This window comes from Cibotium barometz, chromosome 24 (genome assembly GCF_041138505.1).
Source record: "Cibotium barometz isolate CiBa-2024 chromosome 24, ASM4113850v1, whole genome shotgun sequence".
Classification (NCBI taxonomy): Eukaryota; Viridiplantae; Streptophyta; class Polypodiopsida; order Cyatheales; family Cibotiaceae; genus Cibotium; species Cibotium barometz.
The window spans coordinates 53,765,507-53,837,595 of NC_141069.1; the positions used below are offsets into that span (position 1 = coordinate 53,765,507).

General features: G+C 43.3%; 1 protein-coding gene across 3 annotated transcripts; it reads right to left on the bottom strand.

Moving 5' to 3' along the window:
- Nucleotides 1–9,030: 9,030 nt before the first annotated feature.
- LOC147625449 (tubby-like F-box protein 6) lies at nucleotides 9,031–53,635 on the bottom strand. 3 transcript variants are annotated; one of them, XM_086818779.1, is made up of 4 exons: nucleotides 53,581–53,635; nucleotides 10,197–10,284; nucleotides 9,910–10,039; nucleotides 9,031–9,823 (listed from the first exon to the last, which is right to left on the bottom strand). In XM_086818779.1, exons 1-4 carry the CDS (start codon nucleotides 53,602–53,604, stop codon nucleotides 9,133–9,135), a joined length of 933 nt encoding a protein of 310 aa, XP_086674905.1. In that variant the 5' UTR covers nucleotides 53,605–53,635; the 3' UTR covers nucleotides 9,031–9,132. The 3 variants fall into 3 exon arrangements, with proteins under 3 accessions (XP_086674905.1, XP_086674906.1, XP_086674904.1); XM_086818780.1 differs by having other exon boundaries at nucleotides 53,531–53,595; XM_086818778.1 differs by lacking the exon at nucleotides 53,581–53,635 and adding an exon at nucleotides 52,755–53,522.
- Nucleotides 53,636–72,089: the final 18,454 nt, after the last annotated feature.

Consider the following 72,089-nt stretch of genomic DNA (forward strand, 5'->3'; position numbering starts at 1 on the left):
TTGATCATCTCTATAAGGATTGTACAATGCGAAGAGCACCTATAGACGGTTCAAACCCAAGAATGATGAGCCTCAATTTGTTAGGAATTGAACGCGGACGCATTGCTCAGGTATCCTTAAATGTGATTACTCGCATGCAAGCTAAGGCGATCGTGTGAGAATTGCGCAAGAGGAAAAGACAAGGTCAATTTGGAACATCGCAAACTCCAAAACCCCAAAATAACCCACCCAAAAAGCTGAAGAGTTGACTAAGTACAAGGTTTATTACTTAAAAACTATGAGATATTACTTAAAAAAATGAGATATTTTGGTATAATGATATATTTTTTACACCTTGGTAAGGAAAAGGGGGGACTTCAAGGAGGCGCCTATTTCACACATGTGGTGGAGTTTTTTACTCAAAAAATTTATGATATTTTTATCTCTCCTCTCTGCTGGATCAAACCAAATCAAAAGGGAGCCAAACTAGGTCCAAATCTTGTCCAAATTCAACCAAATTGAACCTAGAAAATTCTAGAACTAGTTGGACTTGGTTGGAGCCTCCCTCACCTATAAATAGATCCTTAGCCTTTCGTAAAAAAAATCTATAAACTATACCATGCCAATATTACATTAAAATAATGATATTTTTTATTATCCCTTAAAAATCCTCTACTTTTGGAGAGAGTGGCCATCCTTGGAGCTTTCTTTTCAACAAACTAACCAATTGATTGGTTGGGAGCTTCTTCTATGATAGAGAAGCAAGCAAAAACAAGAGGTAAAGTGTAATTTCATGGTTTTTGTCTACTATTCTCAATGTTTCTCACTTCTCAACCCCTCTCAAGCTTGAGAAGTTTTTAATTAAGTGGTTATAATGCAAATCAAGCTTTTCTTAAGAGATATAATGAATAATTAAGAAAATTTTACATTTATACTTAAATTAGGATGCTTTTATGTTTATCTCTCTCTCCTCCAAAGAGAATGGTCATTCCTATGACCAATTCTCTATTCAAATGATGCTTCTCATGGAAAAATTCTTAATTCATAAATCAAACCATTGAAATTCAATCATTTAAATGGAAAAAGTAAAATTCTTGGTATATTGAAATTAATGGATATTTTATCTAAATTTAAAAGAGAAATTTTAGATAAATTTATTTTATGTATGAGAAATATTTAAATGATAAAAGAGGAATTTCCATGACATTGGAATTCAATCATTTAAATAGAAAAAGTGAAATTCTTAGTATATTGAAATTAATAGATATTTTATCTAAATTTAAAAGAGAAAATTTAGATAAATTTATTTTATGATAAAAGAGGAATTTTCATGACATTTGGAATGCAATTAATTAAATACAAAAAGAGGAATTCCCATGATATTTGAGATCCAAGAAATTAAATGAGAAAAAGAGAAATTTTTAGTATGATTCAATTTATGAATATTTATCAAAAGTGAAAATATGGGTAGAATTGATTTTTATAAATCCCATGAATTCTTTTATTCAAAAGAGGAATATCGAATAAATTTCACTTTAGAAATTTGAGAAAGAATATGGAAATAGCCGTCTTGAGAAAAAGAACCTTTATCTAGGCCAAGCAATTGGCAGAAATTTAAAAAAAGTCTCATTATCGGTATCGAAGTAGGAAAAGCTACTAAATGAAAATAAGATGTGAATGGGATGTGATAGGATGTGAATGGATGTGATAAGATGTAAATGGGATACGATAAGACGTGAATGGGATACGATAAGATGTGAATGGGATGTGATAGGATGTGAATGGGATGTGATAAGATTTAAATGGGATAGGATGTGAATGGGATGTGAATGGGATGTGATAAGATTTAAATGGGATATGATAAGATGTAAGTGGGATACGATAAGATGGGATGTGATAGGATGTGAATAGATGTGATAGGATGTGAATGGGATACGATAAGATGTGAATGGGATGTGATAGGATGTGAATAGATGTGATAAGATGTAAATGGGATATGATAAGATGTAAATGGGATACGATAAGATGTGAATGGGAGGTGAATAGATGTGATAAGATGTAAATGGGATGCGATAGGATGTGAATGGATGTGATAAGATGTGAATGGGATGTGATAGGATGTGGTGTGATGAAAATGAATGTGGATGAAAATGAATGTGGATGAGATGTGAAGTAAATGGATGTGGATGTGAATGATGAGATAAGAGGATATGTGAAAGGGTGAGATGGGAAGTAAATAAATGGATATGGATTTGTAGGTGAAAGAATATGATGTAAATGGATGTGGATATGTATGTGAAAGAATGTGATCTAAATGGATGTGGATGTGTATGTGAAAGAATGGATCTAAATGTGATCTAAATGGATGTGGATGTGTATGTGAAAGAATGTGATGTCAATGGATGTGGATGTGTATGTGAAAGAATGTAATGTAAAGGGATGTGGATGTGAAAGTGATGTGGATGTAGATGAGATGTGATGTGCTGAAAAGAGATGTGGATGTGAATATGATGTGGATGTGGATGTGGATGACATGTGATGTGATGTAAGGGGATGTGGATGTGAATGTGATGTGGATGTGGATGAGATGTGATGTAATATAAAGAGATGTGGATGCGAATGTGATGTGGATGTGGATGAGATGTGAATGATGTAAAAGAGATGTGAATGAAATGTGATGTGATGTGAATATATGTGGATGTGAAGTGATAATATCTTATGCCAATCATGTGTCTTGAGGCCATATAATTATACCTCTCCTTTATTTTTAGTCTTTGTGAAGGCACCTTTCAATGGGTGCATTACTCCTATTCGTGTATGAAAAGAGGCAATCACACTTTTCACCTTATTGTGCTCCTTCTTTGTTAATACCCATGGTGCCTTGGTAGGACCATGTTACCACTCTCACTTACAATTGGCCATGTACTTTGAAGACATCCAATGTTTTGTAAGTCATTCCTTGCACCCTTTGTATCTCTTTTACCTCTATGCAAGGTTTTCTCCTCTTGCGACATTAGAGCTTACTCTCTATTATCTATGACCTCCCATTCAAAGAAGTCAATTCACCATGTCTTCCATGATGAGATCCTCTTCCTCCTCATGTGGCAATGGTGGAGGCACCTCATTCATTGGTTAGCGAAGATGATTCTCAACCATGCCTTCTCTATAAAGCTTTGCCACCTTTTGCAATCTACCCGATGTCATTGAATGGTGTGGCATATTATGTAACACTATCCTATGGTTCTCCTCCATGTCATCATCTACACATGGTCATGCCAATACCTCGTGAAGCCCATATGTTTAGACATGCTCAAATGTTATAAGGCATTGTCGTATGTATTCACCCTTGCATCGATCACACATATAATAAATTTTTTCTCTCAACCATGCTTTGGAACCAACTTCTAGCCCTTGATCTCACTAAAAGACATATTAAACTAGGCCAAAACTGATAATGTATTAGTATAAAAACACTTGAGCTAGCTAGAATTGGCAGACATAAAGTTACCCAGGGTTTCACTGCTAGGTAGCATTTACAATAGTGAAATATCACTGCTCAACCAGTAAAAGTTTGCTACTGAGTAGCAACCTGAAAACTAAGAATCCCACCTAAATCGCCAGCCGACACGATTCCTTTCTCTCTCTCTATCTACCTCTCTTTGTTGAACATGCAAAGATGACGGATTCAAGAGCACTTCCTCCCACCCAAATCCAATAATGTTTTTCTCTCAACCATTGATCACACATACAACAAATTTCTTCTCTCAACCATGCTTTGGAACCAACGTCTAGCCCTTGATCACTATAAGACATCTGAAACTAGGCCAAAATTAATTATGTATTAGTATAAAAACACTCGAGCTAGCCAGAATTGGCAGACAGAAAGTTACCCAGGGTTTCACTACTAGGCAGCATTTACAGTGAAATATCACTACTTAGCCACAGTGAAATTTTGCTATTGAGAGCAGCGACCTGGAAACTGAGACTCCCACCTAAATCGTCGGCCGACACGATTCCTTTCTCTCTACCTACCTCTCTTTATTGCACATGCAAAGATGCCGGATTCAAGAGCACTTCCTCCCACCCAAATCCTTCCATCTCTCCCTCCATCATGCATAGAGCTTATTGGCATAAGCTTTCATAATGCTTATGCATAAGCTATAAGCCTTATGCACTATGCTAGACCCTAAATAGGGCACCCAAGGGTGCAATAAACATAAGCTTTCATTAACGATTACATAAATAAGAGCTTGCATAAGCTATGCATAGAGCTTGCATAAAGCTTATAGCTTATGCATAGAGCTTATGCATAAAGCTTGCATAAGGCTTACGTATAAGCCTCATGCATAGAGCTTGTGCATAAGCTTTATGCAAGCTTATGCTTAAGGCTTGCAAGTCTTATTATGCATAAGCTTGCATAAGGCTTATGTATAAGCCTTATGCAAGCTTTATGTATAAGGCTCATGCATAGATATGGGGCATTATTGTAGGCCATTTACAATGTTGGTTAAGTCAGGTTAAGAGTGGTTATCGGCAAGTAGGTGACTATAGTTCACTATGCTTCTCTTGTAAAAGAGAATTTACCTTTGGCTTTAATAGCGGGGAGCATGTGGAAAGTCCTCAAACACTACGATCTGAAAGCGGCACTATCCACCATGCTTGTCTAAGTGCTTGTCTAAGCAGTATTCTATAAGGACTTAATAAAGTTATAATTTCACATGAGAAGTATAAGAGTTCTAATACGTTCTTGTGTTATTTAAGCTTAGAGTGTTCTTATATTATTTAAGCTTTAAGCATTCTTGTGTTGGAGTGATGAAAAATGTATCCGTCTTATCTACATAAAGCGACTCGAGTATCCCGAGCATCATTCCATCTCTTGAGATAAACTCTCTTTTTCTAAATGCTTATGCAAGTTTTTCCTTTACCTCTATGCATAGGCTCTTGTAAGCTCTATGCATAGAGCTTGCGTAAGCTTGCAAGCTCTATGCATAGCCTTCTTGCGGGCTGTTTTTGCTTTGGCAAAAGTAGCACTAGATCTCCTGAGTCATCTCCCCAACGGGGGGGCTCTTCATCTTCTCATTGTGAGCCTTCGCCGACACACATCCCACCATCTGATCCATGCACCCTACCATACAATATGAATGTCGATGGTGCCCTCATGGTGGATGCACAAGAGAAGCAAGTCATGAACCGCATGCATGTACTTGCTCACCTAGAGTTCACGAACTCTTTTAAAAAATGGAAAGCCCAAGATGAGCTCTCAAAGGAATATTTCATTGATGTGCTCAAGATTAAGTTCACCATTCCATATGCGGGCCTTTGCTTCTAGGAGGGCTGGATGAAGAGAAGGACAAAGCTTTCTCTCTAATAGGAGAGCAAACATCAAGTTAGCGGCAAAGAGAACAATTTGGAAAAGCCTAGCGTTTGCTCACAAGATGAGTGGAGACATGCACAAAGCTTTATGAGAAAGCACCCACGTGCTTTTCAAAACAACAAGTCGGTGATGAGTGCTTGCTGACTACGGAAGCAAGGGGCTTCACACTTTGGCTTGGGATGAAATTCCTCCTTCATTGCTCGCTTCATAAGTATCTATTTTACTATTTTCCTTCTCCTCTTTCATTTTGTTTTGTACTATATTGTTTCATTTAACTAATTGTATATTTTCTTCTTCTTTTTGTATAGAGGGATGTTGTTGGGCATGACCCAACAAAAGAGGAGTACGATTATGGGGTGGATATGGAAAAATCCCATTCCCATTTAAAAAATAGGATCATGGTGAACTTGTCAAAACCCCCTCATGTGACATATCATTAGAAAGATCTTGAAGAGTAGAATCTAGACCTACAATCTCCGACAAATTTGGAGTTCGCATGTTTAAAATATATCCAAAATTAAATGGAGTGATTAATTTCTAAAATATGAGATTAATTCCAAATTATCTAATATTGACTTGGATCCTTATAAGTGGGTCCTCAAAGGTTGGAAACCTTAACGATAAAGGTCATTAATATATGGAGGGATAGTTGGTGTAAATAAGGCCATACTATTTCGATTTTGGAACCCAAACATATGCTTTCTAAAGCATGGACAGAATGTGAAGCTTGTCATGCGCTAGTCGAGGGCTTTAGCATAGAATTTCCTTTTTGGCTCTATTAAACATGACAATATTTCTTGAAAGAACTCAATATATGTTGAGAATGCAAGCTCATCTGGAACTGGTGTCGATAGCATTAGTGTGTGGACACTAGCCTAGCAATGTGTATGTGGACAATAATGGTCGTGCCCAACTAGTCAAGTATGTGGACATTAGCATCAAAATTATTTCATTGTGAACTTATCATTATGTAGTGTGCTGTGTTTTGTGGTGAACAATGAAGAAAAGCTATGGAGCTTCTCTACTTGGTGTGTGTTGATGAAATGAGAGCTATCAATTATTAGGTGTGCCTCCTATGTTTCCCTCTACTCTCTTTTCATGGTATCAAAGCCTAGATTGTTCTCATCTCTAGGGTTTGGTGAGTGAGTGAAAAGGTGGAAGACATTTCAGTTTTGAAGCTTTCCATTGAAGCTGTGGAATCTCATGAAGCTGTGGAGCACACCCAACTGTCAAATCTGAAAGCTTGGGATTAGAGGTGAGTGATATTAATCTTACTCTTGTATTTGTTAGGTGATTTGACCTTGAGGCAAGCAAGAGAAAGGGTTGCCAAAGTGAAGTGCAAAATCAGAAAAAAGGAGATCACCATTGAAACTTGCACTTTGTGGATAAGATTACACTACCAAGCAAGATTGTATGCAATGATAGTCCACATCTGTAAACTACTACTTTCTTGGCAATTCATGCATATCTTGGCTAAGTAAAAAGCAACCAAACATCATCTTGTGAAGCTAAATACAGAGCAACATTCACTGTGACAGTTGAATGTGTATGGTTGAGAAGATTGATGGAGCATCTTTGTGTTCCTACACCCTTACTCCTATTCTCACTAATAGTCAAAGTGCAATGGTAGTTGTAAAAACTCATCTCATGCTACAACCAAGCACATTAAAGTGCATTACCACTATGTCGAAAGAGAGACTTCATGCAACAGAGATTAATCTGATCTATTATAGTGGTAGATCTTTTCACTAAAGCCTTATCACATGAAAAGTTTCGACTTTAAGAGACTGATTTGCGATCTTTGTAAACTTTACATTTATATTACAAGGGGATTTATTAGATATTTGGTAGTACTACACTAACGCCATGTACTTATGCCATGGACACCTTTATCCCACTGGGTTTTTTCCCATGGCTCTATCCAAGTGTGAATGGACACCTTACGGTTAGCTAGTATATAAACAACCTCATTCACAATTTAGAGTTAATGCTCATTTACAGTCTCTTTGTACTTGTAAAAAGCTTCATCTCTCTCCTTTGAGCTTGCAAATCTCTCACTCTACACCTCTGTGTTCTTGTCTTTAATCATTGTGTGTGTGTGTGAGTCTAGCTCAATTCTATAAGCTAACATTATTTACACCTTTCCTACACCCTATAGCTCTCAACCTCTAGACTTAGTTATTATACATGTCCTCTACACCTCACAATTCTCAACCTCCAAGCTTGCTCTAGAATAGTTTGTTTAGTAGAAAATCTAGACAAGGAGGAGGAGTTTCTTATACTTGTGAAAACCTTTAATCTAATGGACTACAAGACTTTAGGAGTTTCTTGTACTTGAGAAAACCTCTAATCTGATGAACCACAAAACTTGAGTTTCTTGTACTCGTAAAATTCTCTATTATAGCGAACTACAAAATTTAAGGAGTTCTTTGTACTTCGTGAAATCCTCTAATCTAACAAGCCGTAAAAGTTTAGTGGAGCTCATCAAAGGTAGCATTCATCAATGGATAGGACTCTTATTTCCAAGATACATATCAAACACTATCAAAGGCAACATTCATCAATGGATAGAAGGACTCTTATTTCCAAGAAACATATCAAACATTTTTGGGTAAAGTAAGCCAATCAAAACCCAAAGGGGCATCCTCATTTTGCATATAAGGGTGTGTACAAATTTTCAAGGCTAAATCTCTTAGCTCCAATATGAGTTTTTGAATACGCATGTTGCTTATCCAAATGATGAGTATGATGATAAGGAGATGGATTATGTCTTGCATCTCTTCAATCATATGAATTTAAAGTATGACAATAGTAAAGAAGACAAAGGTGGGAAAGTAAGGGCAATAAAGATCAAGAAGTGGGCGAGGACATAGGTGGAGCTTTTGGGATAGCTTTGTCAAGAAGAATCATCCCATCCCCAAGACCCAAGGAAGACAAGAGTAAAGGAAATGCAACTACTATTTTTCCTATTTTTTCATCTTCTATATGATGATGTGTCAAATGTTAATTAGTCCTCTATTTTCTTTAGCATTCTCTATGCTGAAGTGTCCTTCATTCATTTGCTTTTATATTCTAAGTGATGATGCATCCTTAATTCATTTGCTCTTATATGAGTAAAATTCTTAGTGTTGATCTGTCAACGTCTTGGGTTAATATATTAAGTGGATTCCTTAAAATTGTTTGTCAATATTCAAGGTGATGTGAAATACGAGGCACAAACCTACAGATTTTTTCAAGGTGGTAAAGACTTATATTCCCTTCTGCACATGTGGTTCAGATGTTATAATAAAGCTCGGACTTTGTTAAGAGTAGCAGTTATTGAAGCGTACCGTGTGGATACAACCTTACGTGCTGATGATGACATCCACGTCATGTGCAGTCCTTGATGTGATTGGAGAAGGCATGCTCTCAATACATCTCTCACTAGATGTTTTTTTAACCTTGATGGGCCTATCACCAACAACAAGCGCCTCCTCCTCCATCCCATAAATTCATTTAAAATAAATTGCTTGGAGAAACTCCACTTCTGTGACTTGATGAAGTTCTGAACACTTCACCTAAACGATCACACGATCAGTCCTGTGAGGTTATATTACTGTAGGAGGTTGACTCTTTTCCTTGCCATCCACTTTGTGGCATGACATGCAATGCCTGACATCACATGGGCAACGGAATAACATGCGAAGTCAATTGAAATGATGAAATGATGGCATGCTACATTGTTCGCATACAAGTTCTCAACACGAGCCATAATCCATTAAGAATTTGAGCTAACTATATCATTCACAGGCCAGCTTCGTATCAAAGCTGCTGAGGCAGATGGCAAAGGCCTGAAAAGCGGACAATGGGTAGCGGTAATCCATGGTGAACATGTCTTTGCCGACCTTCCCAAACTGTAATATCACCTTTTCATGGTCACTGTGAGATGCAGACTGTGCAGACGACTCCGTAGCTGACTCCATAGCCGATGCTACTAACTGGAAATTCTTCACAGAAGCAACAGTGACACGTCCTCGAAAGTTGAGACACCAGCACTGTAGCTGTTCATGCCACCGTGGGGCCTTATTCTTGAGGATGAGAGGATTCTCCTTGGAAAACCCACTTCTTAAAGCCTCCACATCAGCTGTGCTGAAGTCAGAAACTGAAGACTTGGAACCAAAGGAGGGACGTGAGGACAAAGAATAATCCAAAATCACACTTGGGAAGCCAACTTGAGTAGGAGCCACTCCCCCTGGCTCCACCGCTTGAGCTGGAATCGAATGCATCGTGCAAAGCATCCGCCTGGGGCCCCTTGTGCCAAGTACATTCAATTCATAGGCAATGTGAGCAATATTATAGCTTCCAGCAGGCACCCGGGGAGAGACTTGCTTGGAGCCCACTCTCCGACCTGCTTTATTTGTGGAAGCGACGGCCCCACTATGCGGAGGCTGGCTGTCATAAATAGTAAATTTGGTGCCCAAAAAATTGGACCTACAAGAAAAGCATGCCACCAAAATGTGGTTATCTAGAACAAGGAAACAGTCATACAAGCCCCCCAGCTCAAGCGTGTGACTCACCTGAGTTTCCCCACATAAGTGTTACTACCCCTGGACATGTCATCCGCATTCAGAGAGATGATATAATCTGCACTCGTGGCTCGCCGAACCTTTCGAGCAGCCAATAAAAATTTCCCGCTTTCAACCAAAGCTGTACATTTGAGTAGTCAAGAGTTGCATCGAAAATTACGTGAGCCTTGGTACCGAAAATTTAAGCAGCAGCAAGTATCCAACCAACATGTAAGAACTATATTTTACCCTCAAACAAAGGCATGTAAATGAGAAGAGTATAAAGCAGAAAATCTTACTTGCAGTGAGTCCAAGGTACAAATGGTATGTGGAATTTGTCCTGTCCCGTTTGATAAAGCACTGGACAGTCGCATCCCTAGGACCAGGCTGCACATACCTATATATATTAGAGATTGCAAGCATGATCATTTAGAGGAAATACTAAACCTAGATACTTGGCAAAAAGAAAACGCTCTCTCTCTCTCTCTCTCTCTCTCTCTCTCTCTCTCAGGTTTCTTTAGGAACCCCCAGGCGACACTGACATACTCACCCGCCCACTCAACATCATAGACGAGACATTCAAGCACGCCAATGACACCCGTTGGCTCCTTGTACATGGGGAGTCACCAAAAAAAAAAAAGGCGTGGTCCCTTCAGGGACCCAGGTGCCCCCGCCCCTCAAGATCCAGTCCATACTCTTGCCAGCTCTAGATTCTGGAGACACTTCAACACCACAAAATTACACCTCCTCAAGCAGTGGACATTAGTATCATGGAGTACAACACATGATGCTTGGTGGTACATTAGATTTTCATGCCCATTCCATTGTGCATGCACAATCAGCGTCGTAGACTGGCCATGTTTTTTCTTTCGGCCGTTCATTTATTTTCTCGTGTTGTTGATATACAGTTAACTCATGGATATGGAGGACATGTACTCAATCCATGAAAAGAACAACACATTATGAGTTCGGACTTTGGTTGCCTACTATGTACGGTACACAGCCTACACAGCACAGTGGCCCTGTGTTTTCTTTCAATAGCTAATTTTTTGTTTTCCATGTTGCCTTGACATCCAATTCACTCATGGATCACATGTAACATCTTTTCGGTCTCATAGATCCTTCTCTCTGTCAAATCCCCACGGATCCCCTCGTGATCGATCTTGGTTCGAAACTCGAATCCTGCAAACAAACGAACAACAAACAAGCAAGGGGGTGCAGGCCTGACTCACCTCCCAACCATGACAGCCGTGGGCGAGCCCACAGTCTTGGCTGTCCCCACCGAGCCACGAGCTGAGCTAACTAGGTTGACGTACCGACCAATCTCCTCCTCGTGACGTCCCATACCGCCACGAAGCTGCCCTCGCGGGCCTCGAGACTGCTGCCGGCCTCGGCTGCATAAAGCAGGTGCACGTCTGCACTAGATCCAGGCTCCAAGACCATAGAGCTCTCACAAACTCGCGAGACTCTAAATATCCAATAACTAACCTTGGGCACCCTTTTATAGGCTCTTGGCCGGTCATCGGGTGTCCACATTTGGCCGCCCGCCCGTCCATACTTGGGTGCCCGCCCGTTAGTATATCCCTAACTCAGCTCGTCAATCAGCCTGCCTAGTTCCAAGCTTCCCCAAGCCTCGAAACTAGTCTTGCATGCGTATAGCACACGGTAGATACCCACTGTGCACATGAAATACTCCCCTTCCTCTAAGAGCTCACTCCTGAGCTCACTAAAAAGCCAGGATAATCTCTCTGAAGAGAAGTCAATGTCTCCCATGTAGCGTCCTTCTCAACACGATCCTTCCACTTGATCTTGTATTCCGTGATAAGCGTATGACGCAATCTTCGTTCACGAAAGCCAAGAATCTTTTCAGGTTCGTGTGGAACAAATGTCATGTCCTGGACATCTATAATTTCTTGAGGAGTAACTAACTGATCTGCTCCACCCAGTACTTCCTTAAGTCTACTGACATGAAATACAGGATGAACTTTCACATGAGAAGGCAAATCCAATTCATATGCAACTGAACCAATCCGTCGTGAAACACGAAATGGTCCACAGTATCTAGGGGATAATTTCGGAGATCGACCTGTCCGTAAAGTCTCGGAATCTTTCGGAACTCGCAAATACACCATCGTTCCTTCAGAGAACTCTCTGGGTGAACGATGTGTTGGAGGAGAATGACTCAAACACAAGAGCTTGCAGCCAAGGAAGTGCAGAGGAGATAGAGAAGAGTGAGAGAGAGAGAGAACTCACACAATGCTCAAGAATATCTTGATGTCTTATTGAGGCTCAAGGGAGACCTCGTATTTATAGAGATACAAGGGTAAAGTTAGGGTTAGGTCTAATATGGGCGGGCGCCCAACTTATGGGGCGCCCGGCGGACCAAATACAAAGAATGCCGTTACAAGGCCCAAATGGGGGCCAAATGTACAAGTAAATATATGGCCGCGAAGCTCTCGAAAAGAGCTACGCGATGATCAAGGTCCGGAGGCGAAACTGGGACTTTATACCCAACAACGCGAAACTGGGAACCCAACAACCTCCCACTTAAAGGGCCAGTGAAGCTCCTCTAAGTGAAGCTATGTAACTCCCACCCGCTGTAGACACATATCAAGCTGTGCTTTTGGCAAACTTTTGGTGAGAGCATCTGCAGGGTTCTCATGAGTGCCAATCTTGACCAAACTGACCAGACCATCATCTAGCACCTGTCTGATGAAGTGGTACCGTACATCAATGTGTTTGGTACGAGCATGAAACATGGCATTCTTAGCCAGGTATATGGCACTCTGGCTATCACAACCAAGGACCGGAGCCCTCTCTGGCAATCCAAACTCTGTGACAAGGCGTGCTAACCAAATGGCCTCCTTAGAAGCCTCTGTGACGGAGATGTACTCGGCCTCAGTAGTAGAAAGTGCTACTATCCTCTGGAGTCTAGAGCACCAAGAAACAGCACCACCTGCAAGAGTATAGATGTACCCACTAGTAGACTTGCGGGTATCAGAATCACCTGCCATGTCTGAATCACAATAACCCTGCACCTCAAGTGGACCTTTACCATACATAAGGCATTTCTTCTGTGTCCCCTTCAAGTACCTCAAAATAGACTTTATAGCATCCCAATGTGCTTTGCCCGGGTTGGACATAAAATGACTGACTACTCCCACTGAATGAGCAATGTCTGGCCGTGTAGCAACCATAGCATACATAAGAGATCCACAAGCAGAAGCATAAGGGATCCCACGCATAGTACTGGCTGCATCATCATCTTTTGGGCAATCATCCTTGGATAGTTTAACATAGGGCTGCAATGGAGCACCCAAAGGCTTAGAATCAGCCATGTTAAATCTATCAAGGACTTTCTGGATATACTTCTCCTGCGAGAGGAAAAGCAACTTCTGTGCTCTGTCCCGTCTAATCCGAAGACCCAAAATATGTTCAGCTGAACCCAAGTCCTTCATAGCAAAGGCTGACTTCAGCTGGTCCTTAAGAGCTTCCAAAACGCTCTTATTCTTCCCGGCAAGGAGCATGTCATCAACATACAGCACAAGTATCACTGGGCTGCCATCTGCATCAGTTTTAGTATACAAGCAATGATCTCCATGGCTACGATTAAACTTCTGGTTAAGCATGAAAGCATCAAACTTTTTGTACCACTGCCTCAGGGCTTGTTTCAGCCCATAGAGACTACGCTTCAGCTTACAAACCAGATGTTCTTTGCCAGGAATGACAAAGCCTTCAGGCTGCTTCATATACAGCTCTTCATCTAAATCACCATGTAAGAAAGCTGTCTTTACATCCATCTGATACAGTTCTAAATCCAAAACAGCAGTGAGAGCAAACAAAACACGAAGGGTGGTCATTTTGACCACAGGAGAGAAGACCTCCTGAAAATCAATCCCTTCCTTCTGAGCATAGCCCTTAGCAACAAGGCGGGCTTTATACTTAGGCTGGCCGTCAACTGTCTTGACTTTGTACACCCACTTGTTAGGAATAGGCTTCCTTCCTTTGGGCAACTCAACCAAGTCCCAAGTGTCATTTGCATGTAGAGACTTAATCTCCTCCTGCATAGCATGCTCCCACTTGTTTCGGAGTTAGCCTCTTTGAAAGTAAGAGGCTCACCCTCATCTGTAAGCAAAACATGTTGCAAAGAGGGATCAAAACGCTGAGGTTCCCTCCGAAAACGAGTAGACCTCCGTACCCAATGATCATTGGCTGGTTGGGGGTCAATATCGGGAGGAATCATAATTTCAGCATCAAAAGGCTGCGGGTTTTCACGAACAGCCTGATTTTCAGCATATAGGGGTTGCTGCCCTACACCTCCAGGAGCATGAAGCGGCTGTCCAACCTCTTCTGGCTCAAATATCACGGACTCATTATGTTCAGCCCTTTGTGAAGCATCCTGGGGCTCATTTTCAGCATCAATGGGTGGCTGCCCTTGCTGAAATTTGACCTTTTTCTGATCACCATGAGAGGCACAAACATTACGGAGCAGCTTTGCCTCATAAAATACAACATCCCGGCTGCGAACCACTTTGTTGGTTGATGGCAACCACACACGGTAGCCCATCTCACCTTCATCACCGTAGCCAACGAAGGTGCCCTTCTCGGACTTAGCATCAAGCTTGTTCCGGTCTTCCTTGCGGATATGCACATATGCATCACAACCAAAGATGCGTAAGTGGTCATATGAGGACGGTTTGCCAGACCAAACCTCCTAAGGGATTCCACCTTTCAAAGCTGTGTGTGGAGATCGATTGCAAACATGAACTGCAGTTTTCAAGGCTTCTCCCAAAAAATCCTGAGAGAGATTAGCTGTGGACAGCATGCATCGAACTCTTTCACACAGTGTACGATTATACCTTTCAGCCACACCATTTGAAGAGGGGCTATAGGGGGCTGGAAGTTCCCTCTTAATGCCATTATCATCACAAAATTTCTGAAATTTAGTACTAACAAACTCACCCCCATTGTCAGTGCGTAAGCATTTAATCTTCACTCCAGTTTGAGTATGAACAAATGCATAAAACTTTTGAAATGCAGCAAAAGCATCATCCTTAGATTTCAACAAAGTGATCCATACTTTTCGTGAGTGATCATCCACAAAAGACACAAAGTACTTTGAACCACCTTTAGATTTAATGGGCATGCTGCATACGTCAGAGTGGACCAAGTCCAACTTTTCAGCCTTGCGAGAGGCACGAGAGGAGTAAGAACTCCTATTCTGTTTCCCATCCAAGCAATCATTACAAAAATCAAGCTTGCTTCCTTTTGCATCAAACTTGTTCAAGGAGGACAAAATGGAGAGACCCTTTTGGCTCATGTGGCCAAGTCTCTTATGCCAAAGCTCCATGTGGGAGCGTACCTCTGCAAAAGCAATAAACTTACCAGACAAAGCCTGACCATGAAGGCTATATAATGTTCCTTTCTTGCATCCTTTTGTAATCAGCCTTGTGCCTTTGGTCAATTTCCATGTGCCATTTCCAAATATGGCCGTGTATCCCAAGGCATCAAGCTGGCCCACAGACAGGAGACTGGTTTTCAAACCAGGCACATACCTCACATTTGGCAGCACAAACTCACTACCATCCTGCAAAGTCAAATTCACGGTGCCCATGCCTTCAATATTGCAAGCATGATCATTCCCCAAGAACACCTTTCCTCGGGAGCCTGCAGTGAAAGTTGCAAAACACTCCTTGATAGGAGTTACATGAAAAGAGGCACCCGTGTCAATAATCCAAGTCTGTGAAAGCACATCAGATTCATACATCAAGGCATGAATAACATCTGGTTCTGTGACATGCAAGTTATGGACATCAAGAGCATTAGCAGAAAAAACACATAGCACATCATCTGAGTCGGACAGTTCCCCTATGACAACACCAGAGGCCACATTGGCCTTGCTCTTGTCCTTTTCGAACTCTTCTGCTTTGCTGGAATTACTCTCTTTTTCCTTCTTTTTGTCATTTGAATGACTGGATTTCTTCTTCCGGTCTTGCTCCATCTTGTAAAACTGGCAATCTGGCTTCTTGTGGCCTTTACGACCACACTGGTAGCATGTAACATCAGACTGCTGGCCCTTCCTCTTGCTTCTACCCTTTGAATTGGTAGTAGTTTTTCCCCGCTTGGTCGTCCTCCCTCGTGAGACATTTGCAGAACCGCTAGTCTCTGAGGTCTTCCTCCAGATATCTTCATTGAGAATAGCACCCCGGACTCCATCAAAAGTTAGGTTGGGATTTGTCCCAAGTGACACCACAAGTGTCTCCTAAGAGTCAAGCAAAGTAGTGAGCAAAAAGATAGCTTTCAACTTATCATCAAAAGCAGGCAATCCAGAATCCTGCATCTGATTAAGCACCCCTGTGAAAGCAGTAATATGCTCTACTGCATTCTTAGAATCATCAAGTTGCATATTCATGAGTTTCCTGATGAGATGTACCTGGTTCACTGGCGTGGTGATCTCATAGGTGCTTCTCAGCTTCTCCCAGACGGCATAGGCTGTTGTCAGCCCTTTGAGGTCAACAAGAACCTCAACAGCCATCTGGAGATAGGCAACGGCCTTTCTGTTCAGGACTCCCCATTCATCATCTGTCATAGCAGCGGGTTTGAACTGCTCAAGTGCAGTATCACATTCCCGCAGATAGAGGATATTCTAAATCCTCACCTTCCAAAGATCAAACCCAGTGCTTGCAAACTTCTTAATCTCTAGTAGACCCTTAAGATCACTTGTAGACGCCATGACTTATCAAACTGACACTTCAGAAAGTAAGCAATAGCAAGATGTTATAAACCAGATACGGGTTGACAGTAGGATGCTCGTAGATTGATGAAACAACTTCAAGTGAAGAAGACGGCAGAAGAGAATCACCGGATGTCAATGTAAACCCGAGGGGCAGCCGGAGATACTGCAAAAGAGGACCGGGGCAGCTCTATATTGATGCTGAAGTGAATCCGGGGCAGTATGTTGCTGTCTTTGGGGCTGCTCGTAGTTCCTGGCTGCTGGAGGCAGTGTCGGCTGCTGCTAGTGGCCGTGGGGCTGCTGGCTGCAGCCCGGGCTGCTTGCTGGTGGCCGTGGGGAACAGCAAACGCTGCTGATTGCAGCAGCACAGCAACAGAAACACAGCAAAGGGGGCAGCAGGGGAGAGGAAAACGCAGCAGAAGGGCAGCGTAGAGTGGAGCAGAAAACGCAGGAGAGGGGAAGAGCAAGAAAAACGCAAAACAGGCTCCAGATTGATGATAGAAGGGAGGTGTTTGACGCGAAAAACGCAGACAATCCCGTAGTCAAGTGGTGGAAGACACCTCTAACTCCATAGCTTCTGCATACAGCTTCCCTCCATAGCTCTGATACCAGTTGTTGGAGGAGAATGACTCAAACACAAGAGCTTGCAGCCAAGGAAGTGCAGAGGAGATAGAGAAGAGTGAGAGAGAGAGAGAACTCACACAATGCTCAAGAATATCTTGATGTCTTATTGAGGCTCAAGGGAGACCTCGTATTTATAGAGATACAAGGGTAAAGTTAGGGTTAGGTCTAATATGGGCGGGCGCCCAACTTATGGAGCGCCCGGCGGACCAAATACAAAGAATGCCGTTACAAGGCCCAAATGGGGGCCAAATGTACAAGTAAATATATGGCCGCGAAGCTCTCGAAAAGAGCTACGCGATGATCAAGGTCCGGAGGCGAAACTGGGACTTTATACCCAACACGATGTCTATTAGAGTAAAACCTGTCTCGGTCTTGAGCACTTCTAATAGATTCCTTCGCAACTTGTAACATTTCCTGCATATCTTCCAAATAATTACGTGCTGCATCATGCTAAAGTCCTGAGAATCCTACTGTAACAGGTGATCTTGGTTGAAAACCATACATAAGCATGAAAGGACTAAATCCTGTACTCGTATGCTTAGTACTGTTATATGCAAATTCTAACATAGGAAGATAATCCTCCCATGAACTTTGTCTTTTGGATACATATGCTCGAAGCATATCCTCCAAAATCTGATTCACTCTTTCAGTCTGGCCATCAGATTGAGGATGATCAGAGGAACTCAAATTCAAAGTTGTTTCCAACTTCACGAAAACAAGTTTCCAAAAGTCACTCGTAAACTTAGAGTCCCTATCACTGACTATGTCCTGCGGTAACCCGTACAGTCTAAACAATTGCTCGATAAACTGCCGAGCTAATTGCGTAGCTGTAATAGTCTTCCGGGTCGGTAAAAATCTAGCCATCTTTGTCAAGCGATCTACCACAACCCAAATAGAATCGTGGCCTTGATGTGTTCTTGGCAATCCGGTAATAAAATCCATGGAAATACTTTCCCATTTATTACCTGGGATTTGCAAAGGATGCAACAACCCAGCCTGTCTAAAGCGTTCAACTTTATTTACCTGACAAATCTGACACTTGAGAACATAATCTTCTACATACCCTTTCATCTTCGGCCAATAAAAAGTGTGTTTCACTAATGATAGTGTCCTGTGTACCCCAGGGTGTCCATCAGAAGGAGCATCGTGACACTCCCTCAGAATCTTGGACCTAATGTCCGGGATCTGTGGTACACAAATTTTGTCATTACGGAATAGTAAACCATTCCGAATCATCCACTGACCTCCTGTAGCCTGAATAGTAGACTGCTCAGTCATCGAGTCTTGGTCAATCAATGAGCTCCCGTCCTGGATCTTCTGCCAAAATGGACCAAAATAACTATTAGTCCTACAAAGCCCTCTCAATGACTGAAATAAGTCAGTAGAAATCTCGGTGAATGACAAAGTATTCACCTCTCTAATCCGACTAAGCGCATCTACAATATTATTCATGGACCCTTTCCGATAACGGATCTCAAAATCAAAATCTTGCATTAACTCTGCCCAACGAGCTTTCCTGTTTCTCAAATCATCCGCATCACACACATACTTGATTGACTGATGATCAGTCAATACCACAAACTTGGAGCCATATAAATAATGTCTCCAAACCTTGAGAGCATGAATCACAGCATAAAGCTCCTTCTCAAGGGTTGGCCAACGAGATTGAGTGTCGTCTAGCTTTTTACTTTCAAAAGCAACCGGTCTACCATCTTGAAATAAAGCAGCCCCGATAGCATAGTCACTAGCATCAGTTTCAAGAACATAGGGCCGACTAGGATCAGACAATGCTAAGATAGGTGCTTCCTTGACTTTATCTTTCAAGAGTCTGAAGGCCATATCCAAATCGTTATTCCAAGTGATAGGCTGATTGGACTTACGTCCACGACCTTTCAATAAGTCGGTCATCGGTAGTGTGAGCTGAGAGTACTCCCGTACAGATTTCCTAAGAAAAACAACAAAACCGAGAAAAGAACGAAGTTGTTTCACTGTTCGTGGTATAGGCCAGTCCAAAACCTTCTGAACTCGGTCATAGTCAATGCTCAATCCATCTCTAGTGATCTTGTGTCCCAAGTAAATGATGTCGGTCATAAAGAACTCACATTTACTCAATTTAGCATATAGTCGATTCTGTCTTAAAATAGATAAGACAATCGTGAGGTGTCTGACATGATCCTCAAGAGTACGACTATAAATCAAAATATCATCCAGGAACACCACCACAAATTTCCCCAAATGTTCACGAAAAAGATCGTTCATCATTTGCTGGAAAGTGGCTGGAGCATTGGTTAACCCAAAAGGTAATACGAGAAACTCGTAATGGCCATACCTAGTCCGAAAGGCGGTTCTTTCGACATGCCTTGCATGAATACGTATCTGGTGATAGCCAGTACGCAAATCTATCTTCGTGAAATATTTCGCTCATGCTAACCGGTCAATTAGGTCATCCGATCTAGGGAGAGGATAACGGTTCTTAATAGTCAACTTGTTCAATCTTTTGTAATCTATACACATTCTCCAAGTATTGTCCTTCTTTCTCCTAAGCAACACAGGTGCACCCCAAGGTGATTTACTTGGACGGATCTGGCCCATCCTCAAATAGTCTTCGAGTTGTTTAGCCAACTCATCTTCCTCAGCTTGGCTCATCCTATAAGGTGGAATACTCACAGGATGAGCACCAGGGATCAAGTCAATACGATGATCTACTGCCCGTTCAGGTGGTAAACCCGATGGCAGTTCCTTAGGAAATACATCTTGAAACGAATCAAGTATCTTTTGTAATTGTTTGCTTTCAAACACACTTAATTCATTCACATCAATGGAAGGGATGAGAAAAGAAGAAAGTGGAATCAATACACAATGGAAAGCGGTGTACAAAGAAGAATTCATTATATTTCCAAAATCAATTGTATTTACAAGAGGTCCCTGAGAGGGATGAATACAATCACCTAAAATACTATACTTGGTGTCCCTATGCTGAAAAGAAAAAATATGACTAGACCAATCTATCTGGACATCAAGAGTCTTAAACCACTCAATCCCTAATAACAAGTCTACATTGTCCAGATGCATGACATAGCATTCCAGAGTGTCTTTGTAGTCCTAAATCTGGATTGGAAGCATCTCCACCTTGCGATCCCAAACTTGTCTGCCCGCAGGTAGACGTACCTCATAGTATGGTCGCTGAGTGTCGTATCAAGACTCAATTTCTGCACAAGTTTGTAATTAACAAAGTTATGCGAACTGCCAGGGTCTAACAGAATGTGAATTTTATGGCCATTCACTTCTCCATAAACTCGGAGAAGATCATGCATGCCAAATACCTTAGAATTGAACAGACAATCAGAACAAGTACTAGGGCGAGAAAGTACAGTAATTGACGTACCTGTCAAAGACAACTGGTTAGCTGCCTTTGGCTTGGGTCTTGCGTTTGACTTGGTACCCTTTTACTTTGGGCACTCATTACACATGTGTCCTTTTTCTTCGCAGATAAAACAACGTCCTTCCTTCTTGAGCTTCAAAGCCCAAGGGAGTCGTTTCTTCTTCGCTGGTGTCGAACTTGTATTCTTCGAAGGTTGGTCCGAAGACTTGCCTTCTGTCTTGTTAGCCATAGGTGCGGAGAACTTTCTTTTATGCTTGTTCCCCTGCTCGGTAACAGGTTTCGATTTGGAAGAGACCATCGTATCATCATAGATACGAGCTGAATGAATGGCCTCGTCCAAAGTTTTACATTTGTTATTTTTAACCTGTAATCGGTACGAGTCTGGTAAACCAGCTACGAAAAACCCCAAAAGAGTAGTGAGATCCATCTTTGTAGCTTTCATCTGCAAGTCACGAAACTTCTGGAGGTAGACCTCATAAGTGAGGTGCTGCGAGGTCATGGTCAAAGCTGAAAACCGGGCAACAACATCGTAGTCATCCTCTTTCTTGAGGAATTCTTTCTTGAAAATGTCTTCAAATTGTGCCCGTGTCGTTGGCTTTGGGTTTAATTCCTTCCACCAAAGCAAAGCTTTGCCGGACAGGAAACTTGCTGCTAACTGTATCTTCTTTCCATCATCATATGGATGAAACTGAAAGTGAACTTGCCACTTGTGTAGCCAAGTGTCCACGATCTCCTTGGTTCTCTGCTTTTGCTCGCCCCCGAACGGTTCCGGAGTAATATTGGGGCCTAAAGCAGAAGCCAAGGTATCCATTCCCGAGAAAGTAGAGAGGGTAGTGGTCAATAGAGCGATGGAGTTCTGCAAAGCCTGCATCTGGGCTGCGATTTGTGCCTGACGTTCCGTCGAAGAAGCTTCGAGAGCTACTTTGAACTCTTGGAAATCTGATTTTGACACAAACTCGTCAAAAAGATCGGCATCAGTGCCTTCCGTAGCCGGCAAGCCTTCGCGTTCCACGAGGGGCTCCAACTCTGATTCTTGGGTCGACATCGTGAAGAGGGTACGTGGAGAGAAAATTCGATCTTTGCACAATGAAAGTGCGAGCGAACTTGAGAGCTTGAGAGCTTGAAAACTTGAGAACTCGAGAACTCGAGAACTTGAGAACTCGAGAGATGTGTGGCAAGAAGCCCACGTGAGGGAGTTAATAAAGGTTTCCCAAAAGCCAAAAAAAATCTCGAAAAGCTATGCTTAGCTTTTACTTTAGCTTTTGTGTTTTTTTCTTTTTTTTTCATGAATAAATATATATATATATATATTTTTTAATATATATATATGGATATATATATTCTCTTGTCTTAAAAAAAATAAAAACCTTGGAAACCTTAGAGAGGGGAGAACTTTGAAACCTTCTTTAAAAAAAAATTTAAACTCCTCTTAAAAAAAACAAAAAACGAAAGCAATAAAAAAAAAACGTATGCTTTCGTAGCGTTTTGTTTTTTTTCCGCCCCTTGGATTAGCGCTTTTTTAACACATACCGTACTTTGACCTCTTCTTCTCTACCTAGCGACTCGCTCGTTCACGAGGTATGCTCTGATACCACTGTCAAATCCCCACGGATCCCCTCGTGATCGATCTTGGTTCGAAACTCGAATCCTGCAAACAAACGAACAACAAACAAGCAAGGGGATGCAAGCCTGACTCACCTCCCAACCATGACAGCCGTGGGCGAGCCCACAGTCTTGGCTGTCCCCACCGAGCCACGAGCTGAGCTAACTAGGTTGACGTACCGACCAATCTCCTCCTCGTGACGTCCCATACCGCCACGAAGCTGCCCTCGCGGGCCTCGAGACTGCTGCCGGCCTCGGCTGCATAAAGCAGGTGCACGTCTGCACTAGATCCAGGCTCCAAGACCATAGAGCTCTCACAAACTCGCGAGACTCTCTATATCCAATAACTAACCTTGGCCACCCTTTTATAAGCTCTTGGCCGGTCATCGGGTGTCCACACTTGGCCGCCCGCCCGTCTATACTTGGGTGCCCGCCCGTTAGTATATCCCTAACTCAGCTCGTCAATCAGCCTGCCTAGTTCCAAGCTTCCCCAAGCCTCGAAACTAGTCTTGCATGCGTATAGCACACGGTAGATACCCACTGTGCACATGACACTTTCGTAGACATTAATCACCTCTCTCTCTCTCTCTCTCTCTTCGTAATAGAAGATATATTACCAAAATTACTTTACAAATGGCCACACGGCCGCCATCATCCATATGATGTACTAGCTTTCCCTCACTAATTACTCCGAACCACAGGTGTAGCTTGGAGTACCCTCATCCAAGCCGTGTCATTCTCCACCAAATGAGCTGAGCGCAAGGAAGAGACTTGCCACAATAGTAGCCCTTTTATACGACCTATGTGAGCTGTAATACCAACTTTTGCATCAAATATGAAGGCATTCCTAGTTAAACAGATATACCAAAAACTTGTCCACCTGGAAAAAAAAATGAAAGAAAACTGAATGTTCTAGGTTATCTAGCCCATTCAAAATCTTGCCAAAAATCCAGTCTTTTACCTTTACGGGCCTATGTGTCAACGGAGTCCATACACGAGAAAGGAAATCCCACACCTTCTTTGCCATCGGACATGAAATGAAAAGATGCAAGCATGTAGTACAAAACACACAATTACCAAAAGCAATCCGCTGCTTTCGCAACTGGTCTCCCAATGGTAGGCCTCCAACTAGCATGTGCCATTAGAACACCTTCCCTTGATATGGAATCTTAGACCACCAGTCCTGTAAGATTACTTCCTTCCACCAAGCCCTACTCTTCTTGATGTTCCATACCCTATTAGCCTTCTCAGTGATCCAGCGCTTATCTTCTACCATCATATGATACACTTGATTTGTTGTACGCTGGACAATGTCCTAAGGCTTTCTAAATGCCCTATCTAACCAAGGTTGCTGATTGTCTAACTGAGGAATATCACCGAACGGTGTAAGTGCTGCCCTCACCTTCTCCCATAACTGTACATATCCACATGGAACCCAAAAATATTGACGGATTTTTCGAAAAGACAAATAAGTGGCCCTACTTGGCAACAAAGCATCCAAAATTCTCACTAGTCCCAATCGAGCCATTCTATTGAATTTTGGCCGCTCAACAAGTTTGTCAAGCCACTCCAAAAGTCTTGAAGTACCCAATACCTCACCTGCCATAGAATTCAACTGCAACCGATGATTTGAAGGCTTCCATTTAGTGTGTGCCAACACCTCCTTCCATGATGTCATCAAATGAGAAAGGAGAGGAGAAGCCACTACTCGAACCTGTTGGGAACCATTCACTACATCCCACCATATATCATCAAGCCTGGTATTACCATGCACAAGTGCGACCTCTTCTATGAGGGCCTGAGCCATTACCACCCATGGCTCTTGAGATACACACGTATCTTGCAATCAAGGCCATCTCCTAGCGACCATATGTAATTTGACATCTAATAGGACTGTCCCTCCACTCCTCTTTGAAGTAGTAACATGTTCCAAAGAAATCCACGTCTACCCTTGGCTTATTTCCTGCTCTTTTTCATAGCATAAATCGAATTGGCTGTTGTATGTCATGTGCACAGATGCCCGTGGACAAGTTCCTCAGCTAGTCCAGAAAAGGCAGCCAATAAAAGATCAGTAGAATTAGGATTTAGGAGCATCTGGGGCAGCAAAGGCCAGTGTGGACTTGTAGCAGAGGCATGGAAGGAAAAGGTGGAGCTGTCGGCTGATCGTAAAGGTGGGCGACTAGACCAGTTCAAGGCGGCTGGACAAGATCAGAGGCGGCTGGTCCAGATCAGTATAACGCAAGGTTGTATGGCTTTTTCTCCACGACTGCTGGCCGACCAGCAGTCGGCCAGGTCTACAATTGTCCCAAGGCCTATAAATAGGCGCATATGCTCATTGTGTTAACCATTCACTCCACTAGGGAGTGGATCCCAATAGTAGAGGATTTTGGGTGTGTTCCACCTTTTATGTAAGGCAGCCCATGGCTGCAGATTTAGGTACCTTTTTGTACCATAACAATATACTGAATTTCCAGCACCTCTCTCTCTCTCTACTCTCTCTCTATATCTGCGTTTTGCATCAGATGGTTTCCAAGAGTGTTTAGGGCTGAAAGAAGACTCCCAGAGCTTCCGCGTGTTACATTGTATCTAGTGCAAAGCTTTGCCCGTCCATGGCAATAAAGGTAAGAAAAAATATATCATGCTAATCATAATGGATTGTGCCGCTTTGAGCCGAACATGCATAGGCCAACCCTGAGATTTCCAATACACAAACTTATCATTTATCCGTGCAAAAATCCATGCCAACAAAGTCTGTGAATCAACATCGACTCCAATCGGATAACCCAAGTGGCATGTGATGCATCCCCTTTGTATGACCTGCCCATTCCATCCCAAACCAAGCAAATCGCTCTCGGTACAGCTTTTTAGAGCAGATTTCTGCATATTAATGCATAACCCTGAAGCAAGACTAAAAGTATTCCCAACAGGCATGGCCTCTGAACGTTCTCTCTTTGAGCCTTAAGGAACATGAAAGAGTCATCTGCCAATGCCTGGCCGGCCGCCGACCATTTGCTCTCCACTTGGTAATGTAAGCCCTACAACTTCATCGTCCTCCACTAGCTTATCCAGTCGAGATAAGATTGGATGTGTAACAATTGCAAACAAGAGAGAGCTAAGTGGGCATCCCTCTCTGACCAATCTCATCAAATGTATTGGCTGTGCGAGAGAAACAGGATTAGGGTTTGGTTAAGAGTTCATGTGTGGGAGACATACACAGAGAGAACAAGGGAGAGAGAGAGAGAGAGTTGTGGGGATAAGTCAACTCATGAGGCATGAGTGTGTGACTCCCCTATCACACATGTATATTGCACTAGTACACATAGTGCACTTAGTACATTAAAAGTACTAAGTGTACTATGTACTATAACTTATGGGCTTGTACACACTATAAGGGTGGGCATAACGCCTTTACCCCAACATTGGCTCAATCACTCCACCATTAATCATAAGCCTAGCCAATGCATGTTGGCTAATAGTATAAATCAAAGAAGACATGCGAGGGCCAAATTGTGACATGTGGGAGATTGATCGTAGTAAAACAACCTTACGCTTCACTTAACTGCACTTAGAGACTTATGAAAGATAGATGGATCTAACACAAGAGACAAGTGTTCAATGCAATGCAATGCAATGTGTTAGACATCATCCCCTTCTTGCTGGCTTCCTATTTGGTATCCTATTTTAGCCTCTAGGACTGACCATGTTAGTCAGAGGGACTGGTTACCCCTCATATATATTTTACCCATATTTATTTCCCATTTTATGGTCCTGGGTATTTTCCCAGTCCTGGAGGTACTTTATCACCAGTCGGCTGCCTTCATGTAGGCATATATATAGCCGGCATGCCTCCCTCATATCTCACTACTTGTCTAGCTACAGTCCCTCACATACGAGGTTCTCCCCTCTTATTCAAGACACGTATTCCTTTTGGTGATGATATTGAGAGCAGGTTCTCACCTGTGTTTCCTCTCCATCTTTCTCTCACTCTCTCTCCTGTGTTTCCACTTTCCCTTCTTCCGATGCACATTCTATTATGGTATCAGAGCGCCGGTGATCGCCAACGTTGGATGCTCCCTCCTCTACCTCTTGATTTCTGCGTTTTTCTGCCTGTGGACAGATCTACGTTTTTTCATGCGTTGAAGCTTGCGTTTCAGGTCAATCAAGGGCTGACTCATCCCCAATTCAGTGGGCTGCAATCCCTCTTCATGAGGGCGTCAGTTGGTAGCCTCTAGGCAACCTGACAGGGGCGTTTTTTCAGGGCAGCATACCTGCCCTTCTGGCGGCACCTTCTAGGGTTCTCAGGCGACTGTTTTTCAGGGTCTAGGCAACAACATTGCTGTCCCAACAGGCTGCGTTTTTGGCCTGTTTGGGCTTGCCTTCCCACGCCCTGTTCTTGGAGCTCTCTCGGCTCCCCTTTTGGCCTCTTCAAAGGACCTTCTACTAGGCCCTAGGCCAGCGCTTGTCCCTTCTGGTTATCCTGTGCCATCCCTTCCCACCCCCCCCCCCACTTGATTGTGCTTGTTCTCTACAGCAGTTCTTGATTTGAGGCTTCAGCGTTTCCATATTCAGCCTGTTCTACAACCCCTTTTACCTCTGCGTTTTCAAATTTGCAGCCTTGGTTACAGCGTTTTTCTGAACTGATCTTGCTGGCAGCTCTACCTTCTCCTGGGCTTCATCTGTTGGACCTGAAGGTACCTTCTCTTCAACGTTTTTTCTCATAGGAGGTGTGGACACTGGTTGACCTGAATTTTCAGGTTTGTAACCCCTTGTTTGGCTGCGTTTTTTTCTCCAATGGACACAGATCACTTGCAAAGGGGGTTTCTTGTTTGGATTGTGGCTTTGGAGGTAGTTTGGTCTTGAGGAGGATTCTGAATTTCAGATTTCAGTCAGCGTTTTGCTGATTTTTGGAGCATCTATACCTGTGTTTTGTTCCTAGCCTACACAGTTTCCCGGTTTCTACATGTTCCTTGCCTTCTGTTGGCAGTGGAGTGCTATTTTTTGCTGGATAGCAGTGTTTTGGCTGCGTTTTACTTCCCACAGGAGTTTTCTACACTCAGAGGGGGCCTATCTCTAGCTACTTCACTTGAGGATCAATTTCGGGAGCTGTTTTGTATCTGTGGAGACTTTCTTATGTGACAGGAGATTACAGATTCTGGAGGAGAGCAGTTATCTTTCAGAGATCCTGAGCAAAGTTTATTTTGTCCGAGCTTGTGTTCTTTGCAGTGTTTGCAGAACAAGGAGGGTGTTTTGCCCTTGCGGTGTGATCCTTTCACATGGATCATTTATTTGTTGCTGATTCTTGGGATCTGGTTCTACTTCTGGAACAGTCTTCTACTATCTGTGATGCTTTTGAGGACTTTGTTACCACTGCAGTTTATATTCTTGCTTCCCTTCCTCATTGTGAGAAGTCTACCTCTGCCTCTCTTTGGGATGCTTCTGAGGATGCCCCTCCCCCTGCCAGTTCTGCAGGCTTGTTGTTTTGGAGGATGGTTTTTTGGACCCGGCGGGATGCTTTGGATCTGTGGTTGCAAACCGTGCCTGGGGCACAGTGGTACTTCCAGAGTTTTTTGGATTTGGATCAGAATCAAGTTGGGCTTATATCAGTCTGACAATATCTTTTTTCAAATTGGGATGTGCGTCCTTTCATCTTGCGATGCCCACCTCAGTGGTGTGTACTTATGTACAGCATTGCGCAACTCATGGTACGGTGTTTGAGCAGATGGACCCCATCTTTTCTACAGAGTCGTTACATCTTGCAATGCCGACCTTTTCAGAGGATGCTTTTATACAGCATATGTTGTAAGAGGGTGCAAGAGGGAAAGGCATCAACAAGGACTGTAGCTTGGGCTCTCCTCAAGAAAACGCACAATCTCAGAAGAAGAAGTGTCCTCCACAGGTACCAAGAGTGCCACCAAAGCCCGAAACACCACAAACCCCTCTGCAAAAGGGAATGACCACCGGAGAGGAAAACGCAGCCAAAGAGGGGCTGCTGTCCTGAAAAAACAGGCCGCCTAGATCCAGACTCCAAGTAGGAAAGAAACGCTGATGAAAAGTTACCTTCTGGTTGCAATCGATGAAGCCAAACTGAAGGACATCCAACCAGCAGAAGCTCTCCACAAAACGCAGCAAGAAGAGGGCTGCAAATCTGTGAAAAACGCAGAGGATAAGGGGCTGGAAATAAGGCTAAATCTGGGACAGCAGATGGAATCGCTGAACTGGGAGCGATGATACCATGAAAGAGTGCACAAAGCGGAAGCAAAAGGGCACTAGAGTGTGCTGAATAGAGAGTGCAAGAGAGAGAGCAACTATGTTGAATATACTGAAGCAAAACAGTCCCAAGCAAGAGACACAAGTAGTCTCATAAGTGAGGGAGTAAAAGATGTACAAGCCAAGATGAAAAGTGAGAGGCCATTCCCACCTATTTATAGGTGGGGAGCGCTGGCCAACTGGAGCTGAATAAGCTGGACGACTGGAGCTGAATAGCTGGCTGACCGGGAAAATACCATACGGGCTGGGAAAAATCCCAGAAAAGTATGTAAAATAGGGGTGGCCAGCCCACAATCAAGAGCCATGCAAAAGGGACCAAAAGGACACCAGAAATGGGCAGAAACTGGGGATGAATGTGCTAACATTATTCACATGTTTATTTTGTCCAATCGTGGGTTTTTTTTCTAGAGCCAGTCGGCCAACTCCAATAGGAGCTATATAAGGCCAGGCTCTTATTCACTTGTAGACACCTTGACAGGGGCTTCCAGGCCCGGGTCCTCCCTCAGGAGAGTTGCTCATCATGCCCATACTTACGGGGACCACCCCTTGCACAGGGCCGTTTGTATAATTGCTTCTTCATCATTTTGCAGATTCGTTTTCTCTCTCTGTGTGCCTATGTCTCACGCTTTCCGCTGCGCACTTTTGACAGGATGACCACGATTCGGACCGTTTCTGGCCCTTGCTTCTTCTCAGCGGTGGCCCGTATTTCAGATGGATGTGAAATCTACGTTCCTTAATGGTGACCTGCAAGAGGAGGTGTATGTCGAGAAGCCTCCAAGCTTTGAGGTTCCAGGATCAAAGGAAATGGTTTACAGGTTGCGGAAGGCCTTGTATGGTGCTAAGCAAGCTCCCAGGGCTTGGAATCAGAAGATTGATTCCTTCTTTCTACGGACTGGATTTCAGAGATCGGTTGCAAATCCTAACCTCTCTCTCTTTCGGGAACACGGCATGGTCACGTTGATCATCCTTTATGTGGATGACCTCATTCTCACTTGCAGTCATATGAAGCACATTGCAGCGACGAAGGTTGCCTTGTCAAAGGAGTTTGAGATGACCGATTTAGGCTTACTCCACTTCTTGGGATTGGAGATCTCGCAAACCCAAAGGGTATTCTTTGTCTCTCAGCAGCGGTGTGTCCATCAGTTGCTTGAGGCCTTTGGGATGGGGGGGCTATTGAGCTCGTTTATGCAGACGCCACTGAAGTCTCATTGCGACACAGGATTGTGAATCTTGCGGTATCTGCAAGGTACGAAGGATCTTGGACTCTTCTACACCACTAGAGGTGAAACGAAGGAACGAGTTCGACTCCAAGTTTGGAGTGACTCAGATTGGGGAGGAGATCCACACACAAGGAGATCTACACCAGGCTACAGTTTTACACTCGGCTCAGGAGCTATTTCATGGAGCAACAAGAGGCAGCCAACTATTGCCTTGTCGTTTGCAGAGGCAGAGTACCGGGCTGCTGGTGGTGCTGCTTGCGAGGTTGTGTGGCTACGGAGGTTGCTTGGCAAGATTGGGTTTCCACAAAAAAGCCCATGGTCATCCAGTGCAATAACCAGAGCTGTATCGCTATTGCTCGGAACCCGGTCATCCATGCCCGAACCAAGCACATAGAGATACAATATCACTTTGTTCGTGAGAAGATCTTGGCTGGTGACATCTTGCTTCTTTATTGTTCGACGGAGGACAATGCGGTGGACCTCTTCACGAAGTCTCTACCTCAAGCTATGCTCCGGCGGCACTCCAACTCACTGGGGTTGGTTCCACATCCAAGAGCGGAGAGCAGGTGTTCGCAGTCAGCTCCTGTCTGTACACTATGTTAGGGCCTGTGTTGTGGGTGTGCCGGCCCGTTTTAGTGTCGTCCCATTTTCCCTCACTCTCCATATATTTTTCCTATTTTTTTGGAGGAGTGGGTGGGCTGTTGGCTGTCCCCGAATGCTGGCTGATTGTGTTTTTTGCGGCCCGACTGTCCCACAGTGCTAGCCGACTAAGCGTTTTGCTGGTCGTGGGCAGCCAGGGCTGCTGTCGACTATTTATGGGTTGGCCGACTAGCAGCCAAGGGCCATATAAAATGGCCCCTTCCCCGACACTCCATTCTGTATATTTTTCAGGATTTTATTGGTGTATATAGCAGAGTTACACAACTTCTCTCTCTCTTTCATCTGTGTATTGATCTCTACAACAGTTGTCTTCATTTCCGCTGTGCATTCTGACAGGAGGTAGGAAGATGACTGAATGTTGTCTACTATCTATATGCTGAATATACTGCTGATCAGTTGTCTCCCTTGCTCCCTAAGCTAAGAAGAGAGGAAGATATGATACTGATTATGATGCACTTCTATTTATACTGTTTTATGACGCTAGTCGGGTACTGTACTACAGTCGGCCAGGTGTATATGCTGTCGGTTGCTGCAAATATGCCCACGACCTCATTAAATGCCTATTATCTGCTGTCGGCTGGCTCCACAGCCCATGACCTGATGTTTTAAATGCCCTAAATGCTCATGAAGTCCTATGTGCTGATGTTGGTGCTAAAGCAATCCCATACATGCTGCACATGATGAGATAAATGCTAAATGCTTGGAATGATACTTGATGTTTCTGAATGCTATCTGCTAAATGCTTATGAATGCTCTGATATGCCATGTCACTTGTAATCCTTCTGGGTGTGCACAATACAAATCCCATAGCCTGCATAAGCTGTGAAAGAAAAGACCAATTAACATGATCATAAGCCTTTTCAATATCCAGTTGAATCATAATCACCTCTTGCCTCGAAGCCCTTGCATAATCAATTCCAATTTGTACATTCAGTATATTATGCAAAATATTTCAACCTTTAATAAATCCATATTGCCTTGGATGAATCAAAGTAGGAAGAAAACACTGCAACCTCTTGGCCAAGACCTTTACAAATATCTTATACATGACCCCCATCAATGTGATTGGTCTCCATTAACATAGATTACCTGGGGATGGAACTTTAGGCAATAAACGTACAAGCCCAATCTTTCAACTCGCAAGCATGATACCTGTATTCCACCCCTCCTGAAAAATAGAAGCGAGAGGGACCTTCAACTCATCAACATACTTCGTGAAAACCTCACTGGGGAGCCCATCCCATCCTGGACTTTTCCCTTTAGGCAAATGCTTCAACGCAGCTTCCATCTCATCCTCAGAAATATATATTTCCAATTCATTTGCAGAAACATATAATACCTGGTGACAAACCAAGTGGAACAAAGACTCTCTAGCTGCAATGACATCAAGAGATATGACCTCTTGCAGACCCAACAAATGGTGAGGATAAAAAGTCCATACACACATCTAGAACACAAGCAGAATCAGTAATCAATACTCCTTGCCTATCTTGCGTCCTAACAATATTCTAATGTGTATGCTTTTGTTGCAAACGAGCAAAGAACGTATGACTGACAATTCGAATCCATTAGGACATCCATTCTAGCCATAATCTTATATCTCACATATTGATTCTCATGCAATGCTGCAACCTGATGGGACAACCAATCAATAGCTATCTCAATGTCACGGCAAGAACCGTCCTCTTGAACCACCTGGTTCAAATCAACCAATAACAATTCTAGGTTCCGCAACTTCTCCCTAAAATATGATGCATTATGAATCCCATACTGACGAGCAAGCTTTTGAATATTAAACATACAACACTCCCAAGCTGACACCCCAACAGAGATTACATGGCCTCGAAAGTTTTGTAACACCTGCAACATAAACTAATGGAAAACAGTATGTTCCAAGAAAGTCTGGTTAACCTTACGAGGAGCCTTCCCCAATAATGGCCTATAAGCATCCACAAAAATGCTATGCATCTCCAATACCAAAGGAAAATGATCTGACAAAATATGATTATATTCCACCTGCATGGAAAATATCTCTGGCAGAAACAAATCATGCTGCCAAATATACATTCGGTCAAGACGAGCTCTTGTACCCACGTACTGTTGAGAGACATATGTAAATCCTCTCTCATGCGGGTGTAGCCATGACCACATATCTTGTTTCAAAACTTGATTGGCAAACACATTCCAATTGAGCCTCTCCAGCCCATCCATAATAGAGTGAGGTGTAGAAGCATGCTTCAGCAATTCACATACATTAAAATCGCCCAACACAAAGCCAGGCTTAGCGTTGCACAAACATAATAAATCATCCCATAACTGACGGCGACATACAATACCATTAGGCGCATACAGTCCCACAAGCCATATAATGGTTCATCCATAAACTCCACTTCCACAACAATGAACCGCCCCCGAACATCGTGCATAACCAATGATAGCTTAAACTGAGATTTCACTGCAATCATGACCCCTGATTGTGTAGTGAGGTGCCCACTATAAAACACATGAAATTCCTTGTAATCATATACTGTCCATCCATGGAATGTTGTTTATGCTCCACAGCACAAAACATATCCCATTGACCTCGAAACACAATACGCCACATGCGATAATTCTTGGACGGTGAACACACACCTTTTACATTCCAAAGAGCAATCTTCATAATCCATCAAAACAGAAAGCCAATCAATGAGAGGTACCACTATCAGCCTCTCTTTTGTTAAAATATTGCACAAGATCCTCAATGCCTTCTCTCTCTATCTATTCCCATACTCTTCGAACCAAAACATCCACCCGATCCTTCTCACCTAAAGTACGGACATCACTAGGTGATGTATCCAATCTCTACTTGACATCCGGATACTTCTTGTCCCATGGTGAGACCATAGCCCCTTTTTTATCAAATAGAAGAGGAAAATTTATGTAACTATTTGGTCCTCCATGCTCTTTTCATATAATAGAATTCATGCTCGGACACATGGACAGGATGATGGACACATGGAAACAGGGTTCCTAAAGTTGATATTGGAAAAAGCACCCATCTTGGTCAAAAAGCAAGAAAAAGCAAAAGTCGAACTTTGTTGACCAAAAAGCTGAGGGCACCGTTAGAAAGAGGACATCGAACTAGATTAAAAAGCTAAAAGCCACTTTTTCAAAAAGCTGCTCCAAGACCAAAAAGCAAGGCGCTGAAGATTCTAAAAGCATAAATCAAGAACTTTGACTATTATTAAAACAAAAGCAAGGAGGCAAAGCAAAAGCAAGAAAATAAAACAAAAGCCACGTGGTAAAAGCAAACGCAAAGCATAGCAAAAGTAGGCGCCCGTTCAAGTATTCAAAGAAGCATGCACCCTCTTGGTGGATCATAGTAGAATTCTTGGAGATCTTGGAGGAGAGACTCATCATCATCTTCTTCATTGCTTAGCTTCTCCATCTCCACCAGCAGCCACCCTGCAACATCCACATCCGCTGGTGCTCCGCCCCTGCAAAGCCCACATCGGCCACTGTTCCACTGCCCAGAACACTACTCTCTACGCTACTTCTGCCGTGCGCCAAGGTTGGGGAGTGATTAGTGCTAATCACTTGTTCTCTTATGGTTCCCTCTTGTTTCCTCTCTCTCTCTCTGTTTTGCTTGAGTGATTAGGCTACCAACACGATCCTCTTCGGTGGAGATCCCACACGATCTTCGGAGAGCTCGCCTCACGCGTTGGATTAGAGCAACCGCCTCGGTGTGACGACTAGTGCGGGAGGACAGTGATGACGAGCGGCTACGGTGGAACTCTTGAGCCTAGCTCAAGCTCGGTGGATAGGCAACTTCCCATGACACATTAGGGTAGGGTTTCCTGCTCCCATTCCTAAAGTCGATCGCGTCCTCGTGATCGATAAGAGCTTGTCAAGGCACGCAGGGAAGTGTCGGACTTAGTTGGTTCCACTGTCTCTCCGAAAATGAGAGGGGGTGGGGAAGTTAGTAAGATGGAAAGAAGCTAGTGGAGTACTAGCAATTAATTAAGTATCCAGCTAGTCATATGGACCTTCAATCGTTCAATCATCTCATTATTCACCAAGAGCTCAAGCAAATCAAGGGCTAGACAAGCCAAAGGAGTTGCTAAGCAAAGGGGTGGAGAACTGAGGTCAAGGGCAAGGATTTTCCAGCCAAGAAAGGTCAAGAATTCTATATTTTCTTTTCAGATTCACATCATTCTAATAAAGCAAATACACCATCTGTGGTGGGGGCCCTACAGAGGGTAATCGGGATCCAATACTGTGTCCTCTCCATCTCTCCCTCTCTCTCTCTATTTTCTGTGCATCTCCTTTCAGTTTGTGCGTTAATTTCCGTCGCGAAAAGAGTGCTAAATTCTGCGTATTGAAGTTACCGATTCTTCTCCGAAGCTTCCGCATGTTACAGTGGTATCATAGCCTACTTCAAGTACAAAGATTCAGCAAAGAAAACATAATTTTTTCTCGCTCGTGTGGTTGGTTTTTAGACGCCGGTGGACTACCCCTTTCGGAGTGACTCCTGTCCCTCAAAGGACGGTTGGTTTTTAGCCTCCGGAAGCCTCCGAACGTCTCCCACACAGATAGTGGATGGTCAGATTGCGTTCCGGAAAGGAAGTGCATTTTCCCGCTATGGCGAGCTTCGACGACGAGAGAGACCAAGAACCATGGGACCAGAGTGCACCACGCAGCCTAGCTAGGGCACTAAGCTTGAGTGTCACAGATATGTTCCAGCAGATGATGCAAGCAATCGCAGAACAGACAGCCAAGTTGGATGAGCAGAAGGCGTAGATCTTGGCTCTGGAGGTGTCACCATTTGGCCACCCAAATGGTTCACTCTTGCTTTCACACTATGTACATATTGGATTGGTGTCCTGCTTATGGAATATGCCTATGCAGGTGATTGACACGTGTCATGCTGTATAGTTGGATATGATATTCCGCTGGGACTTGATGTTATCATGCCCGGAATATCTGGAGGACTTGGCTTTCCGCTGGGACTTGTGCCTTTGTGTACATGCCCGGAAACGCCTGGAGGACTTGGCTTTCCGCTGGGACTTGTGCCTTTGTGTACATGCCCGGAAACGCCTGGAGGATTGGCTTTCCACTGGGTCTGGTATTGCGTATACTTGCCTGGAAACGCCTGGTCTTATATGGTTTCATGAATGGAAATTGCTCATGCCAATGCTGCATTGCATAGCATCTTTATGTGCTTGCCTGCAAATGAAATTGCATGCTGTTTTCATGCCTGCATGACCTATGTGTAGTTCCGGGTAAGGGGACGCCCGCCCGTGAACCGTGCGTGTGAAACTGTCTGCTGACATGGTTGTGTGGCATGTGAACAGGTGGTAAGTATTTCCCGATCTAGGCTCAAATAGCTCTTAGGACTTAGCCAATATTTATAAGTGAGTGCGTTCCCATTTCATTAAAGTTTGGGCGCCCAAAAGTCACTTATAAATTATGACCTCTTCCAAGTTCACACTCACTGAAGTCTCGAGGCGGACAAGACTCAATGTCCAGGACCTGATCCTCCCCTTTTACTCATAAATGGGCATCTCCCCATGTCCCTTCACCTGATTGGACCCCAATTCACTTACTTATTAAGAGAAATTCGTGTTTTCTCTTCATGAGGATTTTTGGAGGCTGAAAACTCTGTTTTTCCACCATTTCTCTCCATTTCCAAGCTCTCCATAGCCATACCCAACTTGCTAGGGTGTTTTCCAAGCTTCCAAGAGTGTTTCCAAGTGCTAATCACTCTCCTACTCACTCCCAATGACTGAAATTCAGCAAAACAGCTCTCATTTTTGCTGTAATTTCTGGTCTTTTTGCTGAAAACCCTAATTTCAGCCTTCCTTTCTCAAGTTGAACCATAGGGGAAGCTTTCCCAAGGTTCCCTTCATCCTCTTGAAGACTTTTGTCGCGAAGGATTGCGGCAAATCGAAGATATCAACACTTCTAAAGCTTCCAACGCGAAGGCTTCCGCTTGCAACAACTTCTATGAAGACTGGTAAGCTAATTGGACAATGTGTTGTCATTACTTACTCAGTAGAAGGGCAGGACTCCTTGTTTAGCCGCCCTGTGTAGTATTTCTCTTGTCCTATGTGCTCTTGAAGATGTTGCTACCTTGCTTGGTAGAACATAGAGCCAATGGTAGAGAATATGGGCACTGAAGTCGGGCCGGGCATCAAGGCAGCTCCTTGGTGATCTACATCGACATACCATTGTTTTCTAAATGCTGAATTTCATATGCATTGGCATGGAGGATTTGGCAATGGATGCCCGTGAAGCTATGTATTGAATTTCTCCAATAGTAATACAATTTACTCAAGGGAGGGGTCGGCCGTTCCGGCTCATTGTGTGCCTCTTGTCAATTCAGCAATTTACTTCTTGTATTTGAGCAAGTGTCCTTCAAATCTTAGTGTATTTAAGTGTATTGATTAGCATTGTGTTCAACCAAGTTACATTGGTATCAGAGCATACGGTTCTCTTTCACTTCTATCGTGAGAGACGATCACCGTGAACACTAGCTATCTCTACACTTAGAACATTATGGACAGCCATACAATGAATGTTGGAGATGCTAATACAAGTGGCAGGGACAATGAAATGCATACCTCCAATGCTTTACAGGATGAGCAAACTCATGTGGTGCACAATAGGGAACATGAATATGTGGGACAGCCGTCTCGTGGCAAAGAGAAGATGCAAGAAGAAGAGTCTATAGTCTTGAGAGCTGAACTTACTCGTATGCAGGCTCTTCTCCATGCACAACAAGAAGAATTGAATCTCTATCGCCGCGAGGATCCATTGGTACATGATCGTTTGAAGGCCAAGAAAGCTGAATCTTATATGGATCATGCAATGGCAATGATTGCTCAAGAGTTGCACATGCAACCGAGGGATGCAGCACGTGCATACTTGGCTCGTACCGAGGATGCCTATGCAGAAAAGGCAACCATCCCACATGTCTTGGAATCCCCACAAGTGCCCGAACAAGAAGTTATGTCTAAGAGGATGAATCTCCGTGCTATGGGAGAGGAACAATCAGTGACTTCACGCCATGCAGGAATATCTCATGTAGCCCGTGAAGGATACAATGTTTATGGCAGTGGTCAAAATGTATGTCAAATGCCATTGCCGGCTGAAAATGTACATGCACAACACATGCAACATGGGCTGCAATTTTCTGTTGGTGCAGGTATTCCGCGTATCTCTCATGCCACTCATGCCTTCGAGTGTGCTCGTGAGGGAGAAGCTATGGCTGAAAATGTATCAATGCATGTTGAGGGGCCAGCCATGCCTCATGCTTACAGGGCACATGTATCTATGCCTTATGCATCACCTTTTGGTCCAAAAATGATGCCAATTACAGGGACTGTCCCAATGGACAAACATGGGGGAAAACATGTTGAGATGCACACACATGCATCAAAGTCTCGTGACTTCAAAGCCGGAGACAAATCTGTGAAGTTTGACACATATCATGGAGAATATGATGCATCAAAGGCACTTGCTTTTATTGCCCAGTTTGATATTGCTTTCAGTGATGAGGATTTCACTCAGAAATCCATGATCCGGCATGTAAGCATGTTCATGAAAGGCACTGCTGCCCATTGGTGGCTCACGGAGAAGCTCTCACCGAATCCCGTTAGATCATGGGAAGAGTTCAAGGAGAGGTTTTATGCTCAATTCTTGCCTCCCAATGCATTGAATGAGATAACAATGAAGTGGGATTGGGTAAAGCAAAATGAGGGGGAATCGGTAAATGCATATGTACAAAAGTTTTGGAAAGTGCTCTTGGAGGTGTCTCCATTTATGCATGTCACCGAGGCGGAAAGGAAGAGAAGGTTTCAATCGGGATTGCAACCCGTGTACAAAGCGGGATTACAAATGTATCCTGGTCATACCTTACACCAATTAATCGCAGCCGCCACCGCCACCGAGCAACTGGAACTCAAATTGAGTCGATCCAATAAGGCTAAACCCTCATTTCAAGGCAAAGAGAGGGCTGTCCAAAACCTGCAAAATGATGGACAGCCACCTAAAAGGGACCAAAACCAAGCCAAATCAGGTCCAAAAGCTGAAAATAAGTTTGCTAACAAGCGCCCTTATAAGCCGGCAAACTTTGGTCTTAGTGCTGAGAAGAAGGAGCAATATATGCATGAAGGCAAATGCTTTACTTGTGGCAGCACTGAGCACATGGCAAGAGCATGCCCAAATAAGAAGAACAAAGCTGAAAATGCTAATGTACCGAAGCCTAATGTGCATATGGTTCCGGATGTGCAGGGCAACACTTCACATGATAGCAAAGATAGGGTTGTATGTAAAGCTTGGGGACAGCTCAAAGATCAACCCGCTTTGTTCATGTTTGATGATTGTGCATCGGAGAATTTCATATCCACTCAGATGGCAGCTGCTTTGGGTATTGAAGTGGAGGACATGGGTCCTCAAATTGAAGCAGGGGCTGCCTTTGTTGGTAGAGAAGTGCAGGTCATGCCTATTTTTGGCAAGTTGCGCATACACATTCAAGGCTATGTGGATCATGAGGATTTTCTTGTGGCGCCTTTGAATGGCTGTGATGTATTGCTTGGAAAGCCTTGGCATACACGTATTGATCCGTGCAAGGCTTACAAGACTAACAGGATCACCTTCATGCATAAAGGCCGAGAACATGTAATTGATGCTGGTGAAGAGGGTGATACCATTCCCCTTGTATCTCATGTACAAATTAAGAAAGTAATGAAAAAGAGTATTTTTGCGTACTTGATTTTTGTACGAGATCCTATTGAGAAAACTAATGTACATGTAAACACTCTTTGTAATGATAGGCTGAAATTTTTGCAAGAGCACAATGATTGTTTTGCTGATGAGTTACCAAATGAGTTACCACCTGTACGACCGGAAGATCATCGCATTGATCTTGTGCCGGGTAGCTCACCACCTAATAGGCCAGCCTATCGTGTAAGTGCATCCCAAAAAGAGGAGATCATGAAGCAAGTGAATGAGCTTCTTGAGAAGGGTTTGGTTCAGCCAAGCTCTTCCCCATATTGTTCACCCGTTCTCTTGGTTCAAAAGAAGGATGGATCCTTTCGTATGTGTGTGGATTATAGAGCTTTGAATAAGCTTACCATCAAGAATCGGTTTCCGATTCCACGCATAGACGACATCCTTGACAAGTTGGATGGATCGGCATGCTTTAGCCGAATTGATCTCAAGAGTGGATATCATCAAGTGCGTGTAGTGCCTCAGGATGTACACAAAACTGCTTTCAGGACAGCATTTGGGCTTTATGAGTATCTTGTTATGCCTTTTGGTCTTACAAATGCCCCGGCTACATTCAATAGAATGATGGATCGCATATTCCGTGGGTACAGGAAATTTACAGGTGTCTTCTTTGATGACATCCTAGTCTTCTCGAAGACCGAAGAAGAGCATAAAGCTCATTTGGCTATTGTTTTTGAAGAGCTCCATAAGCATAAACTCTTCATAAATGCAAAGAAGAGTGAGTTCTTCTTGTCAGAGATACATTATCTTGGGCATATTGTGTCCAAAGATGGAGTGCGAATGGATCCTGCAAAGATTGATGCAATTCGGAATTGGCCCGAATTGAGTTCGGTGCATGAGATCCGTAGTTTTCTTGGATTATGCTCTTACTACCGCAGGTTCATTCGGCACTTTGCATGGATTGCTTCTCCTTTGCATGATTTGACAAAGAAGAAGGCCGTGTTCAAATGGACTAATGTAGAGAGAGATGCATTCCTCAAATTGAAAGATGCAACTACTCATGGTCCAGTGTTGATCGTTCCGGATTTGCAAAAGCCTTTTTGTGTGGAATGTGATGCATCTGGAAATTGCATAGGGGCTGTCCTTAATCAAGAGGGACATGCCGTGGCTTATGAGAGTCGTAGATTGCATGATGCAGAGCTATCTCTTGGCATTTATGAGAAAGAGCTCTTGGCTGTAATTCATGCACTTACTATATGGAAACATTACCTTCTTGGGGCTGATTTCACTGTGAAGACAGATCACCAGAGTTTGAGGTATTTTCTTACTCAAACTAAGTTGTCAGAGAAGCATATGAGGATGGCCAATTTCCTCTCTATGTTTCATTTTCAGATCTTGCACACCCCGGGAAAGAAGAATGTAGTGGCTGATGCATTGTCACGAAAGCCGTATGTAGCAGCTATCTCGGTTGCCTCTCATGGGGACTTGTCTACCATGCGTGATTTGTATCATACGGATGCTGATTTTGCCACTATTTGGGCTGATTTGATGGCTGGTCATGCACATGCCTCATATGTGATCAAAGAGGGTTATCTCATGAAAGATAATTGCCTATGTGTGGTGTCTGACATGAGGCAAAAGGTTTTGGATGAGTGCCATGCTCCTCCATATGCTGGTCATAGAGGCATAATGCCTACTACGCACATGATCGAGCGGTATTTCTTTTGGCCAGGTATGCGGAAGGACATAGAGGCACATGTACGTGCATGTATCACCTGTCAAAAGGTCAAATTTGATAGGCAAAAGGCACCAGGTTTGCTTCAGCCATTGCCTATTCCCACGCAGCCATGGGAAAGTATTACAATGGATTTCATTATGGACTTGCCACGTACCCAACAGGGTAATGATGCAATTTGGACAATTGTGGACAGGTTTAGCAAGCAAGCTCATTTCTTGCCGGTCAAAAAGACCATCAAAGCTGAGCATATGGTTAAAATATATCTTGCACAAGTGTTCAAACATCATGGAATGCCGAAGTCCATTGTGGGGGATAGAGATCCCAGGACTACAAGTCTCTTTTGGCGGGCCTTATTTGATAATATGGGCACCAAATTGGACTTCTCATCAGCTTATCACCCTCAAACAGATGGGCAAAGTGAGGCTGCAAATTCAGCCGTGTTGGATCTCTTGAAATGTTATGTGGCGGATCAGAAGTCTTCCTGGGAGAAGTACTTACCGCTTGTGGAATTTGCATACAACAACACGGTGCATGCATCTACGGGAAAGGCCCCGTTTGAGATTGTTTATGGTAAGGTGGTTTTGCCACCCATCCTTCGCACAAAGGATGAGATATTTGCAGCTGATGAGTATGTAAGAGACTTGGATATTGCTTTTGCTCAGGTGCGGACAGCCATTGCAAGGTCACAAGACAAGCATAAAAAGGCTGCCGACAAGCATAGAAGACAATTCGATGTTAAAGAGAATGATTGGGTATTGCTGAAATTTGAGAAAGCAAGACTTGCAAAGAGGCCTGGCAAAGAGGGTGCATATCCTAAGCTTGCAACCAGGTACTATGGACCTTTTCGAGTGATCGAGAAGATCAATGAAGTGGCTTTCAGATTGGCATTACCTAGTCATTGGCACATACACAATGCTTTTCATGTGAGTCTCCTTCGCAAGTATGTAGGGCCGGAGCCCAGTGAAATGGTCATTGAGGATCCACCAGAAGTGGATGAGCTTGAGGAGATCTTACAGCCAGAGCAAATTGTGTATCACAAGGAACGCAAGCTTGCTGCAGGCAAAGTTGTGAGGCGTTACCTTGTGAAGTTTAAGAACTATCTTCCCATTGATGCTAAATGGGTAGATGAAGAGTTCTTCAAAGATTGCCCGCATGTGCTTCAGACATATTTGGATGCATTTCAGTTGCGGACAACTGTTTAGAAGCGGGGGGGAATGTCACCATTTGGCCACCCAAATGGTTCACTCTTGCTTTCACACTATGTACATATTGGATTGGTGTCCTGCTTATGGAATATGCCTATGCAGGTGATTGACACGTGTCATGCTGTATAGTTGGATATGATATTCCGCTGGGACTTGATGTTATCATGCCCGGAATATCTGGAGGACTTGGCTTTCCGCTGGGACTTGTGCCTTTGTGTACATGCCCGGAAACGCCTGGAGGACTTGGCTTTCCGCTGGGACTTGTGCCTTTGTGTACATGCCCGGAAACGCCTGGAGGATTGGCTTTCCACTGGGTCTGGTATTGCGTATACTTGCCTGGAAACGCCTGGTCTTATATGGTTTCATGAATGGAAATTGCTCATGCCAATGCTGCATTGCATAGCATCTTTATGTGCTTGCCTGCAAATGAAATTGCATGCTGTTTTCATGCCTGCATGACCTATGTGTAGTTCCGGGTAAGGGGACGCCCGCCCGTGAACCGTGCGTGTGAAACTGTCTGCTGACATGGTTGTGTGGCATGTGAACAGGTGGTAAGTATTTCCCGATCTAGGCTCAAATAGCTCTTAGGACTTAGCCAATATTTATAAGTGAGTGCGTTCCCATTTCATTAAAGTTTGGGCGCCCAAAAGTCACTTATAAATTATGACCTCTTCCAAGTTCACACTCACTGAAGTCTCGAGGCGGACAAGACTCAATGTCCAGGACCTGATCCTCCCCTTTTACTCATAAATGGGCATCTCCCCATGTCCCTTCACCTGATTGGACCCCAATTCACTTACTTATTAAGAGAAATTCGTGTTTTCTCTTCATGAGGATTTTTGGAGGCTGAAAACTCTGTTTTTCCACCATTTCTCTCCATTTCCAAGCTCTCCATAGCCATACCCAACTTGCTAGGGTGTTTTCCAAGCTTCCAAGAGTGTTTCCAAGTGCTAATCACTCTCCTACTCACTCCCAATGACTGAAATTCAGCAAAACAGCTCTCATTTTTGCTGTAATTTCTGGTCTTTTTGCTGAAAACCCTAATTTCAGCCTTCCTTTCTCAAGTTGAACCATAGGGGAAGCTTTCCCAAGGTTCCCTTCATCCTCTTGAAGACTTTTGTCGCGAAGGATTGCGGCAAATCGAAGATATCAACACTTCTAAAGCTTCCAACGCGAAGGCTTCCGCTTGCAACAACTTCTATGAAGACTGGTAAGCTAATTGGACAATGTGTTGTCATTACTTACTCAGTAGAAGGGCAGGACTCCTTGTTTAGCCGCCCTGTGTAGTATTTCTCTTGTCCTATGTGCTCTTGAAGATGTTGCTACCTTGCTTGGTAGAACATAGAGCCAATGGTAGAGAATATGGGCACTGAAGTCGGGCCGGGCATCAAGGCAGCTCCTTGGTGATCTACATCGACATACCATTGTTTTCTAAATGCTGAATTTCATATGCATTGGCATGGAGGATTTGGCAATGGATGCCCGTGAAGCTATGTATTGAATTTCTCCAATAGTAATACAATTTACTCAAGGGAGGGGTCGGCCGTTCCGGCTCATTGTGTGCCTCTTGTCAATTCAGCAATTTACTTCTTGTATTTGAGCAAGTGTCCTTCAAATCTTAGTGTATTTAAGTGTATTGATTAGCATTGTGTTCAACCAAGTTACAGGAGGAGCGTACCCGCTCTCCAGCATCGCGTTTTCCATCTCCTCCTCCCTCTTCTTCCATATCCCAGATACCAGATCCTCAACATAGGGACTCTCTCGCGGGGTCACAGCCGCAGCCAAGCTCTTTGCTTGAGTTGCAGATGCATGCATTGGAGATCCGACAACGAGAAGACGAAGCCATGCGACGCGTAGAACACGAGCGTTCCCTCAAAGCATTGGACGCCAGATTGACACCGGCGGTGCCCTCGAATCATTTTCCCGAGAAAATGAACTTTAGTAAGTATAATGGTAAACTCGATCCCACAACTCTCTATTCATGGTTATATCAATTTGAAGCTTACTTTGCCGCAGTTAGGAAAACAGATACGGACAGAGTGATCTTAGCCAGATGGTACTTGGAAGGTGAGGGCATTCCTTGGTGGACTCAGTGGGCTCATGCCCACACCAGAGCAAGTATGGCAGCTTATGTGTGGGACGAGTTTGTCCGCGCTCTTAAGCAACGGTTTCTACCGCCCCATTACCTTGAGCGACTCAAAGACGAGTTCAGGGGAGCGCGTCAGAACGTGCAACCAGTCCTTCAGTTTGCCAATAGAATTTCGACTTTATGTCTGCAATTAGGCTTATCTGATATAGACAAGAAAGGGCAGTTTTTGCATAGTGACATGGAACGGGGGGAACGGACCCTAGGGACGGGGAACGCCTGGGACGGGGGCAGGACGTCCGCGGGACGGAGGGACGGGGACGACAGCCAGACAGCGAAACGGGGACGCCGGGAACGGCGTTCCCTGTCCGTACGGGGACGGTCAAACTGACCGTTGGCGGTAGTTTTTGACCGTTGGCGGGGCTTCAACGGCTGTCTCTCCTAGCCGTTTGGTGATGCGCAACTCCTCCTCAAGGCTCAAGCTCTCCCACATGGCTCCCCATCTTCTATATAAGAGACCTCCATGCTCTCCTCAAGCCATCTCCTCTCCAAGCTCTCCCTCTCCAAGACCCAAGGCTCAAGGCTCAAGCTCTCCCTCTCCAAGCTCTCCTTCTCCAACATCCAAGCTCTCCCTCTCCAAGCTCACCCTCTCCATTGTCCAAGCTCTCCTTCTCCAACATCTCCATCCCAATTCTCCATCTTGACTCTTTCTCAAGCTCTACCATCCATCTCAAGCTCTACTCTAGTCTCTATCACTATGGTATCCTCTTCTCAAACCCCTTCCTCTCCTCAACCCGGGTCCGCCGCCGCCTCCACCACTTCAACACCTGCTCCATCACGAAGAAGGAGGCCCGCCGTACATCGATGGAGTTGGTGGGATGAGGTAGAGTGCTCGCAATACGGTCAAGGGAGTGGTTCAAGACCATGGGTATGTAAGCTTTGCGGCTACAAGCGAACCGGCGGTGCCCACAAAGTGCGTGCTCACTTCTTGCATGAGCCCAGCAACGAAGTGCAATTTTGCAAGGAGGTTTCGGAAGAGAAGAAGAAGGAGCTCCTTGAAAAGCTTGTGGTTTATGAGGCGGCCGAGTTGGCAAAACGCAATCCTCAAGTGGCCGTCGACCCCACATCCTTTGTGAGGACATCAACGCCGCATGTACCTCGTTCATCAAGAGAGGCATCCGCTTCCCGGGGACGCCAAAGTACTCTTGATGAGAATTGGAACCCTCAATTGAAAGAGGAGGTGGACATGGCGGTGGCACGATTCTTCTTTCATGACCACATAGCATTTCGGGCGGCACGGTAAGTCCTTGGCACTATGCTCATGTACTATTCAAAATTCAAATATCATGCTCTAAACTTTAAAGACTAAAACTTAAAAGACTAAATGATGGTAAAAATCTGAATTTTGTTTGTGTTTTGCATATGGTGTTTTGGATAGATCTCCATACTTTCGGGCCATGTGCAAATTGATAGCGGAGTATGGACCCTCTTATGTTCCCCCCTCTTCGGAGACCATCCGCACCTCTCTCCTTGACAAGGAGAAGGCAAGCGTGGAGGTGGCGGCCAACCACATGAAAGAGCAATGGGCTGAAAATGGTGTTACCCTCGTCGTTGATGGGTGGAGTGACACTAGAAAGCGCTCCATCCATGGAGTTGTTGCCTACTCACGAGGGGAGACATACTTTGTCGACTCCCATGATGCTTCCGGGACGGGGAAGAGTGCCAAGATACTTGCTGCGGAGTGGGCAACAACACTAGAGACGGTGGGGGCGGAGAATGTCATTGCCATATGTGCGGATGGAGAACCGGCAAATAGGGCGGCGGGGACAATTCTCCAAGCAACTTATCCTCGCATCACCGTGTGCTTTTGCATGGCCCATTGCCTCAACAACCTTATCAAAGACATAGGGGCCTTGGATTGGGTTGCACCTGTCATTGAGGGTGCCAACAAAATAGTGACCTTTGTCCTCAACCATCATAGGGTGCAGCACGAGTTTTCCAAGAAGTCAAGCCTCTCTCTTCTTAAGTATTCCGAGACGAGGTTTGCATTCAACTTTCTCATGCTAGGCCGCTTGTGTACATGTAGCGGGGCATTGAGGGGACTCTTCCTCAGTGATGAGTTTGCACGCACTTCAGAGGCTTCCACGACGGTCGGCAAATTTTGCAGGGAAAGGGCGGATGATGCGGCATGGTGGGAGGAGGCCAAGGCGCTTGTGGAGATGGTGCAACCGATTATTGATCTCCTTAGGGTGGTGGATTCCACTCAACCATGCATTGGCAAAGTGTACGAGGCAATGGATCGCATGACAAAGAAGCTAAAAGCAATGTTCAAAGTCAAGCCTCACTATAAACAGGTCAAATCCCTATGTTTGAAAAGGTGGCAAGCCTACCACTCTCCCCTCCATGCTGCTGCCTACATTGTTGATCCTGAGTTTCAAGGCAAAGAGCAACACAAGGACAAAGAGGTGAGCAAAGGCCTTCGACAAACCTTGGATCGCCTTTACACTAGTGAGGAGGATCGCCGCACAATCAAGGACCAATTGCAGATTTATAGAGAGAAGCGGGGGGGCTTTTGGTTTGGCAGATGCACAGGCGGACCGCTTCAAGGTAGGGTCTGCACTTTGGTGGGAGGATTATGGTGCGGAAACTCCAAAGTTGCAGGAATTTGCTGTGCGCGTACTCTCACAGGCTTGCAGTAGCAGTTGCCTAGAGCAACTCTGGTCAGTTTATAGCCACATTGCCTCTAAGAAGAGGAACCGCCTTGGTGTACAGCGTGCAAATGATTTGGTGTTTGTCAGTGCCAACTTGCGAATGCTTTGCAAGGGCTTGACAAAGAAGGCAGATCCTTTCACCGAATGGGAGCAGGCACAGCAGGACCCACATCTCTCTGATCAGCAGAGGGCCGAGATTTTAGAGGAGCTTGAGGTTGTGCCCGAGGCATTGTCCCCCCCACCTCCCCCTCCCCTCCCACTTGAGGACCAGCCTATGGAGGACTTCACCGAGGAGGTCACGATTGATCTTCACCCTTTTCAGCCTCTTGCCTAGTCTCTTGAGTCTTGTATCTTGGCACTTAGTCATTTTGCATTGAGTGTACACCCTCCTTGGGCCTTTCATTATGCCATTTGGCATTTTTGTTTAGATTGATCATTGTACACTCACTTTTGTTTATCACGCCATCGGCTCCCCATTATAGTTTTTTGCTAATACGACTATGCATTTCTCCTCTTTTTGGTGCAATTTTGTGCTTAATGTCTTGGTTTCTAAGTGTATAAATCAAGTGTGTTAAAAAAAATTACAAAAAAACAATCGTTTTCAGATTGCCGTTTTTTCCACCGTCCCCGAGACGGCCTTTTGCCCCGTTCCCGTCCCGTTCCCCGTCCCCGTCCCCGTCCCATGTTTCTATGAGTTTTTGTATGGTCTGGACTCGCAAATCCAATGGGAGGTGCGTATGTTTAGGCCAGCCACCTTTGAGGACACACTCTCGCTTGCGCAGAGTGCAGAAATGAAACATAATGGTGGCAAGCCCAAGACTTCCCAGCCGGCTTCTCCCAGGGCTACCGCCTCGAGGGGCAAAAGCCAGAACCAGACGAGGTCTTCCCCAAGACAGAGCCCGAGAGCCTCTAGCTCCAAGAACTCGAACAATGCGTCAAAGCTTACTCCAGACCAGAAAGCGGAGGCAGGCAAGACAGGTGGCAAGTTGAGTGCTAAGGAGCTTTCTCAGTACAAGAAGGAGGGTCAATGTTTCTTTTGTCATACAAAAGGACATACTTCTCGGGATTGTCCGAAGAAGCCTCCAAAGCCCGCCACCACCGCCTCCACAGCTTCCATGGTGAGCTCAGCTCCCACACAGACCCCAGCGGCTACCCCTAGTTCTTCAAACCCGGGTGCTTCAGTTGGAGCAATTATTAGCCGGGAGCTCGAAGATAAGCAGAAGGGCGCCCATATGAGCGCAACGAATTGCTCAAGTCCTTTGGCTACATAGGTGGCCAGAGAGTCGTCTTCTTGTTTGACAGCGGCAACACGGAGGATGTGGTCACGGAACAAGCCGCTAGGCGTGCCCGTTTCGAGCTGACTTTGGTGGACAAACAGGTTGAGGGTTTTAGAGTTGGCCTTTGATGTGCTGAAGTGTTATGTCCACGATTAGCAAGGTAAGTGGGAGTCATATTTGCCTTTAGTTCAAACTGTTTTGAATGATTCTTTTTCTTCAGCTATTGGCAGGACTTCATATGAGGCAGCGTTTGGAAGACCTTTCCAGTCGTTGTTAACCAGGACTTCGTCTTCAGTACCGAAGGCAAACAGGGTGACGGAGTCTTACCAGGAGATTTTAGAGTCAATAAAAGACAGATTAGCTAAAGCGCAAGAGGTCTACACTCGACAAGCAAATTAAGACCGAAGGGATATGAAGTTTTCGGAAGGGGATTGGGTGTATCTTCGGATTATGAAGCAAAGATTGAAACAGGTGGGCAAACGATACCCAAAGTTCTTTCAGGAGCTTCGGACCTTTTCCCATCGGGAAAAAGATTAACGAGGTGTCTATGCAATTAAAGCTACCTCCGAGTTGGACTATGCACGATGTATTTCATGTCAGTTGGTTAAAGCCATATGCAGATCCAACTCCTTCAGAGGTCAAAGACAAAGCGAAACCAGACATTGTTGATGAAGCCGAAGTTATGGTTCCAAAACAAATCCTTCTGCACCGTTTCAAGCATGGCTCAGGCCGAAGACTACGACAGTTCCTCACAAAGTTTCAGGACCGAGGAACCCATGAAGCGGTATGGCTCGACAAAGAGTTTTTCGAAGACTATCCGGCATTATTGACGGATTTTTTGGAGACTATGCAGCTTCCGTCAAGTTAAGCAGAAGGGGATGTCACGTGCATCCCGCACTTGGATGCCACGTAGACATTTCTGTACAGAAGGTGCTGGACCTGGGATGGTGAACTGGTCCCATGTGAGCCCAGTCCGGGACGAGTCAGCCAGGGATCCATCTCAGATGTCCGAGGTCAGGTGTGCATTGTCCTGCACAGGAGTCTAAGGTGAGGTGTGCACTATCCTGCACATGAAACAATGCCAGTCTACACTATGAGTCTCCCTCTAGAATGATGTCAGTGATTCTGTGTATCGGATATGGTACCAGATGCCAGATCACTGAGTAGTTAGTGTTTAGGACAAGAGGCCAGCCCATAGGGCTACCCCGGATCTTAGTGTGGACATGGAAATGGTGTGGAACCACCCCCATGAGGGCCAGGAAGGCCCAGGCTGAACCCACCAGCCATGGAGGGGCTGTAGGACAGCCCTAGGGCAAGAATAAGGTAAATTCCAGGAGTTTACAGCCTTTACATGGCTGTAGGGCAAGTATGGGGCAGCCCATACAGGCTGCCCAGCCCTTGGGATGTGTGCAAAGGCCTTGCCCAACCATTGGAATTCAGGCGCATCACCTTCTCAACCTGTAGGGAAAAACGAAGCATTTTTTGGGATTTAATTCGATTTTTACAAGTCGTGGGACTTTTAGGCTAGCCGCCTGGATGTATACTGGCCGACTGCTCATATTGAGTAGTATAAATAGCCTAGCCCATGTTCCCATTCAATCATCTCATTATTCACCAAGAGCTCAAGCGAATCAAGGGCTAGACAAGCCAAGGGAGTTGCTAAGCAAAGGGGTGGAGAACTGAAGGTCAAGGGCACGGATTTTCATCTCATATGAGAGAAGTTCACCATGAAAGCTTGGGCAAGAGCACCAAGAAGACATAAATGTCTATAAAGTGAATATGATCAAAAAGGGTACAATGTCCATGAGCCCTATACCTAATATAGTCCAAGGCTCCCAAAAGTACACATATAAATGTCCCTAAGCCCAAGTGCCTAGGCCCCATCCCCCATGTACATGTGTACCCACACCTACTTCATTACACCTCTCTTCACCACCACAAGCCAAGGTCTATCTTCTGTATCTGCCAAAACTTGTTTACCTTTATCTCCCACTTGCTCACTTTGTTTTGCTACTCGGTTGCCCTTCTCTATATCTAAACCAGATGGTAAAACAAGAGCTAATGTATCCTTATGAGTCGGACCTTGGGACACATTCAGTTGTGGCTAAGCATTCACTTCTTCTGGACACTATCAAATAAAGTGACCCATCTCCCCACAACGAACGCAATGGCCTGCAAACGATCCCCACTTTAATTCGAAATACAAAGGGTCAAATCCATCCACGCATAATCTCAAACTTCGAGGTCGGGACTTCCCAGTATCCCACAGCATGCGAACCCTATTGTTATTCTTGGACAACAGTATGGGCTCCACTAACACCTTCCCAATAGTACGCATGGCCAACGGTAACAATTCCCACATAGTTGATGGAAAGTCTACAACCTCCATCCAAATAGGGCATGCCTGGCGCAACATATCTCTATACTTTGCCATAGGGCGCGAGGGTACAACATGCATCAACTGTCCGTCTAGAAATAACGGGACTTTTTGCATAACCAAGCTTTTTTGGATGAGAATAGGACTTCATAGAATACTCTGGACCACCAAAGATTTTCTCCACAAAATTACCATCTAATAAATCATGTAACCAATATGTGATCCTGTTGAAGAATGGAATTTGTCCAGTAAAAAAGAAAATTACAGCCTTGTTATGAAAGGATTCCACTTGTGCCACAAACCGCCATGTTTCCACTCGGGCATCTACCACTTCCTCTATTGGAACCTTGGTAGCCCTAACATGATTTGCATCACATATGGCTACAACATCTGATTAGCTTGTGCAACTCTGAAGTCAAAAGCCACCTCATGGTTCTCTTCCTGAGGTGAATCAAGAAGGAAGGTATCCTGAAGCATCCGACTAGCCTCCTCCTCTCCATATTCATTGCCGATCAATCTCTGCCTGTTACCCTGATGTTCAAACTCTTGCTCTAGCCCTCCACCCTCAAACTTCTCTCCATCTTATGTTGAGACATGTGCCTCTATAAAATCCATATCTATGGTTCCATAACTCATTTCACTACTCAACACCAAAAATTAATGCTTCCACTAGAAGAAGGAGAAGAGTTATGTTTCAGCCTTGCAAACAAAGAGGAGAAGATCCACTGTCCAGATGGAAAATCTATGGCTCCGAAAGGGGGGTAAAACCCAGCACAACTGATGGAACCACTTCGGGCTCACCCACATAGAAATTAGGGCAAACACTGGACAGACTGAAAATCTACGCGCAGCCGTGATCGCGAATTCTCCACTACCCGGATGGAAAATTTGTCTCCATGAATGGCTCACCCACTAGAAGAAGGAGAAGAGTTACGTTCGGCCTTGCAAGCACAGAGGAGAAGATCCACTGCCCATATGGAAAATCTATGGCTCCGAAAGAGGGGGTCAACACAACTATTGGAACCACTTCAAGCTCACCCACATAGAAATTAGGGCAAACACAAACACTGTGCAGACTGAAAATCTCCGCGCGGCCGTGATCGCGAATTCTCCGCTACCCGGATGGAAAATTTGTCTGCATGAATGACTCCGAAAGGGGAATAAAACCCCAGCCCAACTCGACACATCTCGTGGAATCGCTTCAAGCTCACCCACAAAGAAATTAGGGCAAGGTTAAACATCTGCAGCGCTTGCGATCACGAATTCTCCACTACACGGATTGAAAATCTGTCTGCACAAATGACTTCGAAAGGGGGATAAAATTCCAACATGGCTAGTGGAACCGCTTCGGGCTCACCCACAGAGAAATTAGGGCAAACACAAACACTGTAGAGGCTCTCTCTCTCTCTCGTACCTAAGCCTAACCTGGGGGTTAAATTGTTAACCTAAGGATTAGGTCGTGAGAGATGACTAGTATGGACTATAGGACGAAGCCTTGACCCCTATGCTCGGAGGAGATCCTATGTTGTATGGGATCCATGGTTGGGTGAAGAGCTAGCCTGCGGAACCCTAATTTTGGATTAACCTTGTGCTTGTCTCGTGTTTAGGTGAATTCCGTTGCAAGAATCCCAGATTCTATCATGTGGATCCATGATAGTTGGCATAAGATGTCACGTGCATGCCTGTGCCATGGCTAATCTTCAGCATGAACAGCATAACTCCTGATTAGGACAGCAGTTAGGATAGCATTTAGGACATCATGAGTGTCCCCATGCCATAGCTAATCTCCAGCATGAACATCATAAATCCCTTATTAATCTAGCAGTTAGGACAGCATTTAGAGCATCAGCAGTAGCATCATTACCATCAGCAGTAGCATCATCAGCATCAACATCAGTGTTAGCATCAACAGTATCATCATCTTCAGCATCACCATCAGCATAAGCAGCAGGCGGCTAGAGCCTAGACTTGGCCAGCAAATGTGGGCAGCAGTATAGTAAGCGCAGCAGTTAAATAGAATATTATGTGCATTACTTGTCCAAGCAAATAGGCTGACAGCCTACAACTGGCGGACCAGCAACCTCACCATAATATATAAGCAAAGGCATCATTTGCAGCATTCACAATGGGAGGTTGATATCATATATAGAATCCAATACCATTCAAGAAGACTCGACTTGAAACCCCGTTTTCCTCCAACAGAAAAAAGGGTGAATTTCTCTGCTTTATTGCATTTCAAGGCTAGGAGAGTACGAAGTACCTGCTTTAAAGAGATGGGGAAAGTCAGCTTTCCGGACTGCTCTGGTGTCTTTACAAGCTCTTTGACTATGTCTCTCCAGTTTCTGCAAACGCAAGCACAGGCCACCACATGCTTTCGAGAGGGCCAAGTACTCTCGCTGGCCTCAACTCTCTGCAGGACATCTCTGAGAAGCTCAGACGGCATGTTAGCCCAGCAGCTCTGCTGGGCGATCTGGGCATGGGCGGCCTCAACAAGGACGGAGCTGAGGGAGCGGGACCTGTGGTGGTAAGGGAACTTGACATCAAAACCTCTTCGGGAGATGCTGCCGAGCCCATCTCTCATCTCCTGGAACTCGCGGAATATGCTCTTGAGGGGCATTCTGTAGGGTTTAATTGGGAATAATCACTAATCATGTAAATCAGTCACGCAGATTGACAAGTGTGGGCAATCAAAGGAAAACGCAGAGCGAACCCTAGCCGCCCTGTTGCGTGAAGCACAGGCCAAAAGGAAAGGGGGTCCTCAACCAGCTCAAGCATCAAAAACCAGACGCAGCAGGATCTGTGAGCAAAAGCCCAAATGCTGGGCTTCCACAAGAGTTCTATTCTTTTCCGCAAAGATAAAGAAAAACGCAAAGCGTGCTGCCGCAGTTAGGCTATACGGAAGAGAGAGAGAACCATAGGTGAGATGTCAACAAAACCAAGAAAGTAGGGGGCTAGGTGGATCAGGGCTGCTACATTATTTACGACGCCATAGCTACAATGTCGCGTGTCGTGACTCGTCAGTGCCGAAATACACACCTGGCGTTGATGTCCCCTGTCCTCACAAGCACCTACACCGTGTGACCTACCTTGGGAGGGAGCTCTTTGTCCATGTGTTGTCACATAAGTATACCAGAAACCATACCTTGGGAGGGAGCTCTTTGTCCATGTGTTGTCACATAAGTATACCAGAAACCATACTCTTTGTCTATGTGTTGTCACGTAAGTATACCTACTATCGTGAGGATGTCATTTTCAGCTCTTTTGCAAAGGCTCCATGGTCCACCCTCCATATATATTCGGCAAATAGAGAAGACCATTGAGAGAAAGAGAGAGAGAGATGACCATTTCCTAGGCAAAGAGAATATCATCTAGCCAATGAGACAAGTCCAGAGATCCATGCTCGGCAAAGAGAGAGAGAATGTCTCTGGCAATGTCCAGAAGACTTGCACTAGGGATAGTGCAAAAACTAAGGTCTGAAGAAAATGGAAGCCACACAAGACAAAAACACATTGGGAGGATCCAAGAGGCAACATTGGTGGAGCAACTATGTTCAAGGTCTTCATGGTGAGCTTATTAGAGCTAATCTTCTCAGCTCTATTTGGTGCAAATTTATTAGAGAAGGAACATGTCTTGTAGAGAAGATTGTAGTGGCTCATTTTGGAGCAACCTTGGGCTCTAGATATCCCATGACATGCTCAACATCTTGCAGTAGGTGTTGTTAGCTCACAATGGAGATGAACTCACACATACACAATGCTCAATGAGAAGAACACGTGGGTGTAGAGTGTGTGAGAGAATAGCTAGCTCCAAGGGGAGATAGATGAAGCTCTCTGCAAGTTCAAATGAGAAAGTACAAATGAGCAACAACCCTAAACAATGGATGTGGTTGTTGCAAAGAAATGAAGCTCTCTGCAAGTTCAAATGAGAAAGTACAAATGAGTAGTAACCCTAAACAATGGATGTGGTTGCTTATATGAGAAGATTATAGTGGCTCATTTTGGAGCAACCTTGGGCTCTAGATATCCCATGACATGCTTAACATCTTGCAATAGCTGTTGTTAGCTCACAATGGAGCTAAACTCACACACACACACACACAATGCTCAATGAGAAGAACACATGGGTGTAGAGTGTGAAAGAGAATGGCTAGCTCAAAGGGGAGAGAGATGAAGCTCTCTGCAAGTTCAAATGAGAAAGTACAAATGAGCAGCAACCCTAAACAATGGATGTGGTTACGTATATACTAGTGAACCTTAAGGTGTCCATTCAAATCTAGATGGCCATGGGAAAAACCTAGTGGGACAAAGTGACCATGGGATCAATATATGGTCTCACTGTCATCCACTAATATGTAACAAACCCCCCTTTGATGCGCATGTGGGGTTTACAAAAATTGAATGTGATAAGGCTTTAGTGAAAAGATCAGCCACATTGTCATGTGTATTGCAATAGATTATTAGTCTCTGAAAGGGATAAGGTTCAAAGTGTTGTGGAAGGCCTTAAACTTTTCACGTGATAAGGCTTTAGTCAAAAGATCAACCACATTGTCATATGTACTGTAATAGATCACATTGATCTCACCTGCATGGAGTCTCTCTTTGACATAGTGGAAGTGCACTTCAATTTGCTTGTTCTTGTCATGAAAGATAGATGTTCAAGGAATTGGCATAGGTGTTTATTGGATTCCATCATAGGATAGATATAATCCTCAATAAAAAGAACATCCTTACTCATAAACTTCTTCTTGGTAAGAGGATTGTAAAGACGACAGCCTTTGGTTTCTACACTATAGCCAATAAAAATGCATTTCACTACATTATCATCAAGCTTAGTCCTACTTTGTGTGCTGGCACATGGGCATATGCCAAACAACTAAAAACATGCATGTGTTCAACCTTAGGTTTTGTTTTTAACCAAGCTTCATAAGGAGTGATTGTCTTCAAAACTTTAGAGTGGGGCACCCGTTCAAGCACATAGGTAGCTCAAAGAACTACTTTCATCCAAAACTTGTGTGGAAGTTGTAGACCTTTACCCATGCATCTAACCATCTCCATGAGAGTCATGTTTACTGCTTTCAACAACACCATTTTGCTATGCTATATAAGGAGCATGCATTGATGCTTTAATGCACATTTATGTCAAAAAGTCTTTGAAAAAATTAGACAAATATTCTCCCCCCTTTATCTGTATAGAGGGTTTGTATTTTTAAGCCAGTACCAAAGCAAGAAAGTGTTGACAATGAGAAAATACCTCTGATTTTACTTTCATGGGGTAAGACCAGCCGAATTTACTGTAATCATCAATGAAGGTCACAAAGTAAAGATTTCCTGCCACAAAGATAGAGTCCGCATTGGACCACACACATCACTATGTATGAGCTGCAATTTGTGGCCAGCTCTATATGTTGCATTCTTGAGGAAAGGTTAGCGGGTTAGTTTGCCACGAATACATCCTTCACACACATATCTAGGTGGGGGATCAAGTTGAGGCAGGTCCTCTACATCCCATGTTTTTGCAAAAGCATTAATCCACCAATTGATGTATATCCAAACCTAGCATGCACAATTGTGCATCTTTCATCGCATTTGAAGTGTCTACTAGACAATCATCATCACACTTGTCATATATGTCCAATTTATACCACAACGGAGAGTTTCTATAAGCACAATTTGAATGTCTTGTTCTCTTCCATGGACAATGCATTTATCATCTGCAAATTTAACATTAAAACTCCCCATTGCTATAGTAGGCACTGTTTATACCTAGAATAAAAAGTACATTTTGAAGACAAAGATCCTCACCACTAGAGGTAGTAAGGTAAATCTCACCAATACCTTTAAGGCATTGTTGGTACGCATAATAGTGTGACTATCATCTTGCATAGATTTCATATTGTTAATCAAACTTCTTTGAGAAGTAATGTGCTTGGAAGCACCACTATCAAGATGCCAACTATCTTTGAAGCAGTTCCACTGAGACATGAATCCTGGTCAAGACTAAAGTTGCAAATGGAGAAGTCTTCTAGGACAACATTTATAGAGTCCTCTTGCTTGGCACTCTGGTTATATGGGGTAGAAGTAGAAGAACCTTTGTTAGATTCCTTTTTCTTCGTTTCTTTAGCTTGCAATTTATAGCATTGTTTAAGTGTATGGCCATGCTTCTTTGCGATACCGACAAGTAATATTCTTTGGCATCTTAAAATCATCCTTAGCCTCAGAAGCTTGGTTTGAATTGTTCTTCCACTCTGCTAGAACTGATAGATGCATTTTTTTGGATTGCTCCTCCTGTAAACAACAAGCTCTTGATTAATAAGAGGGGTAGCATTGCCTCTCAAAGAAAGCTAGAGGGGAGTATCGAAACCTAGATAAGATTCATGTAAAGAGTTAAGGGTGAGGTTAACCACTTCTTTGTTTATGAATGATCTCATCAATGTCGAGAAGTTGTTCTCTTAAGTCTTGTAATTTGGTAGCAACTTGGTTAAGTGTTTATTTATGGATCGATTTTCTTGTATTTCTCATTATCAAACTGCCTTTTCAGAAAAGAAACTCATGCATCATTTTTAGTCTCTTGGAACATAGTCTCTAAAGTTTCCCAATTGGATGTCTTGTAAGAACAAATATGCAAAATCATTGACCTTTTAATGGACAAAGCAATTAACTCTAAAAGCTTATGCATCATTAAAACCCCATCTTCTTTAATCAACAATAATTTGAGGGGCATGTGTTTGGGTTTGTTGGCCTTGACCCCATTGAGGAGTGAAAGGAGTAATTCTGCTAGGGCCAGGCCCAACTCTAGAGGCATAAGCTACTAATCTCTTGAGGAGATATGGCTATTGATCCATTCTTAGAGCCATGCCTAGATAATCTAAGCTACATGTGGCCATAGAGTCATTTCTCCACTGCCATGGCCATGCAACTCTCTAGAGCCAAGAGAGCTAGTCTTTAAGCCCCATGTTGTGGCTCTAAAGCCCTATCCACTAGTAGATGGTTAGAAATGGATGTATGGTTCTAAATCCTCATCCACAAGATGGTTAGAAATGGATGTATGGTTCTAAATCCTCATCCACAAGATGGTTAGAAATGGTTGTATGGCTGTGTATCCGCACTTTGATCTATCCACCTCTATATGAGATATGACTCACCTCTAGATAATTTTCCCCATATCTAGAGGAGGCATGGCTCTAGAGCCATAAGTTGTTAGAGGAAAGAGAGATATGGCCTCAAGATATATCTCAAAATGATATGGCTCTATAGCCATATCTCCATGCCATGAGCTACCCACATCTAACGCCCTAGGCTAGACTTAGATACCATGTTGTGGTTCTGAAGCCATAACTCGCTATAGAGAAAGGGCAGATATTACACTAGGGAAATTTTCATTTATAGATATGGCTCTATATCCATGTTTCCACACCTTGAGCAACCTACCTCTAGTCTAAGAGGTCATTTCTCCACACCCATCTATAGGCATGAGCTATGAACATTGTTGGAATTAGGGTTACAGGAAAGCACACAAAGCTTGGAGAAGAAGAAGAAAAAATGCACACAACACACAATGTCTTAGATTGTGTCAATGTACAAAAGATCAGTTAGCCCTAGAATCATGGGCGTATATACAAGCCGGGGGAAAAAACCTCCTAAAGAGGGAAAAAGTGCCCCGACGGTCCTAAGTGTGTTCACACACATCACTGCCTATATATATGGTAACAAACCCCCCCTGGGAGTGATAGTGTGAACGAGAGCTGGCACTCATGTATAGGGAAGTGCCATGCCCGAAGTAGATCAGTCCACAAAGGGGAGCAAGCCCAAAGCTTTATGGAAAGCTTCGAACTTCTCACGAGGAAGCGCCTTTGTGAAAAGATCGGCGGTGAGGTTGTCCTGTGTTGGCACATAGGCCAAGCTGATCTCTCTTGCTGAGAGTCTCTCCCTGACATAGTGATAATGCACCTCAATGTGCTTTGTGCGAGCATGAAAAACTGGGTTTCTCGCAACTGCCAATGCGCTCTGACTGTTAGTCTAGATAGAGGTGGCAAACTCCTGTCCACACCCAAGTCAGCCACATAAGCCATCTGAGCCACACACACTCAACCGTAGCTGTGAAAGCTACCCTGTACTCAGCTTCACAACTAGATATTATGGCTCATTTACCTTTCCACTAGATAGGGAGATATGGCTCTTTTGCCATATCTTCCTATCTTGAGCTACCCATCCTTTGCATGAGATATGAACCACCTCTTATTAACTTTTTATCTTGCCCTATCTCTAGAAGAGGCATGGCTCTAACACTATAATCCATTAAAGTATGGGGTGACATGGCCTCATGGCCAATACTTTAATGCTATGGTTCTATGGCCATATCTCCATACCATGATCCACCCACCTCTATCACCCCCTGAGCTAGACTTAGCCCATGTTGTGGTTTTGAAGCAATATTTTACTAGAGTAAGGGGAGATATTTAAGTAGGGCCATAACCTTAAAAGATCTGACTCTAGGGCCATATCTTCATCCTTAATCTACCTATCTCTAGAGGATATGGCCATAATTCACTAGAGCAAGGGGAGATATTACACTAGTGTTATCCTTGAAAGATATGGCTTCATGGCCATGTTTCCATACCTTCAGAGAGTAAGGGGAGATATTGCACTAGCGCCATTATTATCCTTAAAAAAGATATGACTCTAGGGCCATGTCTCCATACCTTGAGCTACTTACCTCTATAAGATATAGCCATAATCCACTAGAGCAAGGGGAGAGATTGCACTAGTGCCATATCCTTAAAAATATAATGGCTATCCTTAAAAGATATAATGGCTCCATGGCCATGTTTCCATACCTTAAGCCACCTATCTCTAGAAGAGATATGGCCTAAGGGTCATTTCTTCACACCCAACTCTAGAGGCATGGGCTCTTGAGGAGATATGGACCTTGAGCCATTTTTTGAGCCATGCCTACATAAGTTAGATGTTGCCATAGAGTCATTTCTCCACTGCCATGGCTATGTGACTAGATAAAGCTAAGATTTAGACTCTAAGAACCATGTTTTGGCTCTAAAGCCATAGAGTCATTTCTCCACTGCCATGGCCATGTAACTCTAACCCAGGAGTCAGACTCTAAGCCCCATGTTTGGGCTCTAAAGCCCTATCCACCCAGATGGTTAGAAATTGTTGTATGATCTATCCACCTCTATATGAGATATGACTATATGGCCATATATCAACACCTTGATCTATCCACCTCTATATGAGATATGACACACACACGAGCTACCCACACCTACATGAGATATGAACCACATCTAATTAACTATTTATCTTGCCATATCTCTAGAGGAGGCAAGGCTCTAACACTAAAATTTATTAAAGCAAGGGGTAGCGTGGCCTCATGGTCATATTTTTAATGATATGGCCATATCTCCATGCCATGATCTACCCACCTCTAACACCTTGAGCTAGACTTAGAGTCCATGTTATTCTTCTGAAGCAATAATTCACTAGAGTAAGGGGAGATATTGCATTAGGGCCATTATTATCCTTAAAGTATATGTCTCTAGGGCCATATCTCCATACCTTGAGCTATTTACGTCCAAAAGATATGCCTAGAATCCACGAGAGCAAGGGGAGATATTGTCCTAGTGCCATATTCTTAAAAGATGTAATGGCTCCATAAGCATGTTTCCATACCTTGAGCCACCTACCTCTATGGAAGAGATATGGCCCAAGGGTTACCCCAACTCTATAGGCATAAGCTACCAATCCCTTGAGGAGATATGGCCTTTGAGCCATTTTTAGAGCCATATCTACATAGTCTAATCTATGACTAGACAGTCTAAGCTAGATGGGATGTTTTAATTTTCGTTTCAACTTCAGATTCCATTTTGGTTTCATATTCCCATTCACTTTCATCCTCTTCTTGGATTTCAGCTTTTTCAAGAGTGCCCAATGTGTACAATGGAACAGTCGGTCCTCTAACAACTTTCATCCTCTTCTTGGATTTCAGCTTTTTCAAGAGTGCCCAATGTGTACAATGGAACAGTCGGTCCTCTAACAACTTTGATTGAGGTCTGTTTAGAAACTTACGAATCCTTACAGTCTTGTTCTATGTAGCTCTTGATGTCTTGGTACAACTTATGTTTAGCCTTTAATGGTGCAACAAGTGTTGACATTATGTTGGCTTCACACACGAGAGAAGAGCACTCCTCCAAATGAGGATTTGAGAGACTGCTTTAATTTTGTAAGGGATTCATCGAATTCCTCATGTGCTTTTTTAACTACATCATTCGTGCAACCTACCTCTAATGACTCTTCTGTAGAGAGTACATCTTCCTGTTGAAAGGGGAAGTGATACTCCTCTGGTTTTTGTATTTTGGTTGCTTTTGTAGGTTTGACATTATGAGGTTCAATCACAACTGGTGATCCTATATGACACTCAACAATGCTAAGCATGCTCTCTAGAGCTTGCTTTTTGCATTGCGCGTATGTCATGTGATTATGATTTTTAGTTTGGGGTGGTTGGGCGGGCTCTAGTTTCTTGATTGGTCTGTGAGGTTCACTAAGCGACGAATTAGAACTTGTTTCATCCTCACTAAGTGACGTCCTAGAACTTGTTTCATCTTCTGACTTTCCTTGGATTGTTAGGTTTTCATTATGTTTGCCCATGCTATGAGAACAAACTTTCTTTTTTACTTTTTTGCTCTCTGTCTAACCTGTAGGTTTTGTGGTTTGAGTGGTAGACTTTAAGGTGGATGCATTCACATCATCTGTAGCTTTTGGCTCTATTGGGGTTAGGTCCTCTACAGGCTCCTTTCCCCTATTCTTTATTTCACCTTTGGTGTTAACAGTTTGCTGCCCCTTGTTTTTCTTGGGATTAAAGGGTTTTATTCCGTTTTTGGCTTCTGTTTTAAAACAGGCTCCTTTCCCCTGTTCTTTATTTCAACTTTGGTGTTAATAGTTTGCTGCCCCTTGTTTTTCTTGGGATTAAAGGGTTTTATTCCGTTTTTGGCTTCTGTTTTAAAACATGCTCTTCTACCTATTTTGAAGTGTTTTATTTTGCATTCTTCTTGATTGTTTCTCATGCCTTAGCCTGTAAAAGCGTGTAAGCACATTCAAGGGTACTATGGAAAATTACCCATTTTGTACACTCAAGATGTTAAGAGTTGTATTTTGTGAGACAGGCAGTGAAGTAACTTGCCTTGGACAATCTTGGAATATGTGATCAATGCCACATCGTTCACATATGGGTTGCAAGGTGTCAGTGATTGTGGACATGGAAGTATTCCAAACTGTGCATTATGCCACCTTGTGTGGTCCATGAAAAAAATAATAATAAAGTATTTGCTTAACCGCTTTCTGAGCAGTTTCAACCCTTTGGACTGTTTCTGTTTGGGGCATGGAAGATGGAGGTTTTGAGTTAATTGTAGGTGAATTGGGACATTGCAGTGTGTCATGACCAAAGGTTTTGAAATATATCCAAAAGTGCTCCAATAGTGAGTTCATCTACTCACACCTTTGACACCATGGTATCACCCCATTTGTAACCATGCGATCGTTGTCATGCAAAGGTGCAAGCTTGTACAGTGTATCACCCCATTTGTAACCATGCAATCGTTGTCATATGACAAAGGTGCAAGCTTGTACACTGTATCACCGGCCACCTCAATACGTAGGCATGGAACCTCTAAATGTCCTGTCACTACTATTGACAAAGGTGCAAGCTTGTACACTGTATCACCGGCCACCTCAATACGTAGGCATGGAACCTCTAAATGTCCTGTCACTATTGACTCCTCAATTGTTTTCACTTGCCCAAGATCAATATATTTTGTCTATCCTCATGGATCATAACTACCCAAAAAAAAAGGTGAACCTTGTGCATATGCTGACCTTGGAGATTGAAGAAGTCAAAATACCACTTTTTGATGTCTTTACAAACATAATCAACATATGTTGGCAATGCAAGTTTCCTTTTAGTATCCATGATACTTGTAAATCATCAAAATCACATAAAAATGTTTGTCTCACAATCGACTTCATCACATTCTAAGTAATCACACTAAAACATTGTAGAGAAAATCACACAAAAATGCTTGTCTCACAATCAAGTTTATCACATTCTAAATCATCATCATGCTTAGAGTCTAGCTCTTTGCTCTAGAGATGCATGGCGATGATAATAAAGAGAAATGAATCTAGGTCCATATCTCACTTAGATTTTCTAGTAAGCATGGCTCTAAAGAAATGGATCTAGGGTCATATCTCCTATAGATATTGGTAGCTCATGCCTCTAGAGGTGGCCATGGAGAAATGACCCTACGGCCATATCTCCTCTAGAAATAGGTAGCTTAAGGTATAAAAACATGGCTCTATAGACATATCTTTAAAGGATATGGCCCTAGTGCAATATCTGCCCTTAATCTAGTGGGTTATGTCCTCACAATCATAAAATGGGCTCTAATTCTCGTTCAGAGGGCACTAGAGGTGGGCTCTAATTCTCGTTCTGAGGGCACTAGAGGTGGGTAGCTCATGGCAGCATGGAGATATGGCCATAAAGCCATATCATTTGGAGATATGGCCCCAAGGCCATGTCTCCCTTTCTTCTAATAGCTTATGGCTCTAGAGCCATGCCTCCTCTAGAGCTAGGGTAAGATAAATAGTTAATTAGAGGTGGGTCGTATCTCCTCAAGAGGTGGTAAGCTCAAAGTGTGAAGATATGGCAATAGAGCCATATCTCCCAATCTAATAAGTATTCCTTCAGAGCCACATATTGATAGTAGTTAGGGCTCAAAGGACATATCTTGATTGGATTTTGTAGCCATGGCTCTAAGTAAGTGGATTAAGGGCTATATCTCCTTAAGATATTGGTAGCTCATGCCTCTAGAGCTGGGTGTGAAGAAATGACCCGAGGGCCATATCTCCTCTAGAGATAGGTGGCTCAAGGTATGGAAACATGTCCATGGAGCCAATACCTTTGCTTGATCTAGTGGAATATGGCCATATCTTCTAGAGGTAGGTAGTTCAATGTATGGAGCTATATCTTTTAAGGATTTAGACCTAGTTCACCATCTTTCCATAGAGCCATTTCTCTCTATCTAGTGGATAGGGCTTTGGAGCCACAACATGGATCTTAGCATCTAGCTCTTGGCTATAGAGTTGAATTGCCATTGCAATGGAGAAATTGTTATATGGCCACATCTAGCTTAGAGTGTATAGCCATGGCTCTAAAAAATGGCTCAAAATCTATACCTTTTCAAGAGATTGATAGCTCGTGCTTCAGAGCCACAACATGGGCTCTAAGTCTAGCTCATGGCATTAGATGTTGGTAATTCATGGCATTGAGATATGGAAGTTGAGCCATATGGTTTAGAGATATGGCCCAAGGGCCATTTCTCTCTTTTCTATACTAAATTATTGCTCTAGAGCCATATCTGAAGGTCTGGAGAAATGGCCATACAACCATTTCTCCCCATCTATAAGGGAAAGGTCTTTAAAGCCACAACATGGGGATTTGATTCTAGCTCTCATCTCTAGAGTTATAGGCCATGGTGTGGAGAAATGGTTCTATGGCCACATCTAACTTAGACTATGTAGGCATGGCTCTAAAAAATGGCTAAAGGTTCATATCTTTTTAAGAGCTTGATAGCTCATACCTCTAGAGGTGGGTGTGAAGAAATGACCCTTGGGCCATATATCTTCCAAAGGTAGGTAGCTCAAGTAATTGAGATATGGCCATATCTATTACATGTCACCCTAGAGCAGTATCTCCTCTTCATCTAGTGGGTTATTACTTCAGAGCCACAACATTGGCTCTAAGTCTCGCTCATGGCATTAGATGTAGGTAACTCATGGCATTGAGATATGGAAGTAGAGCCATATGGTTCGAAGATATGGCCCAAGGGCTATTTCTTCCTTTTCTTTAATGATTTGTCGTTCTAGAGCCATGCCTCCTCATAGAGATGGGACCAAATAAATAGCTAATTAGAGATGGGTCATGTCTCATGTAGAGGTGGGAAGCTCAAGGTTTGGAGATATGGACATAAAGCCATTGCCCCCTCTTTATTGGATAGGGCTTTAGAGCCACAACATGGGGCTTAAAGTCTAGCTCTTGGCTCTAGATTTGCATGGCTATTGGCAGTGAAGAAATGGCTCTATGGCCACATCTAGTTTAGACTATGTCAACATGACCCAAAAAAAATGGCTCAAGGTCCATATCTTTTCAAGAGATTTGTGGCTCATGCCTCTAGAGGTGGGTGTGAAGAAACAACCCTCCCTTGGGCCATATCTCCTTCAAAGGTGGGTGGCTCAAGGAATGGAGATATGGCCATGTAGCCATATCTTTTACGAATATCACCCTAGATCAATATCTCCTCTCGATCTAATGGGTTATGGTTTTAGAGCCACAACATGGGCTCTAAGTCTAGGTCAAGAAGGTGTTAGAGGTGGATAGCTCATGGCATTGAGATATAAAAGTAGAGCCATATGGCTTGGAGATATGGCCCAAGGGCCATCTCCCTTTTCTTTAATAACTTATTGCTCTAGATCATCCAAGGGCCATCTCCCTTTTCTTTAATAACCTATTGCTCTAGATCATCCAAGCCTCCTCTGGAGAAATATGGTTTGGATATATGGCCCAAGGGACATCTCCCTTTTCTCTAATGGCTTATCACTTTAGAGCCAAGGCTCCTTTAGAGATGGGGCCAGATAAATAGTTGACTAGAGATGGATCATATCTCATGTAGAGGTGGAAACTCAAAGTTTGAATATATGGACATACAGCCATTGCTCCCCATTTACTGGATAGGGATTTAGAGCCACAACATGGGGCTTAAAGTCTAGCTCTTGAATTACATGGCCATTGATAATGGAGAAATGGCTCTGTAGCCACATCTAGCTTAGACTATGTAGGCATGGCTTTTAAAAATGGCTCAAGGGTCATATCTCCTAAAGAAATTGGTAGCCCATGCCCCTAGAGGAGGGTGTGAAGAAAAGATTCTTGGGCCAGATCTCCTTTAGAGGTAGATGTCTCTAAAGAAATGGCTCTAGGGCCATATCTCCCCAGCATATTTTTAGATCATGCCTATATAGGTGGGTATGAAGAAATGACCTCTTAGACTAGAGGTAGGTTACTCAAGTTATGGGAACATGGCTTTAGAGCCATATCTATAAATGGAAATTGTCCTAGTGCAATATCCCCCCTGCTCTAGTGGGTTATAGCTTCAAAACCACAACATGGGCTCTAAGTCTAGCTCAAGGCAATATATGTGGGGTAGCTCATGGCATGGAGATATGGCCATAGAGCCATATCATTAGGAGATATAGCCCCAAGGCCATGTGTCCCTTTCCTCTAATAACTTATGTCTCTATAGCCATGCTACCTCTAGAGAGATGATGGGAAAAATTCTTTAGAGGTGGGTCATATCTCATATAGAGGTGAGTAGATCAAGGTGTGAATATATATGGCCATACAACCATTTCTAACCATCTAGTTAATGGATTTCTATGATGCTGAATGCAAAAAGTTACAAGCCTCTTCCTCAAAAGCCCCTCTACATGAAGACCTCCCATCTGCGTCACTAACCAACTCAGATAATGCATCTACCCCTTCAACACCACCCTCACCAACAAAGTTTAATGCTAAAACCTTGCAGTCAATAGCTATTCCTTAAAAAAGTTCCCCAAGCACAATCGTTTACCTCTAAATAGAAACTCAAAGGAAAAGCCTCAGATCCCATGTCTCTTCAACCCACCACCCTCACCAAAGGAGAGAGAGACTCTAGCCTCATCTCTCAACAACAATGCACATGAGTCTCAAACCCACAACCTCAATGCCAACCAATGTGACGGAGGGACCCAAACCTTCCAACCACTGCAACCAAAAAGAAAACTCCACCACGATAGACAAAATCAAAGTATCTTAATGGTATCAAAATGTGGGTGGAAAAGGAGTTACTTGTAGCTCAAGGTTACTAGGTGCTAATCCAATTTGGGTGCCTCGATCATTAAAGCCTCTTCCTCAATGCAACACTCAGAGGCCAAGGAAGAATAAAAGTACTCCACAACACCATCCACAAAAGCCTATGTGAGTTCCTCAAAGAACTCCGACAACTCAACAAGTGTGTATTAACCCATTCCTAGGGTTAACAAGAGCTACTACCATTATCGTATATCAAGGAGTTAAGGTAGATACACCAAAAGGTCATACATTCAAGATACAAAGCGATGGTATCCAAATATACAACTTGGATGAGCACCCGTAATGGTCCTATGGAATACTTATAGCGATTTTCGCTTTAAGAGCATGTGGTAGTAAGTTAGGATAAAGTCCCGAGTGATGTACTTCATGGATATATTATGAGATGAGTCATTGTAATAGCTTAAAGTGCTCAGTTGGCCACAGTTTAGTGAGTGTGAACACTTATGGCCACAGTTTAGTGAGTGTGAACACTTATGGCCATGTATATAAGTGAATATCTTTCATAATAAAAGAAACTTTCCCATTGTGCAATAGAGTCTTGCTCTTGCTAATCTATCTCTCTAATGCATGCTAGTGAGTGTGTGTAAGTGAAGTGAGGTGAGAGGAGGGAGGAGTACACGTAGTGCAAGCGACAGTGTGACGACGCTGGGGAGACGCAGTGGAATCGCATCTCAAGGAGTTCTAGATCTTGGAGACATCAAGGGTTATGAGTTCGGCCATTAGAAATATCCTCACGATAGTTGCAGTTTGCAAGCACAAGGGTACTACCAAGGTAATAACAAAGCTTGGATTCCCAAGCACATCAAGAAGTCACCCAAACCTGCACAAAGAAATAAACCTCAGCAACAACAAAGGGATCAACCATTAACTCCTAATGTTTATCAAAGATGGGTGCCTATGGACATGCTTCAACACAAAGGTATTATGATGGTAATACCTTCATATGGTTGCCAAAATTGAACAAAGTGAAGAAATCATCACCACTGAATTCAACCCCAATAGCTTCACCTAAAGTTCGACAAGAATGGAGACCCAAGCAATACAAAGCAAGCCACTCAACCCCTCTTTTATGCATATAACACATACACAAAGAGCTTTCTTGTTTAGTCAACCCCGAATGGTGGTAACCAACCAAAAGCTTTACCTATCGCCTCGACAACAATTAAACCACAAATTCAAGAATCAATACCCACGTCTGCAAACGCAGACTTATGAGCGCATCAAAGACAAACTCACAATGCTCTTGTTACCCCTCTGGATAAGAAGCATGAGTGCAAAAGCTACGCGGCAGACATAAGAACCTATTCTCTTAAAAAGGAGAGTAGATACAAGCAAGGTGGTAACCAAAAAAGAAAAAAGAAAAAAAACACACAAAAACAAAAGGGAGTCACAGTATGGCCTACTTGTAAAAATGGTAGAATAACACGAGAAACTCCCAACAATCTTCAATAGTCAATACATTTTTGTTAAGCTTATGGCTTACTATTATTTCAAATGGCTAAGTAATGTAGCATCTGCTCCATGAGTACATATCCATACTCATGCATTGGAGAACATTTTCACCAAAACCTCAGCATCGATAACCTTCCAGGTACATCTCTTGATGGGGGGGCCATAGTGGGCGCGCGAAAGCCTGGTCAATGGTACAACCCATGAGTACATATCCATACTCATGCATTGGAGAACATTTGCACCAAAACCTCATCATCGACAACCTTCCAGGTACATCTCTTGATGGGGGGGCCATGGTAGGCGAAAGCCTGGTCAATGGTACAACCCATCACCTAGAACTTTTCTTCAAATTGCAAACCTCTCCAAACACAAGTCTTCACAACACATGGATCTCTAATCCTTTGTGAAGATATCTATCTAATCTTTGCAAGTTGACGTAATTCTTTCAAGCCTCACCAACAAGTGGCTAATTCAACAATAGCAGCCCAATACGAGTCTATGTGACTCAATTCTTGTACTTCATGTATATCTGCTTCATAAGAGCACTTAAATATACATAAAAGCATAAAAAGTACATGGGAAGATACATGCAGAAATAGGTCCTACTCAACAACATTTAATAAGAATCCTACCACAAAAAGTACATGGGAAGATGCATGCAGGAATAGGTCCTACTCAACAACATTTAACAAGAATCCTACCACAAAAAGGGACATCATCAAGGCCAATTTATTTAAATGATGACTATTGCTTCAATGACTTAGATGAGAATCTGAGAATCATAATCTCGTTCTAATGATTTTGTCTATGTTCCTCTGGATCCTTCCTTCTCTTCTCCCCCATCATTAACATCTCTTAGTTTCCCAACTAACACAAATCACATGCATTAGTTCTCTACTTATGATTGCCAAAAACAAAGTGAGCAAAAAATATAAACCCAAAAAAATGCTCACAAAAACATGAAAATGCAATCATTCATAAATAACACCACCACCACCACCCGTTAGGAATTCTTGTTAATCTCTAACCTTTTCATTTACTAACTAGACTTTCTTATTCCTTCCAGAGGAGCAACGACCATTGAACGTTACTCAACATTAAAAGCCATCAACAAAGCTTGCCAATTCTCCATACACAAAGGTTTTCAACGCGATCATGAGGACACAATCAACATCAAGAAGGGGAGAATGTTAACCCAATTGTAGGGTTAATAAGAGCTACTACCATTATCTTATATCAAGGAGTCAAGGTAGATACACCAAAAGGTCATACATTCAAGATATGAATCAATGGTGTCCAAATCTACAACTTGGATGGGTGCCCGTAATGGTCCTATGAAATACTTATGGTGATTTCAGCTTCAAGAGCATGTGGTAATAAGTTAGGATGAAGTCCCAAGTGATGTACTTCATGGATATATTATGAGATGAGTTGTTGTAACAACCATAGTTTTTAAGTGAGTGTGAACACTTATGGCCATGTATATAAGTGAATATCTCTCATAATACAAGGAACTCAGTGAAATGAGGTGAGAGAAGGGACGAGTACACATAGTGCAAAGCGACTGTGTGACAACGCTCGCCGAGAGGTGCGGTGGAATTGCTTCTCAAGGAGTTGTAGAGCTTGGAGACCTCAAGGGTTACAAGCTCAACCATTGGAAAGATCCTCACAACAGTTGCGGTTCACCAGGTAATCTCTTGTTGGATGTGTTTCAAGAGGGGTTTGGGTGAGCCATAACAGCCTGTATAACCATTTCTTGTATTACATATAACATGGGGAGCAACAACTTCTCAATGGCCACTATAATGATATGGATTTAAAGCCATTTCTCTTTATTCAACCAATTGTATCTACATTTAGATGTTTGAAAGGGCTAGATGATGCAAGTATAAGGTTGATACAGAGTGAGGTATTGTTTGGCAGTATTTTGCTTTTGAAAAGCCAGGGGGACACTAAAGGTGAAATTTTTGAATGAACCATGGAAATCAAGCAAGATAAGAAATTTCATGCAGAGCTATTAAAAGTTTTTAATGATCAACAATCTTTACAACAATTTGCATCTTGGGAAGATGTGACCAACTACTACAACTTAGACAGTCAAGTGTACCAACAACTACGGAGAACATGTGAGCCATGGCTTAAAGATAAGCTCCAAGTTGGGAAAGTTACACCTGAGTTTCCTCAAGAGGCAAAGAATTACGTGCAATATTTAATAAATACCAAAGAATGTAATTCTAGTTTAGAGGATGCTTTTCCATGGAATGTATATGCGGTTAACTTGGAGATTGATTGTGAGTTATTCATGGCACAACACACTAGAGAGCCACATGGAATGCATATGTGGTTAGCTTGGAGATTGATTATGAGGAGTTATTCATGGCAAGTCATACTAGAGAGCCACATGTTGTTGGTTTTTATGTGCTTGATACCACAAAGGGCTACACAAAGAATATGGATTGGTTTTCTGAGAGGTTTGGTTAATTATTAAAGGGTCACTTGTTTGTCACACTAGCCCCAACACGGTTTGTTCTTCTTGGTTTCTTGTTGATGAGACATGTTATTAAGCTTGAGGATGCTTTGGCAAAAGAGGCTTGGTGGTTTAAATTTTTGTTGAAGCTTTTGAGGATGTGAAGAATTCTCCGTGTCTTGGTGAAGAAACTTTTTTTAGTGTGATTATGTTCTTAAGCAAGAAAGATAGCTTTAGTGGCTTTGAACAATATGCAAATTTTGAAATGAAGCCTATCTTGGATGTTACCATACTTGGTGCCCCAGATAATCGTAAAGAGGCTCTACAAAATAGAAAGGCCATGCTCATCCATTAATGCATCAATAGCTTTTGTAAGGAAGATGAAGTCGTAATTGGCATTCTCATAGATGGACATGTAGCATTGGTGGAAGCTGTAAGAGCACAAACAAAACTTGTCTCTTTAGTAGAGGAGAGGGTGACAAATAGTGGACATAAGTTCAGTCCATGTGTTAGAGATTTCAAAGGCCAATCCTAACATTAGGAAATGAGCCGGAATCAAAGAAGAGTAGCATGTTAAAGAACCCCTATAGAAAAGCCTGTTGAGCCTAAATCAAGTAGACATCACCTGTTAGATCAAGAGATTTGCAAGAGGGCAAGAGCAACGGTAGATAATATGTTTTAAGAGATTTGCAAGAGGGCAAGAGCAACGGTAGATAATATGTTTTAAGAAGATGAAGAACTTGGTTTTTGAATACTTATGCTTCTTATTGAGAGTTACTAGTTTATCTCTATAAATAGCTTTTTCTTTTGAAGAATGATTAGCTTCATATAGCATTGGAATTGTTATTTTTTGCATATAATAAAGAAGATTTGTGCTAGTTTCTTTGTCACAATGTTTTCAATTGTCTTTATGTGAAAAAGGTATAAGAATTTTTTATATGTCTGTAAATTTTTGCATTAAATTAGCATCTTCAGAGCCATGCCTACAAAGTCTAAGTGTAAAATGGACCTAGAGTACTTCCATAACCATGCACCTCTAGAGCTAAGTGCATGATTTTAATCCCCATGTTGTGGATCTATAAAGCCCTACACCCACTAGATGGGGAGATATGGCTCTATGGCCATTTCTCCATACCTTGAGCTACCCACCTCTACATGAGATATTGCCCACCTCAAATTAACTATTTAACTTGCCCTATCTTTAGAGGAGGCATGACTCTAACATCATAATCTATTAAATCAAGGGGAGACATGTTCTCAAGGCTATTTCTCCAAATGATATTGTTTAATGGCCATATCTCTATGATATCTTCTACCAACCTCTAATGCCTTGAGTAAGACTTACAGCTCATGTTGTGGTTTTGAAGCAATATTTCACCAGAGGAAGGGGATATATTGCTCTTTGGGTCATATCTTCAAATGATATTTCCCTTGAACGATATCTCCATACCTTGAAAAATGATATGGCCCTATAGCCATTTCCCCAATGCCATGACCAGATACCTCTAGAAGCCATAAGATAGACTATAAGCATAATATGTGGATCTAAAGCCACATATACTATTACTACATATCAAAGAGATTTTTCCTAGTGACATAAATGCACATCTTGAGCTTCTTATCTCTATAGATGATATGGCCCTAGGGTCATTTATTCAAACCCACCTCTATGGGCATAAGCTACCAAAATCTAGAGGAGATAATATTATG

What these genes read in the sequence shown, in the direction of transcription:
- LOC147625449 (XM_086818778.1), bottom strand. Translation starts at nt 53,111, where the DNA reads ATGCCCCTCAAGAGCATATTCCGCGAGTTCCAGGAGATGAGAGATGGG. An exon ending in TCCCCATCTCTTTAAAGCAG is followed by an intron (nt 10,285 to 52,754) that starts GTACTTCGTACT and finishes AGGTATGTGCAG; the next exon opens with CCTGGTCCTAGGGATGCGAC. An exon ending in ACTTATGTGGGGAAACTCAG is followed by an intron (nt 9,824 to 9,909) that starts GTGAGTCACACG and finishes CTTTTCTTGTAG; the next exon opens with GTCCAATTTTTTGGGCACCA.